The 72,089-nt window shown below is 43.9% G+C and overlaps 1 protein-coding gene across 1 annotated transcript; it reads right to left on the reverse strand.

The window, feature by feature from the left end:
• Nucleotides 1-23,398: 23,398 nt before the first annotated feature.
• On the reverse strand, nt 23,399-27,268 carry LOC123114473 (ruBisCO large subunit-binding protein subunit alpha). Its single transcript, XM_044535963.1, has 8 exons — nt 27,017-27,268; nt 26,706-26,889; nt 26,056-26,177; nt 25,724-25,931; nt 25,460-25,605; nt 25,040-25,346; nt 24,132-24,583; nt 23,399-23,923 (listed from the first exon to the last, which is right to left on the reverse strand). Exons 1-8 carry the CDS (start codon nt 27,074-27,076, stop codon nt 23,636-23,638), a joined length of 1,767 nt encoding a protein of 588 aa, XP_044391898.1. The 5' UTR covers nt 27,077-27,268; the 3' UTR covers nt 23,399-23,635.
• Between the last annotated feature and the right edge of the window lie 44,821 nt (nt 27,269-72,089).

Here is a 72,089-nt window from a genome sequence, read left to right on the forward strand (position 1 = left end):
TATCTATGAATAATATTGGAATCTTCTCTGAATTCTTTTATGTATGATTGAGTTATCTTTGCAAGTCTCTTCGAATTATCAGTTTGGTTTGGCCTACTAGATTGATCTTTCTTGCCATGGGAGAAGTGTTTAGCTTTGGGTTCAATCTTGCGGTGATCTTACCCAGTGACAGAAAGGGTTGCAAGACACGTATTGTATTGTTGCCATCGAGGATAACAAGATGGGGTTGATATCATATTGCATGTGTTTATCCCTCTACATCATGTCATCTTGCTTAAGGCGTTACTCTGTTCTTATGAACTTAATACTCTAGATGCAGGCAGGAGTCGGTCGATGTGTGGAGTAATAGTAGTAGATGCAGGTAGGAGTCGGTCTACTTGTTATGGACGTGATGCCTATATACATGATCATGCCTAGATAACGTCATAATTATTCGCTTTTCTATCAATTGCTCGACAGTAATTTGTTCACCCACCGTAATACTTATGCTCTCGAGAGAAGCCTCTAGTGAAACCTATGGCCCCCGGGTCTATCTCTTATCATATTTGCTTTCAATCTACTTTTATTTTCATCTTTACTTTCTTGCATCTATATTATAAAATACCAAAAATATATTTATCTTATCATACTATCTCTATTAGATCTCACTTTCGTAAGTGACCGTGAAGGGATTGACAACCCCTTTATTGCGTTGGTTGCGAGTTCTCAGTTTGTTTGTGTAGGTGCGTGGGACTTTTGAGGAGCCTCCTACTGGATTGATACCTTGGTTCTCAAAACTGAGGGAAATACTTACGCTACACTTTGCTGCATCACCCTCTCCTCTTCAGGGAAAACCAACGCTAGCTCAAGACATAGCAAGAAGGATTTCTGGCGCCGTTGCCGGGGAGGTATTCGCTCAAGTCAAGACATACCAAGTACCCATCTCAAACCCATCTCCCTCGCATTTACATTATTTGCCTCTCGTTTTCCTCTCCCCCACTTCACCCTTGCCGTTTTATTTGCCCTCTCTTTCCCAATCCCCTCCTCTCTTTTCTGTTTGCCATTTTCTATTTGCCTGTGTCTCCATGTGCCTTCTATGTGCTTGCATCTTTGCTTGCCAAAAATCTATTGTTATGGATCCACTTAAAGTGTTCTACTTGGATCATCTTCGGTCCTTATGCTCTCGCGCTGAAACCCCAACTAGCCTAGTTGATGGGAAATCTTTAGATGAGCATGCTCATTTTGTGCGTCATCGTTTGTCTGAAAAAGTGAAGGTCTTATCGTATCATATAAATAGTTTGCTATGCTATGCTTGGAATCTTTGTGAAATTTGTGATTTTACTTGTTGCTCTAAGAACACTAAAAAACACCTTCCCTACCTATGTGAGTTCAATGATAATGAAATCTTATCTTCTTATGCTAAGGGTGTTTATAGTTACTATGAGATCGAACAAATTGAAGAATTTGTCATTTTTAAGAGTGCTCATGAAGTTGCTTCTTTGATTGAAAAGTATGATTTCACTCTTAACAAGTCTGAAAATTCCGTCATACTTAAATATTGCAATGAAAACTTTGCTCATAATGTCCATGTCCAAGAATTTATTGAAAGAATGACCATTGCTTTGGAAGAAAATAATGATATGCATGAATCTATAGATAATGATTCCGATGATTTGATTGAAATATCCCTTGATGAACATGATGCTTGCTATTCTTGTGGCCATGATGCCAATATTTATGAAGATGAATTTGCTATAGTTCCTTATGTTAAACATGAGATCGTTGCTATTGCACCCATATTTGGTAGTTCCTTCAATGAAAAGCATGATTGCAATGATGTTACTATAAATTCTCTTGATGTCAATTGTGCTAATAATATGCAAAACCCTAAGCTTGGGGATGCTAGTTTTGCTATGTCTACTAATTGTTGCAATGATCATGATTGGGGTGATTCTTCTTGTGATCGTGAAAATTTATTCAAGCCCCATGATGAATATGAGATTGATAATAATGTTTGCGATAATATTGAAAGTGGGTTTGGAAGAGTGTCAACTTTAGATCCCACATATTTGGATAATGTTCAATCTTACGAAGTTTTTGATAAAAGTAGGTTTGGAGAGGTCATGACTTTAGTTAATGTTAATCCCACTATTTTGGAAGAGTGTCAACTTTGCATGCATGTGGATCGTGTGGAAAATATTTTTGTGATAGTTATTTGTTGAAATTGCTTATGATCCTACATGTAATTATTATGAGAGATGAAAATATGGTTGTAGAAATTTTCATGTTACTAAATTACCTCTCTTCATGTTGAGATTGCTATCATCTCTTTGTTCTTCCCTGCATATGCTAGTTTTTGCTTGCCTTGAAAATTTGTTTGCTTATAATATGGCTATGCATAGTAAGTATGTTAGAATTAGACGTGTTTGTCACGTGTTTCATGATGCTCTCTTTGTGCTTCAACTCTTGTCTTTCATGTGAGCATCATTAAAATTATCAATGCCTAGCCAGGGGCGTTAAACGATAGCGCTAGTTGGGAGGCAACCCAATTTTTCTTTATGTTTTTTGTTTTTGCTCCTGTTTAGGAATAAATCTTGCATCTACTCTCTGTTTAGATGTGTTTTTATCTTTTAATTAGTGTTTGTGCCAAGTAGAACCTATAGGATAAACTATGATGATAGTTGATTTGATTCTGCTGAAAAACAGAAACTTTGCGCTCATGAGAAAATATTCAATAAATCACAGAAACGTGCTTTGGCATTGATTCTTTTTGCTTCTGATCAATAGACAAATTTTCCAGTACGTCCTATTTTGGTAGGATTTTTAGAGTTCCAGAAGTTTGCGTTAGTTACAGATTGCTACAGACTGTTCTGTTTTTGACAGATTCTGTTTTTCGTGTGTTGTTTGCTTATTTCAATGCATCTATGGCTAGTAAATTAGTTTATGAACCATAAGGAAGTTGTAATACAGTAGGTTTAACACAAAAATAAATAAAGAATGAGTTCATTGCAGTAACTTATGTGGTGGTTTTGTTTTCTTTCACTAACGGAGCTTATAAGATTTCCCGTTGAGTTTTGTGTTGTGAAGTTTTCAAGTTTTGGGTAAAGCCTTTATGGACTATGGAATAAAGGGTGGCAAGAGCCTAAGCTTGGGGATGCCCATGGCACCCCAAGATATTCAAGGATAGCCAAAAGCCTAAGCTTGGGGATGCCCCGGGAAGGCATCCCCTCTTTCGTCTTCGTTCATTGGTAACTTTACTTGGAGCTATATTTTTATTCGCCACATGATATGTGTTTTGCTTGGAGCGTCGTGTATTATATTGGTCTTTGCTTGTTAGTTTACCACAATCATCCTTGCTGTAACACACCTTTTGGGAGAAGCCTATTTGATTAGAATTTGCTAGAATACTCTATGTGCTTCACTTATATCTTTTGAGCTTGATAGTTTTTGCTCTAGTGCTTCACTTATATCTTTTAGAGCACGACGGTGGTGTCTCAATTTTGAAGAAATTGCTAGTCTCTCATGCTTCACTTATATCATTTTGAGAGTCTTTTAGAACAGCATGGTATTTGCTATTGTCATAAAGTTGGTCCTAGAATGATGAGCATCCAAGTTGGGTATAATAAAAACTATCATAGGAAGTGAATTGGATGCTATGATCAACTTGATACTTGATAATTGTTTTGAGATATGGAGGTAGTGATATTAAAGTTATGCTAGTTGGGTCATTATGAATTTAAAGAATGCTTGTGTTGAAGTTTGTGATTCCCGTAGCATGCACATATGGTGAACCGCTTTGTGATGAAGTTGGAGCATAATTTTATTTATTATTGTCTTCCTTATGAGTGGCGGTCGGGGACGAGCGATGGTCTTTTCCTACCAATCTATCCCCCTAGGAGCATGCGCGTAGTGCTTTGATTTTTGATGACTTCTAAATTTTTGCAACAAGTATATGAGTTCTTTTGATTAATGTTGAGTCCATGGATTATACGCACCCTTTCACCCTTCCACCATTGCTAGCCTCTCTTGTGCCCGGTATCATAAACCCTTTATATACCTTCCTCAGAACAGCCACCATACCTACCTATTATGGCATTTCCATAGCCATTCCGAGATATATTGCCATGCAACTTTCCAATGTTCCGTTCATATGACACACATTCCTTTTGTCATATTACTCTTTGCATGATCATGTAGTTGACATCGTATTTGTGGCAAGGCCACCTTCATAATTTGCATACATGTCGCTCTTGTTTCATTGCATATCCCGGTACACTGCCGGAGGCATTCATATGGAGTCATATTTTGTTCTAGCTTTGAGTTGTAAATCCATAAAAGTGTGATGATCTTCATTATTAGAGCATTGTCCTCGTGAGGAAAGGATGATGAAGGCTATGATTCCCCCACAAGTCGGGATGAGACTTCGAACTTTACAAAAAAGAAAAAAAGAGAGAGAAAAAAAAGAGAAAGGCCAAAAAAAGGCCAAAGAAAGAAAGAAAAAAAGAGAAAAAGAAAAAGAAAAAATAAAATAAAATGAGAGAAAAAGAGAGAAGGGACAATGCTACTATCTCTTTTTCCACACTTGTGCTTCTAAATAGCACCATGATCTTCATGATAGAGAGTCCCATATGTTGTCACTTTCATATACTAGTGGGAATTTTTCATTATAGAACTTGGCTTGTATATTCCAATGATGGGCTTCCTCAAAAGTGCCCTAGGTCTTCATGAGCAAGCGAGTTGGATGCACACCCACTTAGTTTCTTTTGTTGAGCTTTCATATATTTATAGCTCTAGTGCATCCGTTGCATGGCAATCCCTACTCACTCACATTGATATCTATTAATGGGCATCTCCATAGTCCGTTGATACGCCTAGTTGATGTGAGACTATCTTCTCCTTTTTGTCTTCTCCACAACCACCATTCTATTCCACATATAGTGCTATGTCCATGGCTCACGCTCATGTATTGCGTGAAAGTTGAAAGAGTTTGAGATTATTAAAGTATGAAACAATTGCTTGGCTTATCATCGGGGTTGTGCATGATTAAATACTTTGTGTGATGAAGATAGAGCAACAACCAGACTATATGATTTTGTAGGGATAACTTTCTTTAGCTATGTTATTTTGAGAAGACATGATTACCTTGATTAGTATGCTTGAAGTATTACTATTTCTTATGTCTTTATGAACTTTTATTTTGTATTCATTTGGATCTGAACATTCATGCCACAATGAAAGAAAATTACATTATGAATTATGCTAGGTAGCATTCCACATCAAAAATTCTCATTTTATCATTTACCTACTCGAGGACGAGTAGGAATTAAGCTTGGGGATGCTTGATACGTCTCCAACGTATCTATAATTTTTTATTGTTCCATGCTATTATATTACCCCTTTTGGATGTTTATGGGCTTTATTCTACACATTTATATCATTTTTTGGGACTAACCTACTAACGAGAGGCCCAGCCCATATTGCTGTTTTTTGCCTATTTCAGTATTTCGAAGAAAAGGAATATCAAACGGAGTCCAAATGGAATGAAACCTTCGGGAGCATTATTTTTGGAACAAATCTGATCCGGAGAGCCTGGAGTGCAAGTCAAGAAAGCTCCGAGGGCCCCACGAGATAGGAGGGCGCCCCCCTGTAGGGCACGCCCCCCTGTCTCGTGGGCCCCTCGAGCGTCCACCGACGTACTTCTTCCTCCTATATATATCCACGGACCCCGAAAACATCCAGGAGCACCACGAAACACAATTTCCACCGCCGTAACCTTCTGTATCCGCGAGATCCCATCTTGGAGCCTTTGCCGGCACTCTGCCGGAGGGGGAATCGATCACGGAGGGCTTCTACATCAACACCATAGCCTCTCCGATGAGTTGTGAGTAGTTTACCACAGACCTACGGGTCCATAGTTATTAGCTAGATGGCTTCTTCTCTCTTTTTGGATCTCAATACAATGTTCTCCCCCTCTCTTATGGAGATCTATTCGATGTAATCTCTTTTTGCGGTGTGTTTGTCGAGATCCGATGAATTGTGGGTTTATGATCAAGTTTATCTATGAATAATATTGGAATCTTCTCTAAATTCTTTTATGTATGATTGAGTTATCTTTGCAAGTCTCTTTGAATTATCAGTTTGGTTTGGCCTACTAGATTGATCTTTCTTGCCATGGGATAAGTGTTTAGCTTTGGGTTCAATCTTGCGGTGATCTTACCCAGTGACAGAAAGGGTTGCAAGACACGTATTGTATTGTTGCCGTCGAGGATAACAAGATGGGGTTGATATCATATTGCATGTGTTTATCCCTCTACATCATGTCATCTTGCTTAAGGCGTTACTCTGTTCTTATGAACTTAATACTCTAGATGCAGGCAGGAGTCGGTCGATGTGTGGAGTAATAGTAGTAGATGCAGGTAGGAGTCGGTCTACTTGTTATGGACGTGATGCCTATATACATGATCATGCGTAGATAACGTCATAATTATTCGCTTTTCTATCAATTGCTCGACATTAATTTGTTCACCCACCGTAATACTTATGCTCTCGAGAGAAGCCTCTAGTGAAACTTATGGCCCCCGGGTCTATCTCTTATCATATTTGCTTTCAATCTACTTTTATTTGCATCTTTACTTTCTTGCATCTATATTATAAAATACCAAAAATATATTTATCTTATCATACTATCTCTATTAGATCTCACTTTCGTAAGTGACCGTGAAGGGATTGACAACCCCTTTATTGCGTTGGTTGCGAGTTCTCAGTTTGTTTGTGTAGGTGCGTGGGACTTTTGAGGAGCCTCCTACTGGATTGATACCTTGGTTCTCAAAACTGAGGGAAATACTTACGCTACACTTTGCTGCATCACCCTCTCCTCTTCGGGGAAAACCAACGCTAGCTCAAGACATAGCAAGAAGGATTTCTGGCGCCGTTGCCGGGGAGGTATTCGCTCAAGTCAAGACATACCAAGTACCCATCTCAAACCCATCTCCCTCGCATTTACATTATTTGCCTCTCGTTTTCCTCTCCCCCACTTCACCCTTGCCGTTTTATTTGCCCTCTCTTTCCCAATCCCCTCCTCTCTTTTCTGTTTGCCATTTTCTGTTTGCCTGTGTCTCCATGTGCCTTCTATGTGCTTGCATCTTTGCTTGCCAAAAATCTATTGTTATGGATCCACTTAAAGTGTTCTACTTGGATCATCTTCGGTCCTTATGCTCTCGCGCTGAAACCCCAACTAGCCTAGTTGATGGGAAATCTTTAGATGAGCATGCTCATTTTGTGCGTCATCGTTTGTCTGAAAAAGTGAAGGTCTTATCGTATCATATAAATAGTTTGCTATGCTATGCTTGGAATCTTTGTGAAATTTGTGATTTTACTTGTTGCTCTAAGAACACTAAAAAACACCTTCCCTACCTATGTGAGTTCAATGATAATGAAATCTTATCTTCTTATGCTAAGGGTGTTTATAGTTACTATGAGATCGAACAAATTGAAGAATTTGTCATTTTTAAGAGTGCTCATGAAGTTGCTTCTTTGATTGAAAAGTATGATTTCACTCTTAACAAGTCTGAAAATTCCGTCATACTTAAATATTGCAATGAAAACTTTGCTCATAATGTCCATGTCCAAGAATTTATTGAAAGAATGACCATTGCTTTGGAAGAAAATAATGATATGCATGAATCTATAGATAATGATTCCGATGATTTGATTGAAATATCCCTTGATGAACATGATGCTTGCTATTCTTGTGGCCATGATGCCAATATTTATGAAGATGAATTTGCTATAGTTCCTTATGTTAAACATGAGATCTTTGCTATTGCACCATATTTGGTAGTTCCTTCAATGAAAAGCATGATTGCAATGATGTTACTATAAATTCTCTTGATGTCAATTGTGCTAATAATATGCAAAACCCTAAGCTTGGGGATGCTAGTTTTGCTATGTCTACTAATTGTTGCAATGATCATGATTGGGGTGATTCTTCTTGTGATCGTGAAAATTTATTCAAGCCCCATGATGAATATGAGATTGATAATAATGTTTGCGATAATATTGAAAGTGGGTTTGGAAGAGTGTCAACTTTAGATCCCACATATTTGGATAATGTTCAATCTTATGAAGTTTTTGATAAAAGTAGGTTTGGAGAGGTCATGACTTTAGTTAATGTTAATCCCACTATTTTGGAAGAGTGTCAACTTTGCATGCATGTGGATCGTGTGGAAAATATTTTTTGTGATAGTTATTTCGTTGAAATTGCTTATGATCCTACATGTAATTATTATGAGAGAGGAAAATATGGTTGTAGAAATTTTCATGTTACTAAATTACCTCTCTTCATGTTGAGATTGCTATCATCTCTTTGTTCTTCCCTGCATATGCTAGTTTTTGCTTGCCTTGAAAATTTGTTTGCTTATAATATGGCTATGCATAGTAAGTATGTTAGAATTAGACGTGTTTGTCACGTGTTTCATGATGCTCTCTTTGTGCTTCAACTCTTGTCTTTCATGTGAGCATCATTAAAATTATCAATGCCTAGCTAGGGGCGTTAAACGATAGCGCTAGTTGGGAGGCAACCCAATTTTTCTTTATGTTTTTTGTTTTTGCTCCTGTTTAGGAATAAATCTTGCATCTACTCTCTGTTTAGATGTGTTTTTATCTTTTAATTAGTGTTTGTGCCAAGTAGAACCTATAGGATAAACTATGATGATAGTTGATTTGATTCTGATGAAAAACAGAAACTTTGCGCTCACGAGAAAATATTCAATAAATCACAGAAACGTGCTTTGGCATTGATTCTTTTTGCTTCTGATCAATAGACAGATGTTCCAGTACGTCCTATTTTGGTAGGAGTTTTAGAGTTCCAGAAGTTTGCGTTAGTTACAGATTGCTACAGACTGTTCTGTTTTTGACAGATTCTGTTTTTCGTGTGTTGTTTGCTTATTTCAATGCATCTATGGCTAGTAAATTAGTTTATGAACCATAAGGAAGTTGTAATACAGTAGGTTTAACACAAAAATAAATAAAGAATGAGTTCATTGCAGTAACTTATGTGGTGGTTTTGTTTTCTTTCACTAACGGAGCTTATAAGATTTCCCGTTGAGTTTTGTGTTGTGAAGTTTTCAAGTTTTGGGTAAAGCCTTTATGGACTATGGAATAAAGGGTGGCAAGAGCCTAAGCTTGGGGATGCCCATGGCACCCCAAGATATTCGAGGATAGCCAAAAGCCTAAGCTTGGGGATGCCCCGGGAAGGCATCCCCTCTTTCGTCTTCGTTCATTGGTAACTTTACTTGGAGCTATATTTTTATTCGCCACATGATATGTGTTTTGCTTGGAGCGTCGTGTATTATATTGGTCTTTGCTTGTTAGTTTACCACAATCATCCTTGCTGTAACACACCTTTTGGGAGAAGCCTATTTGATTAGAATTTGCTAGAATACTCTATGTGCTTCACTTATATCTTTTGAGCTTGATAGTTTTTGCTCTAGTGCTTCACTTATATCTTTTAGAGCACGACGGTGGTGTCTCAATTTTGAAGAAAATTGCTAGTCTCTCATGCTTCACTTATATCATTTTGAGAGTCTTTTAGAACAGCATGGTATTTGCTATTGTCATAAAGTTGGTCCTAGAATGATGAGCATCCAAGTTGGGTATAATAAAAACTATCATAGGAAGTGAATTGGATGCTATGATCAACTTGATACTTGATAATTGTTTTGAGATATGGAGGTAGTGATATTAAAGTTATGCTAGTTGGGTCATTATGAATTTAAAGAATGCTTGTGTTGAAGTTTGTGATTCCCGTAGCATGCACATATGGTGAACCGCTTTGTGATGAAGTTGGAGCATAATTTTATTTATTATTGTCTTCCTTATGAGTGGCGGTCGGGGATGAGCGATGGTCTTTTCCTACCAATCTATCCCCCTAGGAGCATGCGCGTAGTGCTTTGATTTTTGATGACTTCTAAATTTTTGCAACAAGTATATGAGTTCTTTTGATTAATGTTGAGTCCATGGATTATACGCACCCTTTCACCCTTCCACCATTGCTAGCCTCTCTTGTGCCCGGTATCATAAACCCTTTATATACCTTCCTCAAAACAGCCACCATACCTACCTATTATGGCATTTCCATAGCCATTCCGAGATATATTGCCATGCAACTTTCCAATGTTCTGTTCATATGACACACATTACTTTTGTCATATTACTCTTTGCATGATCATGTAGTTGACATCGTATTTGTGGCAAGGCCACCTTCATAATTTTCATACATGTCGCTCTTGTTTCATTGCATATCCCGGTACACCGCCAGAGGCATTCATATAGAGTCATATTTTGTTCTAGCTTTGAGTTGCAAATCCATAAAAGTGTGATGATCTTCATTATTAAAGCATTGTCCTCGTGAGGAAAGGATGATGAAGGCTATGATTCCCCCACAAGTCGGGATGAGACTTCGAACTTTACAAAAAAGAAAAAAAGAGAGAGAGAAAAAAAGAGAAAGGCCAAAAAAAGGCCAAAGAAAGAAAGAAAAAAAGAGAAAAAGAAAAAGAAAAAATAAATAAAATGAGAGAAAAAGAGAGAAGGGACAATGCTACTATCTCTTTTTCCACACTTGTGCTTCTAAATAGCACCATGATCTTCATGATAGAGAGTCTCATATGTTGTCACTTTCATATACTAGTGGGAATTTTTCATTATAGAACTTGGCTTGTATATTCCAATGATGGGCTTCCTCAAAAGTGCCCTAGGTCTTCGTGAGCAAGCGAGTTGGATGCACACCCACTTAGTTTCTTTTGTTGAGCTGTCATATATTTATAGCTCTAGTGCATCCGTTGCATGGCAATCCCTACTCACTCACATTGATATCTATTAATGGGCATCTCCATAGTCCGTTGATACGCCTAGTTGATGTGAGACTATCTTCTCCTTTTTGTCTTCTCCACAACCACCATTCTATTCCACATATAGTCCTATGTCCATGGCTCACGCTCATGTATTGTGTGAAAGTTGAAAGAGTTTGAGATTATTAAAGTATGAAACAATTGCTTGGCTTATCATCGGGGTTGTGCATGATTAAATACTTTGTGTGATGAAGATAGAGCAACAACCAGACTATATGATTTTGTAGGGATAACTTTCTTTAGCCATGTTATTTTGAGAAGACATGATTACCTTGATTAGTATGCTTGAAGTATTACTATTTCTTATGTCTTTATGAACTTTTATTTTGTATTCATTTGGATCTGAACATTCATGCCACAATGAAAGAAAATTACATTATGAATTATGCTAGGTAGCATTCCACATCAAAAATTCTCATTTTATCATTTACCTACTCGAGGACGAGTAGGAATTAAGCTTGGGGATGCTTGATACGTCTCCAACGTATCTATAATTTTTGATTGTTCCATGCTATTATATTACCCCTTTTGGATGTTTATGGGCTTTATTCTACACATTTATATCATTTTTTGGGACTAACCTACTAACCGGAGGCCCATCCCATATTGCTGTTTTTTTGCCTATTTCAGTATTTCGAAGAAAAAGAATATCAAACGGAATCCAAACGGAATGAAACTTTCAGGAGCGTTATTTTTGGAACAAATCTGATCTGGAGAGCCTGGAGTGCAAGTCAAGAAAGCTCCGAGGGCCCCACGAGATAGGAGGGCGCCCCCCTGTAGGGCACGCCCCCTGTCTCGTGGGCCCCTCATGCGTCCACCGACGTACTTCTTCCTCCTATATATATCCACGGACCCCGAAAACATCCAGGAGCACCACGAAACACAATTTCCACCGCTGTAACCTTCTGTATCCGCGATATCCCATCTTGGAGCCTTCGCCGACACTCTATCGGAGGGGGAATCGATCACGGAGGGCTTCTACATCAACACCATAGCCTCTCCGATGAGTTGTGAGTAGTTTACCACAGACCTACGCGTCCATAGTTATTAGCTAGATGGCTTCTTCTCTCTTTTTGGATCTCAATACAATATTCTCCCCCTCTCTTGTGGAGATCTATTCGATGCAATCTCTTTTTGCAGTGTGTTTGTCGAGATCCGATGAATTGTGGGTTTATGATCAAGTTTATCTATGAATAATATTGGAATCTTCTCTAAATTCTTTTATGTATGATTGAGTTATCTTTGCAAGTCTCTTCGAATTATCAGTTTGGTTTGGCCTACTAGATTGATCTTTCTTGCCATGGGATAAGTGTTTAGCTTTGGGTTCAATCTTGCGGTGATCTTACCCGGTGACAGAAAGGGTTGCATGACACGTATTGTATTGTTGCCATCGAGGATAACTAGATGGGGTTTATATCATATTGCATGTGTTTACCCCTCTACATCATGTCATCTTGCTTAAGGCGTTACTCTGTTCTTATGAACTTAATACTCTAGAAGCAGGTAGGAGTCGGTCGATGTGTGGAGTAATAGTAGTAGATGCAGGCAGGAGTCGGTCTACTTGTTATGGATGTGATGCCTATATACATGATCATGCCTAGATAACGTCATAATTATTCACTTTTCTATCAATTGCTCGACAGTAATTTGTTCACCCACCGTAATACTTATGCTCTCGAGAGAAGCCTCTAGTGGAACCTATGGCCCCCGGGTCTATCTCTTATCATATTTGCTTTCAGTCTACTTTTATTTGCATCTTTACTTTCTTGCATCTATATTATAAAATACCAAAAATATATTTATCTTATCATACTATCTCTATCAGATCTCACTTTCGTAAGTGACCGTGAAGGGATTGACAACCCCTTTATTGCGTTGGTTGCGAGTTCTCAGTTTGTTTGTGTAGGTGCGTGGGACTTTTGAGGAGCCTCCTACTGGATTGATACCTTGGTTCTCAAAACTGAGGGAAATACTTACGCTACACTTGCTGCATCACCCTCTTTTCTTCGGGGAAAACCAACGCAAGCTCAAGACGTAGCACTCCCTACCTTTTTGATTATCAGGGAAAAGGAAGATATGTTGTCACCAGGGAAGAAGCAACTGGATATGAGAGGGGAATGGAGGCAGCTCGCCAACACGCTGCAGCTCAGGAGGCGGTCGCCTCTGCATCTCAATACTACCCCAGTTTCACTTATGGATATCAGCCAGGCGGTCCTTGGTATTAAACCAACTTAGGTCAAAAGCCTAAGCTTGGAGGAGTACGTATTTCTCACCGACTTTACATTCATGTTCACACACTAGTCGTCGGTGCTCATACTCTTTCATTGTATTATCCATGCTAGTTTAAGTTTCTTTTTCTAGTTTTCTTCTTGTGTGTTTGATAAACCTTAAGAAAAAACCAAAAAAATTAGTTAGTTTAATTCCCTTGCCTGTAGTAGAATTAAATTGAAAACCCAAAAAGATTTCTCATTCTTCTTTTACTTATTGGGAGCTTTCCCGTGTAAATAGTTTTATTTTCTTTTCTTTCGTTTGAGGGTCGAGAAGACCATATTGAAAATGCTTAGTGGCTCTTATATGCATGATTGTTTATTTAATTTAGAGCCCATATCACTTGTCTTCTCTCTTGAGTTGAATGCTTGCAGATTCTAGCTTAGTCCAATGCACGTGCACTCTTATTATTATACACATTGTTCGGTCGTGCGAGTGAAAGGCAATAATGACGATATATGATGGACTTATTGGGATGAGAAAAGCTGGTCTGAACTCGACCTCTCTTGTTTTTGTAAATATGATGAGTTCATCGTTCCTGAGTTAGTTATTATGAAGTAAACACATTTGCAATGACATTTAGAGATTATAGTTACTTGTGCCATGCTTGATTAGCTATGAGTTATAATGATTTACCTTGCGTGCCAACATGCTATTAGAATGATTATGATGTGATATCATGGGATGGTATCCTCCTTTGAATGAATTGAGTGACTCGACTTGGCACATGTTCACGCATGTAGTTGAATCAAATCAACATAGCCTTCACGATATTTATGTTCATGGTGAATTATATCCTACCCATGCTTGTACTCGGTGTGAATTAATTTTAATGCATGCTTACGACTGTTGTCGCTCTCTCAGTTGGTCGCTTCCCAGTCTTTTGCTAGCCTTCACCTGTACTAAGCGGGAATACTGCTTGTGCATCCAAACTCCTTAAACCACAAAGTTGTTCCATATGAGTCCACTATACCTACCTATATTCGGTATCTACCTGCCGTTCCAAGTAAATTTGTATGTGCCAAACTCCAAACCTTCAAATGAAATTCTGTTTTGTATGCTCGAGCAGCTCATGTTACAACTAGGGCTGCCTATATCTTCCATGCTAGGTGGGTTATTCTCACGAGGAGTGGACTCCGCTCCTCATTCACGAGAAAGGGCCGGCAACCGGGATGCCCAGTCCCATGATCCAAAAAGATCAAAGCAAATCAAAATAATTAAACAAAACTCCCCCAGGGCTGTTGTATGTTGGAGGCACTCGTTGTTTCGAGCAAGCCATGGATTGATGCTTGTTGGTGGTTGGGGGAGTATAAACCTTTACCATTCTGTTTGGGAACTGCCTATAATGCATGTAGTATGGAAGATACAGCCATCTCATAGTTGTTGCGTTGACAGCAAAAGTATGCCGCTCAAAATGTTATTCAATCTCTATTTTAAAATCGAGCTCTGGCACCTCTACAAATCCCTGCTTCCTTCTGCGAAGGGCCTATCTATTTATTTTTATGTTGAGTCATCATCCTTCTTATTAAAAGCACCCGCTGGAGAGCACACTGTCATTTGCATTCATTACTATTGGTTTATATTGGGTATGCCTTGACTGGATCTCTTTTACCATGAATTACAATGTTTAGTCAGCCCTTGATCTTAAAGGTGCTCTGCATTTATGTTTTGCGGTCTCAGAAAGGGCTAGCGAGATACCATTTTGTTATATCATGTTATGATTATTTTGAGAAAGTGTTGTCATCCGAGTTTTATTATTATGGCTCGCTAGCTGATTATGCTATTGATATGAGTAATTGTGAGAGCTAAGTGTTATTGTAATATGGTTAGTTCATAATATTTGCTGAAACTTGAATGCTGGCTTTTCATGTTTACAACAACAAGAGCAAACAGAGTTTGTAAAAGTTTTTCTTTATCACTTTTAGTTTATCAACTGAATTGCTTGAGGACAAGCAAAGGTTTAAGCTTGGGGGAGTTGATATGTCTCCAACGTATCTACTTTTCCAAACACTTTTGCCCTTGCTTTGGACTCTAACTTACATGATTTGAATGAAACTAACCCGGACTGACGCTGTTTTCAGCAGAACTGCCATGATGTTGTTTTATGTGTAGAAAAGAAAAGTTCTCGGAATGTCCTAGAAATCCACGGAGGCACTTTTTGGAATTAATAAGAATTTTTGGCGAAAGAATTAATGCCAGAGGGCCCATAGCCTGTCCACGAGACAGGGGGGCGCCCCCCCCCCCTAGGGCACGGCCTCCTATCTCGTGGCCCCCCTGGACCTCCACCGACCTCAACTCCAACTCCATATATTCCGTCTCGGGGAGAAAAAAATCAGAGAGAAAGTTTCATCGCGTTTTACGACACAGAGCCGCCGCCAAGCCCTAATCTCTCTCGGGAGGGCTGATCTGGAGTCCGTTCGGGGCTCCGGAGAGGGGGATTCGTCGCCGTCGTCATCATCAACCATCCTCCATCACCAATTTCATGATGCTCACCGCCGTGCGTGAGTAATTCCATCGTAGGCTTGCTGGACGGTGATGGGTTGGATGAGATTTACCATGTAATCAAGTTAGTTTTGTTAGGCTTTGATCCCTAGTATCCACTATGTTCTGAGATTGATGTTGCTATGACTTTGCTATGCTTAATGCTTGTCACTAGGGCCCAAGTGCCATGATTTCAGATCTGAACCTATTATGTTTTCATGAATATATGTGTGTTCTTGATCCTATCTTGCAAGTCTATAATCACCTATTATGTGTTATGATCCGACAACCCCGAAGTGACAATAATCGGATACTTCTCGATGATGACCGTAGTTTGAGGAGTTCATGTATTCACTATGTGTTAATGCTTTGGTCCGGTTCTCTATTAAAAGGAGGCCTTAATATCCCTTAGTTTCCGTAAGGACCCCGCTGCAACGGGAGGGTAGGACAAAAGATGTCATACAAGTTCTTTTCCATAAGCACGTATGACTATTTACGGAATACATGCCTACATTACATTGATGAATTGGAGATAGTTCTATATCACCCTATGTTATAACTATTGCATGAGGAATCGCATCCGGCATAATTATCCATCACCGATCCATTGCCTACGAGCTTTTCATATATTGTTCTTCGCTTATTTACTTTTCCGTTGCTATTGTTACAACTACTACAAAAACCCAAAAACATTTATCTTTACTGTTGCTACCGTTACCTTTATTATCATACCACTTTTGCTACTAAACTTTGCTGCAGATACTAAGTTATCCAGATGTGGTTGAATTGACAACTCAACTGCTAATACTCAAGAATATTATTTGGCTCCCCTTGTGTCGAATCAATAAATTTGGGTTGAATACTTTACCCTCGAAAGCTGTTGCGATCCCCTACACTTGTGGGTTATCAGTGACCGGCCGGGAAGTTAGACGATTTGGAATGAGTGATCCACACTTGAGCAGTTAAGAGGGGTGATTAGAGACTAAATCATCAAATAATTCAGAAAACTGAAAATAAAAAAATCAAATATTTCTTACAAAATTTTCAATTTTTTTAAAAAAATACCTTTAGTACCGGTTGGTAACACCAACCGGTACTAAAGGTCCCCCATACCACGGCGCGAGCTCATGCCACGTGGTGGGCCTTTAGTGGCGGTTCGTGCCAAACCGGTACTAAGGGGGGGTGGGCTTTAGTCTCCACCCTTTAGTGCCGGTTGCAGAACCGGCACTAAAGGCCCTTACGAACCGGTTTTAAAGCTCCGGTTTCTACTAGTGCTTATACAAATTCTTCAGACTATGAGATTATGCAACTCCCGAATACCGTAGGAACACTTTGTGTGCTACCAAACCTCACAACGTAAATGGGTGATTATAAAGGTGCTCTACAGGTGTCTCCGAAGGTGTTTGTTGGGTTGGCATAGATCGAGATTAGGATTTGTCACTCTGTGTTTCGGAGAGGCCTTGCAAGCATTGTAACTAATGAGTTAGTTGCGGGATGAAGTATTACGGAACGAGTAAAGATACTTGCCGGTAACGAGATTGGACTAGGTATGATGATACCGACGATGGAATCTCGGGCAAGTAACATACCGATGACAAAGAGGGAACAACATATGTTGTTATGCGGTTTGAGCGATAAAGATCTTCGTAGAATATGTAGGAACCAATATGATCATCCAGGTTCCGCTATTGGTTATTGACCGTAAGTGAGTCTCGGTCATGTCTACATAGTTCTCGAACCCGTAGGGTCCGCACGCTTGACGTTCGATGACGATTGGTATTATGAGTTTATGTGATATGATGTACCGAAGATCGTTCAGAGTCCCGAATGTGATCACGGACATGACGAGGAGTCTCAAAATTGTCAAGACATAAAGATTGATATATTGGATGACTATATTCGGATACCGGAAGTGTTCCGGATAAAACCAGAGTGCCAGAGGGTTATGGAACCCCCGGGGGAACTAATGGGCCTCGATGGTCCTTACTGGAGAGAGAGAGAGGGGCGGCCAGGGATGGCCGCGCGCCCCTCCCCTTGAGTCCGAATAGGACAAGGAAGGGGGGGCCTTTCCTTCCCCCTCTCCCTCTCCTTCCTTCCCCCTCCTCCCCTCTTGGTGGAATCCTACTAGGACTACTCCCCTCTTGGTGCGCGCCTACAGGGGCCGACCGGCCTCCCCCCTTGCTCCTTTATATACGGGGGCAGGGGGCACCCTAGAACACACAAGTTGATTGTTTAGCCGTTTGCGGTGCTCCCCTCCATAGATTTCCAGCTCGGTCATATCGTCGTAGTGCTTAGGCGAAGCCCTGCGCCGGTAACTTCATCATCACCGTCGCCATGCTGTCGTGCTGACGAAACTCTCCCTCGACCTCAGCTAGATCTAGAGTTCGTGTGACGTCACCGAACTGAACGTGTGCAGATCGCGGAGGTGCCGTACCTTAGGTGCTAGGATCGGTCAGATTATGAAGACGTACGACTAGATCAACCGCGTTGTCATAACGCACAAATCATTACAATACCGACAAACGGGTTCTAACAATACATCCGGGAAAGAGCCTATCCAAACTGCGGTGTATATCCTTCCATGTGCACAAACTGAGCTATAAGGTGGTAGTACAATGGTATAAGATGCTGTAGAAGATTATGTGCATGTAAGTCAGCGTATCTTGGATCTTCGAATTAGCTAGCAAAGCTGAAATATTTTTAAAGGAAAATTTTGTTATTTTACATGCGTGGCATGACCGACAATTTTGGTCGGCTGATCGACATGCCTATAACAAAATTTAGGCATCATTTTTTTTTGACTTAGCCCACATAGATAGTAGTGTATAGCTAGTTTTTGTTTAACATCTACTTCCTCCGTTCGAAAATAAATGACTCAACTTTGTACTAAAGTTAGTTAGTACAAAGTTGAGTCATCTATTTTGGAACGGAGGGAGTAGTGTTTTCGTCCCATAATATAAAATTGTTTTGCAAGCTAAAATAACCTGCAAAAGGATTGTTTTGTTTCTTAACCGGAGGAGAGAGACCACCTCCATCCAACCAAAGCAGAGGTGGGCCTTTATATACGCTGTGACATGAAACGCTGGGTAAACCATTCTACTAGTACTGTTCCGGGATGCAGTTTTGTTCTGAAACCAGAGTTTCTCCTATCCTATGCTATCTTCCTCAAGGATACAACAGTTGAAAAGCAATGCATCCCCCCCACCCAATTTATTCACATTTTGTATTATTATATGCGTGTAGATTCGAGACTCTGAGGAAGACCCTGCCAGTATCCGTGCCAGACGAACTGAAGGAACTTCAAGAAATCGCCAGGCAATTCGAAGAGAGGATCTACACTGAAGCAACCAATCAGGTACCTTCTTCGGAGCAGAGCACACATTAGTAATGGGCTCCAACTGGCATACAATAATTTTTACATGACGTTTTAGTAGTACCTTTAGCAGTTCCCACCCTAGCAATCATTTATCTAGGACCGAAAATCAAATAATACCTTACTCTCTCTGAACGGGCTTGCTTAGCTTCATCTACTCTTCCAGTCTGGTAAAAAAATAATTTAAAATGGATTTATTTGGTTGCATATCACTATTTCCGTTTCGAATCTCTGTTCGTGGAGCAATCTGCAACTCTTCATCATGTTTGCCTAACTCACTTATGGTGAATATTTGTTTAGTTCATAATAAAGTTGGGGTTTAGTTGATGAAGTTGGGGCACACTGTCACTATTTTTTATTTGGATTTTCTCTTCATATCGCTTACTTGAGGCAGTGTGTTTCTCTGCTTAGATGACATTTTTTGAATTCAAATGTTAAAAGCTGAAACACCTTCTTGACCGTGCTAAACTGCCAATCACACTGGAACTGTTGGTCGCAAGCCACTATTAGTAATTTGTTATAGAATTTTACATCATTTTCTTTTGTATTATTCAGTCTGATTATGTGCGGAAGATTTCTCTGAAAATGCTCTCTATGGAGACGAACAGACAACTAGCTCCTGGAAATGCTCAAGTGATTCCAAATCAAAACAACTCAGGTAAGGTACCATATACAGTAAACTGAGTGTTGCACAATTTATCATCTTTGCTTGGATGTCAATTTACACTCATGAAATGATTACTACCATATGGTAGGCTAAACCCCAGTTCTTTTTGCGGATTATCTGCCTCCTCCCCCGCTTCTCCCATAAGTAAGCCGCAAAAGGACCATTAAGTTAGTTTGCAATGCTGCGACCATTAAGTTACAGTAACATTGGATTGAACCATCTTCAACACTTTGTAGGATTATGTTTATTCTCTCCTTGTCCTTGCTACTACTTCTCAAATTAGTCGGTCAGCTCTCAGCTTGCTACAAAGGAACTAACCATTAGTTGTTAAATCAGTTGGTCAGCTCTCAACTGTATTTACGTTGACTCTGTCTTATTGAAAAGAATTGCATGCTCTTGAAAGCAAATCTGGTTGCAGCCCTTTAATTGCGTTGGTACATTTATTTTTCTCATTGAAAATGTACAAGATCTGTAAGATGCTGCTTTCAGCGCTTTGTGTGCCTGTGACAGTTCCACAAGATGTATTTGTTCACAAGATACTTTATTAACACACATATGGTACCTTTTCTGAAACAGAATTACTCCAGCAAATTGTTGGGAGGCAGCAGCAACAAGCACATCCCTCCATTCATCAACAGCCTTCGCTGCAGAGTCAGCAGCCCAATATTCCTTTACAGCAGCTGCAACAGCAGTTGATGGGGCACCAGCCAAATTCACAACAAGATCAGCTAATTGGTCCACATAATGGTGCTGTGGAGATGCAGGAGCAACAGAGGCTACCAGTTCAGTCAAATAATCTTTTGAACGTGCAGCAAGCACAGCAGATGTTGAATCAGCAGTATATGCTTCTGCATCAGCCACATCAATTGGGCTCTCAGGCAAACATGGCGAGTCTGCAGCATCAGCAACTTCTTGGAACTGTGCCTTACATGCTCTTGCAACAAAATAACATGGATCCGATTCAGGCACAGAGAGGCCTTCAAGAAGTTTCCTCTAGTAGTAAGTTTTCACATATACTTTCTTTATGGGACCCATCATATGCTCTTATTGTTCCCGTCTTCTTTTTTCTCTGTGTTCTTATATCTATCTTCCTGTTGTGGCCTTACATTCCTTCTGCAGTTTAAACCAGCTGCTTATCGATCTGGCCTCTCATTATTTTCACCTTACTTACATAGAAAAGTTTAGGGGAAAATGTGTGTTGTCCATCAGGACCCCCACACCCTTAATTATCGTGCTAACAGTTCTGTTGGACTATAATATAACCTGAATTCTTGGATCTTAACTCTTTATTGAACCCTTCGGGCACTCCCGGTGCATTGTATCTTCATTGTATCATATGCATTAAATGTGTGTTTAGATATAACTCTTCCAATGGCTTATATCTAATGGAGCTGCCATTTTATATCTTCTGTGGGAGAAAAATAATAATTATCTCATTTTCCTCTCTAACTAGGCTTCCCCAATGGTATTTGGACTTTTGCCTAGGTGGCATGTTTTAGATACAACCGGCATCATTGCACTGGGTTTTCCCTAAGTATGACTCAAATAGTTTATTAAGTTAATGTTTATGGTACATGAACTAGCTTTAAATCTTTTTGAAACTTCTTTGAAGATGACAACCAGATTCATAATTCAGATGCAATTATATGTTTTTTGAAAAGTGAAATGCGCTACAGGTCCTAGAACTATCGATGGGTGTGAAGTTAGTCCTAAAGCATCAAAACTTCATTTCACTCTTCTTTTGCCTAAACTACGGTTATAGAAGGACAGCTTGAAGATGGAACTATATATTGCGATGTTTAGTGATCCAGTGCTCTGTAATCATCATGTTGACTAAACTGACCCTAATGATCCTCTGTGACTTCTGTTCAGCTGACCATATTGATCTTCTGTGATTGTTTGGTTTGGTTCACAAGTTCTCCAGCCCCTGCATTCTATCCTACAATGTACTTGTAGCAGTTTATTTGCTGGTTTGTTCATTGTATCGTGATACTCTTCGAACACCTTGCTTTTTATGCAGCATCTGCGGACTCTACTGCTGAAACAGGTCATGCAGATGCAGATGTAGATTATTGGCAAGAGGAGATATATCAAATGGTAAGACATGATACTGCTATCATCCTTTTTGGCACTCCCTCCCTTGGAACTTCCTAAAATTCGTAGACAGTGGCCCCTAGAACAAAGAGGTTGAGATTAGCCCGATCTAGATTTTAGAAGATGAAACAACACGCCAGATGTTTGGTGTTGGGGCCTTTTACTTTTGCACTTCATGTTGCCCATCTCCTTTCTTTTTGGTCTGTATTCCAACAAATTGCTGCTCTTCTGGAATTGAAACCGGAATTTCATACAACACGTGTGTAGATGCACTACATTCTGGCAGTCTTCTTACAAGATACTTTATTATATGTATATGGAATTCTGCATGGAAGCGGAGGATGGAGCATACAACCATACAGAGTATCTAGATGCAGTAAAGCCTCAAAGGCAGTTAGCAAAAAAAAAAAATTTATTTAATGGGCATCATAGTTTCTTATTTAGTTTTAGATTTGTATATGCTTGTAAAAGCTAGTTGAAATATGTTGCCAGTGCCATATTCACCGACCGACTTAACAGCCAACCATGGCCTACTAGCTGTTCTGTTTTCATCTGTATATAGTTTGTTTCTGCACCAAATTTATGCGTGCGTGTACGTGGTCTGTGTTATCGACAGGTCAAGATGTTGAAGGACCAATACTTTGCAGACCTCAGTGAACTGTACAATAAGATATGTGTGAAGCTACAGCATGTTGAGAGCATTACACCGCCTCCGGTTCCATCTGAGCTGCATGGTAGAATGAAGAGCTTTAAAACATTGTTGGAACGTATACTACAAATGCTGCAAATTAGCAAGAGTGTCATCCAGCCTGCTATGAGGGACAACGTTCCTCAATACGAGAAACAGATTATCACTATCTTGAATTGTCTAAGGCAGGCAGCGCAGCCACAAGTACATCAATAGTTTCAGGAGAGCCACCTGCAGGACAAGCTCTTAATTCTAGCATTTCGCATTAGCAACAGCCTTCCCAAAAATTTGTGGCAGCATGGTAGATAGTCATACACTGGTTAAAGTCATTGTAGAGTCTGGTTAGAAGACTGGTGGAGGAATTAAGTTTCATTTTTTTTCTTTACACCTGAACCGTGTTTGAACCTTTACGTTTTGGGAAAGTTTCTCCCGATTAACTGGGCTAGTGGTTAGTTTTGACCCTTTACGTTTTCTAGGGCAGTAATTAAGCCATTTCAGAGCAAGAGGCAAACAAAAATTCACACAGCTCTGGGTCATGGTGTGCTTGGCCTTAAAAATGCGGCGATTATGCAATTGTAAACCCCTTTCCAGTGTTTTCCCAGCCATTTTGACTATATTCAGTGCAACCTGCTATTAGAATTGTGCCGCCTACACTCTACAACTTGTTTGGATCTGCACTTCCGTTGAAAACTTCTTTCGAATACGAATTCAATGGTATAATTTTTGCTCCTGCCATAGCCGCCAATGTTGGTTAAATTTATGGTCAAACTTGAATCTTGAAAAACGCAAAATGAAGGGAGTATCACATTGGGGAATTGTATATGGAATGTCCACCACTGTCAAATCCTCCTCACCATCGACTTAAGCTCTCACAATGACTCCCATCAAGCGACTTAAACTTGGGCATTCAGCTGCCTATAATCCCAGATCAAACAATCAGAGAAAAATCAATTTACTAATAATTTATTACTCTTCTCAAGCTCAGCTAGGCAAAATAGTTTCAACATGGCATTCACCGTGAAGCGGTACCAAATAGACAATAGAACAGGTCATCATTACCCATTACACACCATGATTTCTTCCTCCTTAAGGTGCCACACTTCTCTCCCCTGGCAAAACAATCACCACGCCCCTAAAATTGCATGCTGCCCCCAGGTTGCTACCGTATCGTTGCGCTTCTACATCATACCCTGGGGCATCCCGGCAGGCGCGGGGGCCTTCTTGCTAGGCTTCTCCACGACGATCGCCTGGGTGGTCAGGACCATTCCGGCCACCGACGCCGCGTTCTGCAGGGCGCACCTCGTCACCTTCGCGGGGTCGATGACTCCAGCCTCAACCAGGTTCTCGTGCTTGTCGGTCATCGCGTTGTACCCAAACTCCCACTCGCTGTCCTTGATTTTTTCCACGATCACCTCCCCTTCGACTCCGGCATTGTGCGCTATCAATGATGCCGGTGCCACCAGAGCCTGCACATCACCAATGCAGTCTCGTCAGTCAGATAAATGAACAGTTAAATATGCTCCAGCTACTACTGACTTGTGAATGCTGTCAAAGTTAAAACTGACAACTGCTCTTACTTTAATAATACACAGTAATAATAAACAAATTAACTGTTTAACACTACAAACTAAGGGGCAGCAATTTGCAGTATAGTCATCTCATTTGGAGTAATACCTTCTGAATGATATCAGCACCGAGGCGCTCCTCAGGGTCATCCAGCTTCTCCTTGATGGCTGGTACGAATGTCGACAGGTGAACATAGGCCGCACCACCTCCAGGTACTATACCTTCCTCAATGGCCGCAAAAGTTGCATTCTTGGCATCCTCTATGCGGAGCTTGCGGTCCTCGAGCTCCGTCTCGGTTGCAGCTCCAACCTTGATCACAGCAACTCCACCAGAGAGCTTTGCTATTCTCTCCGCCAGCTTCTCAGAATCATATGTCGAGTCTGTCTGAGAAAGCTCTCTCTTCAGCTGTGCAATTCTAGCCTGGATCTCATCCTTGGTGGCAACATCTGCTATTATGGTTGTGGATGACCCGGAGATTGTCACCTTCCTGGCTATGCCGAGCTGCTCCACTGTTGTCTGCTCGATCAGTTGCCCAAGATCTTTGGCTTGAAATTCAGCACCTGTTAAAACAAAGGAGAGATGAATATATTCCAGATTATAGAACATTAAAGAGCTGGAATATAAGTTGCAGAGCAAACAAGGGTTGTTTTTGTTTAACTTCTGAACTGAAAACTTGCAGGTATAATGAAATCGATATTGTTTCTATCACCTAGCACCACTCCTATCAATACAAAAGGTGGTATTCAAAATACTATAGCTTGTTAGAATTAGAAAGCAAAGAACAGATTAATTTTCCATATTCTACCCAGTACAATAGGTATGTGTATACCTAAGAGACCAAGACTATGTTACAGTCAAACGTAAGCTAAAAAGAGACGGGGGAGACAGGGAGAGAAATATTGTAGGAATAGCAAGATAAAGTATTCGACTGAGAAAAAAGAGCTTTTGGTATACAAAGACGAGCATCATGAGAATAAAAATCAAAGGCCAATCAACCTAGCAGAAACTAGTCTCACCTGTAACAATGGCAATGTCCTGAAGGAGAGCCTTGCGCCTTTCACCAAAACCGGGAGCTTTAATCGCAGCTACATTCAGAATTCCTCTAAGCTTGTTGACAACTAGAGTTGCCAAAGCCTCACCAGATACATCCTCTGCAATTATGAGAAGTGGTGCTCTCAACTGCGTAGTTTGCTCCAACAAAGGAAGGATTTCTTTAATCGAGGAAATCTTCTGATCAGTGACAAGAACTCGAGCGTTTTCAAACTCAACAACCGACTTCTCAGAGTTTGTGACAAACTGAGGAGAGATGTATCCTCTGTCAATCTGTACAAATGGGTGAAACCAGTCAACACTTCAGCATCACGGAAAAAAGTAATGTACATATTCAACCACACATAGGAATAAGCAAGATAGAAGTGCTTAGTTTGGGTGCTTACCTCCATTCCTTCTTCAACTTCAACAGTAGTCTCAAACGACGATGATGATTCAATGGAGAGGACACCGTCAGGGCCAACCTTGTTAATGGCCTCCACAATCATGGTCCCAATAAAGTCATCGTTTCCAGCAGATATGGCAGCAATAGCTGAAATGGAAGAGCAAAGAGTTTTACAATATATTCCTTCCTTGTACAGAGAGCAAGCTGTCAGGGCCACTTTAGATGAAAGCATCGAAATCATCATCATTATAAAGCTGTGTCTCACCTTTAATGTCCCCACTGCCCTTCACAGGCCTTGACTTCTTCTCGAGTTCCTCAACTAAACTCTGCACAGTCTTATCTATGCCCTTCTTAATTGATACTGGATTTGCCCCTGAGGTAACACTCAACAGCCCCAATTTTATGATCTCGCGAGCCAGAACAGATGCGGTCGTGGTCCCATCACCCGCTGAGTCATTTGTCTTGCTAGCAACCTTGCATTTGACAGATAAAAAAATGTGTAAGGTAATGAATCAAGTGATGATTAATTTTTCTCATCCGGAAAACACATATTGGTTTTGATTTGTGCATGAGAGAGAACATGAACATAATGCTTACTTCACGAATCAAAGCAGCACCAGCATTCTCCATGGGATCAGCAAGCTCAATAGCCCGAGCAATCGTAACACCGTCGTTAACCACTTTGGGGCTGCCAAACTCATCCAAAACGACATTCCTTCCTGCAATAAAACCAAAGCAATGAGTAGAGGTCAGGGGAAGAACCAGCGAGCCTTGCACAAGCAGAGTAAAAAAATCACACCGATATACATATGTACCAATTGACCAGAAATTCCCAAAGGAAGGCACACCAAAATAACACATCAGAACCTACAAAGCCATACTAACATCACTAGTTTGTGGTTGAATGTGACAGGCCCAAAGCATACACTTGACATCAGCATAAATCTGAAATATTCAATTTTGCACATAAACTAAACCTCTAAAGGAGTGGAAGCATACATTGACCCTTACCAATCCTAAATCTAGAAATTTGTACATCAACTAAAAAATCATAAAACATCCCCTCAATCTGATTTGTGGTAGAGGCTGCATATCTCTCATGTACTAGTAGCACTAATCATTAGAAGACCAGTATGCTGCCAAGTTCCGGCATCATCCAAAAACAGATTCGTGGTGCGCTAGAGACAAGAGCCGACAGCGACATGGGAAGCTTTGACCAAAGGGAAGTGGGGGATCATGCGCGCAACCTCTGGGGCCGAGGGTGACGCCGACGGCGGCGGCGAGCTTCTCGACGCCGGCCTGGAGGGCGGAGCGCGAGGCCTGGTCGAAGGCGATGTCCTTGGCGGAGGCGCGCACCACCGACACCGAGCGCGCGCGGCGCCCGGGGAGCGGCCTGGCCGCCGCCGACGGCCTGGTTGACCTCCCGTCCCTCTGCCGCAGGCAGGAGCAAGAAAAAGGGGTCAGCTTTTAAAAGGAACACAAGAAGAAGAGACGGCGGCCGCCGGCGGAACGAGGAGAAAGAAAGAAAGAAAGAAAGAGATTGGATGGATCAGGGTACCTGGAGGGCGGCGGAGCCCCTGAGGAGGGAGGCGGAGCCGGTTGTGGGGATGGTCGCCATGGATGGGGTGGGTCTAGCTAGCTAGGGCTTTTCTGGATGGGGGCGAGCGGCGGCTGCGGTGAGGGGGCGGAGGAACAGAGGAGGGAGCAGGGGAGGGAGGAGAGGGGAACCTTGTTGAGGGTTTGTGAAGATTCTAGAACGTTGCGGCCACCCACCCAACCAACCCACCCCGTGCATGTCTCATGTGTGCACTCGGCCGGCTCAAACAAAACCAACAAACAGCTCTCATTTTTTATTTATTCATCAACTATCAAGGTAGTACAAAAACACCAGAAATAAAAATTACATCCAGATTCATATAGACCATTTAGCGACGACTACAAACAACTCTCTCCTGCTCTGTTCTATTGTAGATGAACTTAAATTTAGCAAAATCAAGGGTCTAATCAAATAAATTTAGCTGTGCTAACTAGGGGTTATGCGCGCTGCACTGAAAACCTCGGATTAGTTCTAGGGAAATTTGACAGAATGACACGCCTTCGTTTAGTTTTGACAAAATGGCACCCCTCCCGCCCGGAATGACATGGGTGGTCTGGGGCCACCCGTCAATGACACAAGACATGTTAACCCCCCTTTTTTTGGTTATTAACACACTACGAGGTAGAGGGGTATCACGTTTTGTCAGAAACTTCACCCTGCATCGATGCTGCACGGGCTCTTTGGTTGCTTAGCCCTTGAAAACCAAATAAAATGCAAGCGTGGGTAAAAAGAACCCGCGGTACTTGCAGGTTGGAGCGAATAATGAAATAGTATTGCTGAAGGGCAACAACTTCACTTTGATTCAAATCAACTACTTCCGCTGTAAAAAATATATAAGAGCATCCTTTGCCCTAGGGTTTTGGTGATGATGACAACACACGTGGACTAATCATGCGCCATAGTTTTCTCAGGTACACTTTGTGTGGCGCAAGACGGTTAGGGTTCCCTCTGTGCGGAAAAGATCGAAGACGGAGTTTCCGACGCTTTATTTCCTTTGGTCGTAGGATATCCGTACTATTAAGAGGGAATCCTCATCGGAAGGTATTGGGTGAATCCTTCACGTACACATTCTCTACACCCACCATATACCCTCTGTTCGAGGAGAGAGAGGTTCCCCATCCTTTGTTTTGTGCAGTCCTGCTCTCGACGGTTGTACCGGTTCTGTGAGCGGTTGTACCGCTGGCCGGTAGTTCCGGTCTTACCACCGCTCGTTGTACCGCTCTGGGGTGACTCCCTTCTGTACCGGGTGCGGTTGTAGACCGGTGGTGGAACGGTAGTTCCGATTTTTATTTATAAACCGGTACTACCGGTGTTCACGGTGGTAGTACCGCCTCGGACCCCACCACCCAGGAACTGCTGGCCCAGCGGTTGTTCCCGTCCAATCTCCGCTCCAACTACCGGCCTGAAGGGTTTACTTTCTGTATATGGCCCGGTAGTTGAGCGGTGGTTGCGGCAGTTCCGGTTTGTTCTGATAAACCGGTACTACCGGGTGCGCCACCGGAAGTTCCGCTCCTATGCGTTTCTGCACATAATAGTTGGATCTTGGGGGGCCTATTTAAGGAGGTGCTTCTCCTTCCTCCCACCTACCTCTTGCCTCTCTCTCTCTCCTCCATTACTGCCATTAAAGCTCTCTTGCCCGATCTCTCTTTCTAGCCACTCAAACTCGTTGATTTGCTAGGAATTGAAGGAGGAGACCTAGATCTACACTTCCACCAAAGGATATTTGATTCCCCCATACTTTCTTGTGTGGATTTTGTTACTCTTGGGTGCTTGGGAGCCCTAGACGGAAGAGGTCACTTCAGAGCCATATTCCGTTGTGGTGAAGCTCCGGGGTTTCGTTGGGAGCCTCCAATTAAGTTGTGGAGAGAGCCTCAACCTTGTTTGTAAAGGTCCGATTACCGCCTTCAAGGGCACCAATAGTGGAATCATGACATCTCGCATTGTGTGAGGGCGTGAGGAGAATACGGTGGCCCTAGTAGCTTCTTGGGGAGCATTGTGCCTCCACACCGCTCTAACGGAGACGTACTTCCCTTTAAAAGGAAGGAACTTCAGTAACACATCCTCGTCTCCATCGGTTCCCCTTTTGGTTATCTCTCACCTTTACTTGTGCAAGCTTATTTTGTGTGGCATCTCTTGCTTGCTTGTGTGCTTGTTATTATCGCATCATATAGGTTGCTCACCTAGTTGCATATCTAAACAACCTACTTTGATGCAAAGTTAAAATTGGTAAAGAAGAGCTAAAAATTGTTAGTTGCCTATTCACCCCCCCCCCTCTAGTCAACTATATCGATCCTTTCAATTGGTATCAAAGCCTCATCTCTTTATTAAGGACTTTGCCGTCCGAAGAGTATGGTTGACACCGTAGACGGTGAGGAGGAGCACTCCGGCGTGAATCTGAGCTTGTCTACGGCCGATGGGGGAACCGCGATCTCTCGTGAGGAATTCAATGTGGCTTTGGACACATTGAAAACCTCGATGACGACCGAGGTTGAAAGCATGTTTAATAAATTCTTAGAAGGACTTAAACTATCTACCTCACCATTGAAAGTGGGTGATCCCACTAACAAGGTGACGGATGCTAACTCCGACAAGGGGGAAGCTACTAGTGAAAAGGGTCCTTCTACCAGTGGTAGAAATGGCAACGACATCTTTGCCCATGTGGAACCTCCAGTTTATGGAGGATCGATTCCTTCTACTCATTTAAATCATGCTGGCCCTCCTCCTAAGATTGTGAAAAATGAGGACTTTGATTCTTGGGTTTACCGCTTCAAGCGTCATTTAAATCATGTGAATACTAATCTTTGGAGAATCATTGAAGAAGGTTTCTATCCACATGACTGAAGCAACTTCACCCCTAGAGAAGCCGTGGATAATCAATTCAATGAGAATGCTCTCTTCATCATCCAAGATGCAATTCCCCCCGAAGATCTCCCTTATCTTCGACCCTTCGCCATGGCCAAAGACGCATGGCATTGTGTTGTTTCTCTCTATAGGGGAAGCGCAAGCATTCAACGCTTTAATTATGAAGTGGTGCAAGATGAAGCCGATGAGTTTGCAATGAAAGAAGATGAAGAACCTCGTGAGCTATTTCAGAGAGTAACTAAACTCGCGGTCTCACTCCGAGATCATGGGAGCAAGGACAAAGATGACAATTAGATGAAGCACAAGTTCCTCAAGGCCATGATGCCCTACCACAAGGCCATGTCCTCCGTCATCCGTCAAAGACCGAACTTCCACTCCTTGACCTCAAATGAAGTGTTGGATGAGTTCGTTGCAATGAGGATCTTAGACAAGACCGCCGACAACGCGGTGTTGCATTCTCAAAGAATAAAGAAGCCCAATCTTGCTTTGAAGGCCAAGGTTATTGTGGAAGAAGAGGAAGAAGAGGAAGATGAGGAGAGCAACCCCGAAGATACAAAATATGATTATCATGAGCACATGGCTCTTGCTTCAAGGCAATTTTGGAGCAAGAAGAACACAAGGCCCAACTTCAACAAGAACAACTCAAGTGGTTTCAAGGGCAGGCAACGAGTGAGAACTTGTTACAATTGTGGCAATGTGAGCCATTTTGTTGTGGATTGCCCTTACGAGAAGCGGGAAGACAATGGTGGCAAGCTCATCCGAAAAGACAAAGCCAAGTCCTTCCCCAACAAGAACAACTTCACCAAAAAGACTCCTACTCATGGGTTGGTGGTTCAATAAGAATACCATGAGGACGACGATGATGATGAAGATGGTGAAGCAATGGCTGTCGGTGTCAAAACCGGCGGATCTCGGGTAGGGGGTCCCGATCTGTGCGTCTTAGGCTGATGGTAATAGGAAGCAAGGGACACAATGTTTACCCAGGTTCAGGCCCTCTTGATGGAGGCAAAACCCTACTTCCTACTTGATTAATATTGAAGATATGTGTAGTACAAGAGTAGATCTACCACGAGATCGTAGAGGCTAAACCCTAAGAGCTAGCCTATGATGGTATGATTGTAATTGTGATCGGCCTTCTAAGGACCATCCTCTCCGGTTTATATAGACACCAGAGAGCTAGGGTTTACATGGAGTCGGTTACAAGTACAACCTCTCGAACAGCTGACCGGCTCTCGCAGCATCATGACAGTCGGTTTTCGGCTTTCTCTACTGAGGCGCTCGTCCGACTGAACCGGGACGCAATCGCAGTAGTTCTCCCAGCGCTACCTTAGCCGTCAGAACGGCACGTAAGGTACCAAAACATGGGAGCCGGGCAAACCCAACCAATGACCCAAGACATGATTCGGAGCTGATGCATATAGTGCTATACGTTCAGGGTGCCGAGCAACCAAAAAGGTGGTCGGACTTTGTTGCCGTATTGTGCAGCCCCTGGCATAACCAGGCGTAACACGAAGCATGGCTGCCGTATTGTGGCAAAGAGGCGTCGATGACAAACGATGGCCGGTGCATGTTATTTAAGTCTACGCATTGCAGTAGGATGATATGACTATGCATATGAATGCGATTTATGATTAGGAAAAAGAGATGGTTTTTGGCAGAACCTGTTATGGCCGGACTGGAGGGGGTTGTGAATGGATCAAAGATGGATCCGAACTGCCTTCTACCTGCATGGTCCTGTCCTTGTGTGTCCGGGCCGAGTCCATGCTGCTAATCCTGTTCTGCATAAAAGTTAGTTTGTAAAGGTAAATGTTTGGAGGCAGCCAAGCATCCTCCCGTGGTTGGTCTAGAGGTTCCTGATCGGACCTTGGTGACCCCAGCCGCTATTCCGAGAAGTAGCCTAGACTCCTCAGTCGGTGTCCGGGTAGTTGGCTATTATATCAAAATATTGATAGGTATGCACGACTTGTTACTCCGGCAGCTGTATGATTTCTGCTCTAGTGGCGGGGTTTGGCCTTATACGTAGGCGTGAATATATCACTGGTGTTGGCCTTACGGCTTACCACGTGGAATCTAGTCAGCGTGGTTTATCCTGTTAGTAGATGGTGAGCTACGTATGAGGGGAATGCGCCGATGATGCGGCGTTTTTTGGTCATCTGAGAACGACCGTTAGGGCGATGGGCCAATGAACTTGGCCTTTGTGCCTGGCATCTTGTAGAAGGTGTTATTTGTAAATTTATACCCGTGGGGGCTTTGTGTATTGTGGAGCCCCTGGACAACTAGGTCTTGGTATACGGCAATTGAATTGCCATGGTTTGTATGATAGGGGGGGTCTATTGACTAGACGCCTCCCTTCATTGTTTTCGGCACACAACCGGTCTCTTTGTTTTGAAGATCCGGCATTCTCTATTGGTGTGTTTTGCCGTCTTTCTTGGAGTACCGTGAATTGCACACGGTTGATCAAGTATGTGGCTCGGGCCGAATAGGCTTGAGCCGTTCTTTGTCTGTTGACCGGACTGGGGGTTGCTGGACTTGGTGCCAGCTTCCTTGGCTTGACGTTTATGACCGCTGCGCCGAGGCTTTAGGATGCCTCTCTGTGTATCCTTTTTGCTGTCTTGGACCATGGTGGTGTGTGGACGTCGGATTGTGTGCCTTTGCTTCTCCTTCTTAGGTTGAGGTAGCCAGTTGTGCCTCGTATTCCCTTTACTAGGGCGGTCAAATCCGTATGTTTCGGTGGCCAGGATCTTGGTCCACCTATCCGCTAGCAAATCTCGGTCAGCTTGAAGCTGCTCTTGCTTCCTTTGCAGACTCTTTGCCGTGGCTATGAGTCGTCGCTTAAAGCGAACTTGTTCCACTGGGTCTTCAGGCACGCCAAATTCGTCCTTGCCGAGGCTTACCTCGTCTTCGGAGGGGGGTGTATAGTCGTCCCTTTCCAAATATCCCACCGTAGCCGGTCCGACCTGCTTGAAGGTAGGCTGATCGGGGTTGTATTCCTCTTCGGCACCATTTGGGCTGATTCCACCTCCGGGGCTGGTATTGATGTGGCGGGGCTTGGAGCGGCACCGAGGGCGCCCATGCTTTGCTTTTCCCCCTGAGGGGTTATCTTTTACTGCCTCGTTGCCATTGGTTTCTTCTGGAGTGTCCGCCATATGTATATCATGTAAAGGGGTGGCTGTCCACTGCCCTGTGAGCGGTGGCTCCTGTACGTATCCTGCATCGTCGTCCATACCGTCGATGTCTTCGAAGTCGAAGTTGAGCACGTCGGTTAAATCATCGATCGTGGCGACAAAGTGGGTGGTGGGTGGGCAGCGAATTCCTTCGTCGCCTGCTTCCCACTCAAGTCGGATATAGTTCGGTCCAGAGCCTCCTGACAAAGAGAGAGACTTTAATGAGTTCAGCATGTTGCCAAAAGGCGAGTGCTGAAAGATGTCCGCAGCAGTAAACTCCATTACAGGAGCCCAACCTGGCTCAGCTGGCTCGAGAGTGTGCGGACGTGAGCCAACAACCGGATATAAGTCCAGGGGCCCAGGGTTACAGGCCTCCATAGAGATGTGACCTGTGTTCGGCTCCACCGCCGATGAGCGTGCGGCCCACGGGGCGGGTTCCATCCCTCCGTCCTTGGGCAATGCAACCTGTTCCGGATTTAGATCCGGGGCTATTGCAGGGATGATGTTCCGAGCATTGTCCGACAGCAGGTCTAGGCCGTGCTCGTCGTGACTGTCCGGCGCTCCTGGCACAGGGCCGAATCCGTCGAAGATCAAGTCTGCGCGAATATCCGCCGTGTAGTTCAAGTTTCCGAACCTGATCTAGTGGCCAGGGGCGTAGCTGTCGATCTGCTCCAGATGACCAAGCGAATTGGTCCGCAGTGCGAATCCGCTGAACACAAAGATCTGTCCGGGGAGAAAAGTCTCACCCTGGACTGCGTTGTTGACGATTGAAGACGCCATCAAGCCTTGAAGCGAGGACATAGAGGAACTCTCAATGAAAGCACCAATGTCGGTGTCAAAACCGGCGGATCTCGGGTAGGGGGTCCCGATCTGTGCGTCTTAGGCTGATGGTAACAGGAAGCAAGGGACACAATGTTTACCCAGGTTCGGGCCCTCTCAATGGAGGTAAAACCCTACTTCCTGCTTGATTAATATTGAAGATATGTGTAGTACAAGAGTAGATCTACCATGAGATCGTAGAGGCTAAACCCTAAGAGCTAGCCTATGATGGTATGATTGTAATTGTGATCGGCCTTCTAAGGACCATCCTCTCCGGTTTATATAGACACCGGAGAGCTAAGGTTTACATGGAGTCGGTTACAAGGAAGGAAACATAATATCTGGATCGCCAAGCTTGTCTTCCACGCAAAGGAGAGTCCCATCCGGACACGAGCCGAAGTCTTGAGTCTTGTATCTTGATGCTTCCATAGTCCGGACGATGTATATAGTCCGGCTCTCCAGATACCCCCTAATCCAGGACTCCCTCAATGGCCATGGCCTTTGTTGCCATTGCCACAACTCCCCAGGTGTCTCTCTTCGATTCACCCAAAGAGAACATCACCGCTAAGTGCCTCATGGCTAAAGCCACTAACAAGGTAACCCCCAACATCAAAACCACCATCATTACTAATCCCTCCTTGATGGTTTGCATTGATGAATGTGAGGGGTCTAATGAGGAAGTGAATGAATTTGAGTCTTTTATGAGTAAACTCAAGGGCAAATCCAAGAAGCACTTCGTTGCTGTCTTGGAACAACTTGGTGAAGCCAATGACATGATCGAGGCTCATGAAGAAACCATCTCTAAGATGGAAGGTCATAGTCGTGACTATGCCGATGAGATATCGGATCTCTCTAATGCTCTTGAGGAAAAGCTTGGGCATCGTTTGGCTCTTGAGGAGTCACACAACGATGACCATGCTAAATTAAAGAAATATCTTGATCATGCTCTTGTTGTCTCTCGTGTGCTAAACTCCGAGAAGGCTAAACTTGGGGTTGATCTTGCTAGACTCAAAGAGGAGTTTGATTTACTTGACAAGGCTCACAAGGACTTGAAGGGTGCTCATGCTAGCCTCAAGGAGTCTCATGATCAACTCCAAGTGAAGCTAACCAAGGAGAAAGCCACATTTCCTCATATGGTCTTAATTGATAACGCAAATGCTACTAACCCGTGTTGTGAGCATGTGCATCTTGTGGAGGAAAATGCCAAGTTGAAGGAGCAACTTAAGAAAGGCCTTGGGTCATGTATACAAGGTGAGAAGAATCTCAATGACCTTTTGAGCAATCAAAAGGAAGTTGTTGCCAAGGAGGGAGTTGGGTTCACACCCAAGTCCAATAACAAGAAGAAGAATGACAAGACCAAACGACCTCCCCCTCTCAAGCAAACCTTTGTGAAGGAGGGAGAGGGTACTTCTAAGGAGAAGAAGAACAATGTAAAGGATGGCAACATCAAAAATGGCAATGCCATCCCTTCCAACAAAGCGGGCGACTTTAACCCGTCTTATGTGTTGTGCCGTGCTAGTGACGGGCATGTTTATGCTAAATTTGTTGGTTCTCCTTATTAGTAGATTGTGAATGAAATATGCCCTAGAGGCAATAATAAGTTATTATTTATTTCCTTATATCATGATAAATGTTTATTATTCATGCTAGAATTGTATTAACCAGAAACATAATACATGTGTGAATACATTGACAAACATAGTGTCACTAGTATGCCTCTACTTGACTAGCTCGTTGATCAAAGATGGTTGTGTTTCCTAACCATAGACATGAGTTGTCCTTTGATTAACTGGATCACATCATTAGAAGAATGATGTGATTGACTTGACCCATTCCGTTAGCTTAGAACTTGATCGTTTAGTATGTTGCTATTGCTTTCTTCATGACTTATACATGTTCCTACAACTATGAGATTATGCAACTCCCGTTTACTAGAGGAACACTTTGTGTGCTACCAAATGTCACAATGTAACTGGGTGATTATAAAGGAGCTCTATAGGTGTATCCGAAGGTACATGTTGAGTTGGCATATTTCGAGATTAGGATTTGTCACTCCGGTTGTCGGAGAGGTATCTCTGGGCCCTCTCGGTAATGCACATCACTATAAGCCTTGCAAACAATGTAGCTAATGAGTTAGTTACGGAATGATGCATTATGTAACGAGTAAAGAGACTTGCCGATAACGAGATTGAACTAGGTATTGAGATACCAACGATCGAATCTCGGGCAAGTAACATACCAATGACAAAGGGAACAATGTATGTTGTTATGCGGTTTGACCGATAAAGATCTTCGTAGAATATGTAGGAGCCAATATGAGCATCCAGGTTCCGCTATTGGTTATTGAACGGAAACGTGTCTCGGTCATGTCCACATAGTTCTCGAACCCATAGGGTCCGCACGCTTAAAGTTAGATGACGGTTATATTATGAGTTTATGTGTTTTGATGTACCGAAGATAGTTCGGAGTCCCGAATGTGATCACGGACATGACGAGGAGTCTAGAAATGGTCGAGACATGAAGATTGATATATTGGACGACCATATTCGGACACCGGAATGGTTCCGGGGGTTATCGGATGTATACCGGAGTACCGAGGGGGGGGGGGTTACCGGAACCCCCCGGGGGATTAATGGGCCTCATGGGCCCTAAGTGGAGAAGAGGAGGGGCGGCTAGGGCTGGCCGCGCGCCCCCTCCCCCTCTAGTCCAAATAGGACAAGGAGGGGGGCGGCTCCCCCCTTTCCTTCCTCTCCTCTCTCCCTTCCTTCCCCTCTCCTACTTGGACTAGGAAAGGAGGGAGTCCTACTCCCGGTGGGAGTAGGACTCCTCCCTGGAGCGCCTCCTACTCCCGGTGGGAGTAGGACTCCTCCCTGGAGCGCCTCCTCCTGGCCGGCCGCCCCCTCCCCCTTGATCCTTTATATACGGGGGCAGGGGGGCACCTCTAGGCACAACAATTGATCCTTGAGATTTATTAGCCATGCGCGGTGCCCCCCTCCACCATATTCCACCTTGATAATATCGTAGCGGTGCTTAGGCAAAGCCCTGCGTCGATAGACCATCATCATCGTCACCATGCTGTCGTGCTGACGGAACTCTCCCTAGAAGCTCGGCTAGGTCGGAGTTCGAGGGACATCATCGAGCTGAACATGTGCTGAACTCGGAGGTGCCGTGCATTCGGTACTTGATCGGTCGGATCGTGAAGACGTACGACTACATCAACCGTGTTGTGGTAACGCTTCCGCTTACGGTCTACGAGGGTATGTGGACATACTCTCCGCTCTCGTTGCTATGCATGATCATGATCTTGCGTGTGCGTAGGAATTTTTTTGAAATTATTACGTTCCCCAACAGTGGTATCAGAGCCTGGTTTTATGTGTAGATGTTATATGCACGAGTAGAACACAAGTGAGTTATGGGTGATACAAGTCATACTTCTTACCAGCATGTCATACTTTGGTTCGGCGGTATTGTTGGATGAAGCAGCCCGGACCGACATTACGCGAGACTGGTTCTACCGACGTGCTTTGCACATAGGTGGCTGGTGGGTGTCAGTTTCTCCAACTTTAGTTCAACCGAGTATGGTTACGCCCGGTCCTTGAGAATGTTAAAACAACACTAACTTGACGAACTATCGTTGTGGTTTTGATGCGTAGGTAAGAATGGTTCTTGCTCAGCCCGTATCAGTCACGTAACACTTGCAACAAGAAAGTAGAGGGCGTCTAACTTGTTTTTGCAGGGCATGTTGTGATGTGATATGGTCAAGATGTGATGCTATATTTTATTGTATGAGATGATCATGTTTTGTAACCGAGTTATCGGCAACCGGCAGGAGCCAAATGGTTGTCGCTTTATTGTATGAAATGCTATCGCCCTGTAATTGCTTTACTTTATCACTAAGCGGTAGCGATAGTCGTAGAAGCAATAGGTGGCAAAACAACAACGATGCTACGATGGAGATCAAGGTGTCGCGCCGATGACGATGGTGATCATGATGGTGCTTCGGAGATGAAGATCACAAGCATAAGATGATGATGGCCATATCATATCACTTATATTGATTGCATGTGATGTTTATCCTTTATGCATCTTATTTTGCTTTGATTGACGGTAGCATTATAAGATGATCTCTCACTAAATTTCAAGGTATAAGTGTTCTCCCTAAGTATGCACCGTTGCGAAAGTTCTTCGTGCTGAGACACCACGTGATGATCGGGTGTGATAGGCTCTATGTGTTGGGTAACGTAGTGATTTCAAAAAATTTCCTACGCACACGCAAGATCATGGTGATGGTATAGCAACGAGAGGGGAGAGTGTTGTCCACGTACCCTCGTAGACCGTAAGCGGAAGCGTTATGACAACGCGGTTGATGTAGTCATACGTCTTCACGATCCGACCGATCCAAGCACCGAACGTACAGCACCTCCGTGTTCAGCACACGTTCAGCTCGATGACGTTCCCCAGGCTCCAATCCAGCAAAGCGTCGGGGATGAGTTCCGTTAGCACGACGGCGTGGTGACGATGATGATGTTCTACCGGCGCAGGGCTTCGCCTAAACTCCGCGACGATATGACCGAGGTGGAATATGGTGGAGGGGGGCACCGCACACGGCTAAGGAACGATCCGTAGATGTGCGTTCTAGGGGTGCCCCCCTCCCCCGTATATAAAGGGGGAGAGGAGGAGGGGGCCGGCCAAGGGGAGAGGCACGCCCTAGGGGGGGCAATCCTACTCCAAGTAGGTTTGGCCCCCCCCTTTCCTATTAGGAGTAGGAGAGGGAAGGAAGAGAGGGGAGGGAAGAAGGAAAGGGGGGGCGGCCCCCCTCCCAATTCGGATTGGGCTTGGGGGGGGGGGGGCGCCCCCTCCTTTGCTCCTTCTCCCTCCTTTCCACTAAGGCCCAATAAGGCCCATATACTTACCGGGGGGTTCCGATAACCTCCCGGAGCTCTGGTATATTCCCAATCTCATCCGGAACCTTTCCGGTATCCAAATATATCCGTCCAATATATCAATCTTTATGTCTCGACCATTTCAAGACTCCTTGTCATGTCCGTGATCACATTCGGGACTCCGAACAAACTTCGGTACATCAAAACTTCTAAACTCATAATAAAACTATCATTGTAATGTTAAGCGTGCGGACCCTACGGTTTCGAGAACTATGTAGACATGACCTAGAACTATTCTCGGTCAATAACCAATAGCGGAACCTGGATGTCCATATTGGTTCCTACATATTCTACGAAGATCTTTATCGGTCAAACCGCATAACAACATACGTTGTTCCCTTTGTCATCGGTATGTTACTTGCCCGAGATTCGATCGTCGGTATCCAATACCTAGTTCAATCTCGTTACCAGCAAGTCTCTTTACTCGTTCCATAATACACCATTTCATAACTAGCTCATTAGTTACAATGCTTGCAAGGCTTAAGTGATGTGTATTACCGAGAGGGCCCAGAGATACCTCTCCGACAATCGGAGTGACAAAACCTAATCTCGAATTATGCCAACTCAACATGTACCTTTGGAGACACCTGTAAAGTACCTTTATAATCACCCAGTTACATTGTGACGTTTGGTAGCACACAAAGTGTTCCTCCGGTAAACGGGAGTTGCATAATCTCATAGTTACAGGAACATGTATAAGTCATGAAGAAAGCAATAGCAACATACTAAACGATCAAGTGCTAGGCTAACGGAATGGGTCATGTCAATCACATCATTCTCCTAATGATGTGATCCCGTTAATCAAATGACAACTCTTTTGTCCATGGCTAGGAAACATAACCATCTTTGATAAACGAGCTAGTCAAGTAGAGGTATACTAGTGACTATATGTTTGTCTATGTATTCACACATGTATCATTGTTTCCGGTTAATACAATTCTAGCATGAATAATAAACATTTATCATGATATGAGGAAATAAATAATAACTTTATTATTGCCTCTAGGGCATATTTCCTTCAGTCTCCCACTTGCACTAGAGTCAATAATCTAGATTACATAGTAATGATTCTAACACCCATGGAGTCTTGGTGCTGATCATGTTTTGCTCGTGAGAGAGGCTTAGTCAACGGGTCTGCAACATTCAGATCCGTATGTATCTTGCAAATCTCTATGTCTCCCACTTGGACTTGGTCCCGGATGGAATTAAAGCGTCTCTTGATGTGCTTGGTCCTCTTGTGAATTCTGGATTCCTTTGCCAAGGCAATTGCACCAGTATTGTCACAGAAGATCTTCATTGGTCCCGATGCACTAGGTATAACACGTAGATCGGTAATGAACTCCTTCATCCAGACTCCTTCATTTGCTGCTTCCGAAGTAGCTATGTACTCCGCTTCACATGTAGATCCCGCCACGACGCTTTGTTTAGAACTGCACCAACTTACAGCTCCACTGTTTAATAAAAATACGTATCCGGTTTGCGATTTAGAATCGTCCGGATCAGTGTCAAAGCTTGCATCGACGTAACCATTTACGACTAGCTCTTTGTCACCTCCATATACGAGAAACATATCCTTAGTCCTTTTCAGGTATTTCAGGATGTTCTTGACCGCTGTCCAGTGATCCACTCCTGGATTACTTTGGTACCTCCCTGCTAAACTAATAGCAAGGCACACATCAGGTCTGGTACACAGCATTGCATACATGATAGAGCCTATGGCTGAAGCATAGGGAATTCCCTTCATTTTCTCTCTATCTTTTGCAGTGGTCGGGCATTGAGTCTGACTCAATTTTATACCTTGTAATACAGGCAAGAACCCTTTCTTTGCCTGATCCATATTGAACCTTTTCAACACTTTATCAAGGTACGTGCATTGTGAAAGTCCAGTCAAGCGTCTTGATCTATCTCTATAGATCTTGATGCCCAATATGTAAGCAGCTTCACCGAGGTCTTTCATTGAAAAACTTTTATTCAAGTATCCTTTTATGCTATCCAGAAATTCTATATCATTTCCAATCAACAATATGTCATCCACATATAATATTAGAAATGCTACAGAGCTCCCACTCACTTTCTTGTAAATACAGGCTTCTCCAAAAGTCTGTATAAAACCATATGCTCTGATCACACTATCAAAGCGTTTATTCCAACTCCGAGAGGCTTGCACCAGACCATAGATTGATCGCTGGAGCTTGCACACTTTGTTAGCTCCCTTAGGATCGACAAAACCTTCCGGTTGCATCATATGCAACTCTTCTTCCAGAAATCCATTCAGGAATGCAGTTTTGACATCCATTTGCCATATTTCATAATCATAAAATGCGGCAATTGCTAACATGATTCGGACAGACTTAAGCATCGCTACTGGTGAGAAGGTCTCATCGTAGTCAACCCCTTGAACTTGTCGAAAACCTTTCACAACAAGTCGAGCTTTATAGACAGTTACATTACCATCAGCGTCAGTCTTCTTCTTAAAGATCCATTTATTCTCAATGGCTTGCCGATCATCGGGCAAGTCAACCAAAATCCATACTTTGTTCTCATACATGGATCCCATCTCAGATTTCATGGCCTCTAGCCATTTTGCGGAATCTGGGCTCATCATCGCTTCCTCATAGTTCGTAGGTTCATCATGGTCAAGTAACATGACTTCCAGAATAGGATTACCGTACCACTCTGGTGCGGATCTTACTCTGGTAGACCTACGAGGTTCAGTAGAAACTTGATCTGAAGTTTCATGATCAATATCATTAGTTTCCTCACCAATTGGTGTAGTTGTCACAGGAACCGGTTCTTGTGATAAACTACCTTCCAATAAGGGAGCAGGTACAGTTACCTCATCAAGTTCTACTTTCCTCCCACTCACTTCTTTCGAGAGAAACTCCTTCTCTAGAAAGGATCCGATTTTAGCAACGAAAATCTTGCCCTCAGATCTGTGATAGAAGGTGTACCCAATAGTTTCTTTTGGGTATCCTATGAAGACACATTTCTCCGATTTAGGTTCGAGCTTATCTGGTTGAAGTTTCTTCACATAAGCATCGCAGCCCCAAACTTTAAGAAACGACAACTTTGGTTTCTTGCCAAACCACAGTTCATAAGGCGTCGTCTCAACGGATTTTGATGGTGCCCTATTCAACGTGAATGCGGCCGTCTCTAAAGCATAACCCCAGAACGATAGCGGTAAATCAGTAAGAGACATCATAGATCGCATCATATCTAGTAAAGTACGATTACGACGTTCGTACACACAATTTCGTTGGGGTGTTCCGGGTGGCGTGAGTTGCGAAACTATTCCGCATTGTTTCGAATGTAAACCAAACTCGTAACTCAAATATTCTCCTCCACGATCAGATCGTAGAAACTTTATTTTCTTGTTACGATGATTTTCCACTTCACGCTGAAATTCTTTGAACTTTTCAAATGTTTCAGACTTTTGTTTCATTAAATAGATATACCCATATCTGCTCAAATCATCTGTGAAGGTGAGAAAATAACGATACCCGCCGCGAGCTTCAACATTCATTGGACCACAAACATTAGTATGTATGATTTCCAACAAATCAGTTGCTCGCTCCATAGTTCCGGAGAACGGCGTTTTGGTCATCTTGCCCATGAGGCACGGTTTGCAAGTACCAAGTGATTCATAATCAAGTGATTCCAAAAGCCCATCAGTATGGAGTTTCTTCATGCGCTTTATACCGATATGACCTAAACGGCAGTGCCACAAATAAGTTGCACTATCATTATCAACTCTGCATCTTTTGGTTTCAACACTATGAATATGTGTATCACTACTATCGAGATTCAATAAAAATAGACCACTCTTCAAGGGTCACTAGTAGAAAAAGCACCTAATATGAGACACATTAGTGCTGGTTTGGTTTTGAGCCGGCACTAATGTGTCCATTAGTGCCGGTTCCAACGGCTAGCCGGCCGTTCTCATTAGTACCGGTTCATGGCGAACCATTAGTACCGGTTCGTGGCACTAACCGGTTCTAAAGAGGGTGGTGGCAGGGTGTTGTCAGTCTGGGGCCCGTCCAGCACCTTTAGTACCGGTCCGTGGCACGAACCGGTACTAAAGGTCGACCTACATAAACCCTTCGTCCACCCGAGCTCGCTCTGTTCTTCCCCTTTCCCCTCTCCTCCTCTGTTCTTCCCCTCTTCCTCTCGAGCTCATCACACATTTTGCCCAAAATTTGTCAAGATTTGAAGGCCCCCATCCATTCAAATGATCACAAAGGTTAGCAACTTTGTCCTTTCAACTCTCATTGCTAGATTAGCTCTTGCAATGCTTTGTATAGTTATTAATTTGGGAGGAATTATATTTGCTAGTATTTGATTTATATGCAATTTGAGGTCAAAAATAACACTTAGTTTGCATATGTAGGTGTGGTTTACTTAGTGCCTTCTAAATCTCCGTCGTAACCACCGTCGATCGCCCGCACCGTCCCGTCGCCGGCACCACCTTGTGGTGAGGCTCTTGTTCATGAATGTTTTACATTACCAAATTGATGTTTGTGTGATTTGGATATATAGTTACTCGTATAATTATCTTACCCGTACGTTGTTTGTTATACATAGTGCCATGGTTTTGATATCCGTCCCCGTCGGCCCTCGTCCTTGTTATGATTCGGATGTGGTATATTCTCTTTTAAAACTAGTTGTTGCATTTCGTGTTTATGACAAATTATGCCCATCAAGTTGACATAGATATTTTTATCTAGGAGGTATGTGAACCGGAAATTCCAACCGACCCTATTGTCGAGAGGTTAAATTTAGTTGAAAGAGAAAACGAGTATTTGAAAGAAAAATTGAAAAGAATTGAGGGGGAGAAGATGGAATTGGAGTTGCATGTTGCCGATGTCGTCGATGATCACAAGATCAAGATGGAGAAAATGAGGTTGAAGATTAGAAAGATTAGAAAATATGCCATTGATAGTGTGGCTTGGTATCATTATGCTGTTGGATCAATTGTTACCTTAGTTGCGATCTTCATCGCATTTGTTGTTGCATTTAAATTCTTTAGCTAGAGAGTTATTTGTATGTTGCATTTAATTAAGTGCTGTATATGAACTTTATGTATGAACTTGTATTAATGTGGTCTATTCGGTGTTGTGTAATGAAGATGAGCCGACAATGGATGTATGATGACCGATGCTCTCCCGAGTTCATTAATGGCGTGCATACTTTTCTGCTTGCCGCTGAGGCAAACAAGCGGGCGGATGGTTTTATGCCTTGTCCATGTGTTGGCTGTAAGAATGGTCACAGTTACTCTACGTCAAGAACCATTCACATCCACCTATTTGAGTCCGGTTTCATGCCCCACTATAATGTTTGGACCAAGCACGGAGAAATAGGGGTTATGATGGAAGACAATGAAGAAGAAGAGGACGACGACGGCTATCCTGGCCATGGGTTCCCTGAATACGATGATACAACAATGGGGGAAGAAGCTGAGCCGGCAATGCGGGAAGAAGCTGAAGAAGAGGCATCAGATGAGCCCGCTGATGATCTAGGTCGGGCCATTGCCGATGCAAAGAGAAACTGCACAAGTGATCTGGAGAGGACAAAGTTGCAGCGCATGTTAGAGGATCACAAGAAATTGTTGTACCCGAATTGCGAAGCTGACAAAAAAAAGTTGGGCACCACACTTGAATTGCTGCAATGGAAGGCAGAGAATGGTGTATCTGACAAGGGATTTGGAAAGTTGCTGGTAATGATAAAGAATATGCTTCCAAAGGACAACGAATTGCCCGAGAGTACGTATGAAGCAAAGAAGGCTGTCTGCCCTCTAGGGTTAGAGGTGCAAAAGATACATGCATGCCCTAATGACTGCATCCTCTACCGCGGTGAGTACGAGGATTTGAACGCTTGCCCGGTATGCGGTGCATTGCGTTATAAGATCAGTCGCGATGACCCTGGTGATGTCGAGGGCGAGCGCCCCAGGAAGAAGATTCCTGCCAAGGTGATGTGGTATGCTCCTATAATACCACGGTTGAAACGTTTGTTCCAAAACAAAGAGCATGCGAAGGCGATGCGGTGGCACGCAGAAGACCGTAAGAAAGACGGAAAGTTGAGAGTACCCGCTGACGGTTCGCAGTGGAGAAAAATCGAGAGAAAGTACTGGGAGGAGTTTGCAGGTGACCCAAGGAACGTATGGTTTGGTCTAAGCGCAGATGGCATTAATCCTTTTGGGGAGCAGAGCAGCAACCATAGCACGTGGCCTGTGACTCTATGTTTGTATAACCTTCCTCCTTGGTTGTGCATGAAGCGGAAGTTCATTATGATGCCAGTGCTCATCCAAGGCCCTAAGCAACCCGGCAACGACATTGATGTGTACCTAAGGCCATTAGTTGAAGAACTATTACAGCTGTGGAATGGAACAGGTGTACGTGCGTGGGATGAGCACGGACAGGAAGAATTTGACCTAAAGGCGTTGCTGTTCGTGACCATCAATGATTGGCCTGCTCTCAGTAACCTTTCAGGACAGACAAACAAGGGATACCGCGGATGCACGCACTGTTTGGATGATACCGACAGTATATATTTGGATAGTTGTAGGAAGAATGTGTACCTGGGACATCGTCGATTTCTTCCGACAAGGCATCCCGTAAGAAAGAAAGGCAAGCATTTCAAAGGTGAGGCGGATCACCGGACGAAGCCTCGCCACCGTACTGGTGCTGATGTACATGATATGGTCAAGGATTTGGAGGTAATCTTTGGAAAGGGTCCTGGCGGAAAACCTGTTCCGAAGGACGCTGACGGACGCGCACCCATGTGGAAGAAGAAATCTATATTTTGGGACCTGCCATATTGGAAAGACCTAGAGGTCCGCTCCGCAATCGACGTGATGCACGTGACGAAGAATCTTTGCGTGACCCTGCTTGGCTTTTTGGGCGTGTATGGGAAGACAAAAGATACACCAGAGGCACGGGAGGACCAGCAACGTATGCACGGAAAAGACGGCATACATCAGGGTCAGGCCAGCTACGCTCTTACCAAAGAAGAGAAGGAAATCTTCTTCGAATGCCTGCTCAGCATGAAGGTACCGTCTGGCTTCTCGTCGAATATAAAGGGAATAATAAATATGGCAGAGAAAAAGTTCCAGAACCTAAAGTCTCATGACTGCCACGTGATTATGACGCAACTCCTTCCGGTTGCATTGAGGGGGCTTCTACCGGAAAACGTTCGATTAGCCATTGTGAAGCTATGTGCATTCCTCAATGCAATCTCTCAGAAGGTAATCGATCCAGAAATCATACCAAGGTTACAGAATGATTTGGTGCAATGTCTTGTCAGTTTCGAGTTGGTGTTCCCACCATCCTTCTTCAACATCATGACGCACGTCCTAGTTCACCTTTGCGAAGAGATTAACGTTTTGGGTCCTGTATTTCTACACAATATGTTCCCCTTTGAAAGGTTCATGGGAGTCTTGAAGAAATATGTTCATAACCGTGCTAGGCCAGAAGGAAGCATCTCGAAGGGCCATGAAAATGAGGAGGTCATTGAGTTTTGTATTGACTTCATTCCTGACCTTAAGCCGATTGGTGTTCCTGAATCGCGGCATAAGGGCAGACTGGAAGGAAAAGGCACGCTAGGAGGGCATCAAATAATATGTATGGACGGGCATTCTCTCACTGAAGCACACTACACAGTTCTACAGAATTCCGCCTTGGTGGCTCCGTATATGGAGGAACACAAGAATTTTCTACAGTCCAAACACCCGGAGAAGTCTGACGACTGGATTACACGCGAACAAACGAGGACTTTCGCCGGTTGGTTGCAGAAACGTGCCCTGAATGATGGCGATATTCAAAATGACCTGTACTCGCTGTCCCAGTTACCATCTTCGAATATAATGACTTTCAAAGGGTACCAGATAAATGGGAATACATTTTACACGATCGCCCAAGATAAGAAGAGCACCAACCAAAACAGTGGTGTCCGCTTTGATGCAACAACCAACACGGGAAAGGAAACATATTATGGTTACATAGAGGACATATGGGAACTTAACTATGGATCAGGTGATTTGAAGGTCCCTTTGTTTCGGTGCAAATGGGTCAATATGACACGAGGCGGGGTAACGGAAGACCCGCAGTACGGAATGACAACAGTGGATCTCAACAATCTTGCGTATGCAGACGAACCATTCGTCCTAGCCAATGATGTGGCGCAGGTTTTTTATGTGAAAGACATGTCTTCCAGGCCGAGAAAAAGAAAAGATAAGGAAGCGAATGGATCATACGACGAGCCAAAGCGCCACATAGTTCTTTCAGGAAAAAGAAACATCGTGGGAGTGGATGACAAGACAGACATGTCAGAAGTTTATGAAAAGTTTGATGAAATTGCTCCATTCACAGTGAATATTGACCCGAGCATCCAGTTAAATGATGAAGATTTTCCATGGTTACGGCGCAAAGGGACACACGCGAAGAAAAAGTTTCACACCCAAAGATCTGGGATGTGATCGGCTTCACTATGATCACTTTCTTCTGTGTTTCACACCCAGGAGGGACTGTCTGTAATAGTTAGGGTAGTTATGTGTTTTGGCATTTGAAACGCGAAGAAATTTTATGTGCAAACAAATTCTTTTCATGCATTTACTGATTTTTTCGAGCTAAATGACCCTGAAATTGAAAAGCATTTCAAATGAACTCAGAAAAGGTTGAAAGTTGGCATGGTATTATAATTTCATACAAATAGCATGTGCAAGAAAGTAGAGAGGGTTACGGTAAAAACTAGATGCACTTCGTGTACAAAATGGACAATCTCTTTCGAAGTATCAGGGTTTCCGACGAAAACTGAACTCTTACAAACGCATTTCATTTTTTAAATAACCTAAGCATTACCAAATTGAATATAATGATAAAACACACTAATATTAAACATAAAAAAAGAATCACTGAAAAAACTTTTTTCAAAATTAAGTTATTCACAAACTAGTGATTCACACAAATTTCAAATAATTCAAAATTTAAACTATTCAAATTTGAAAACTAGCGGCACTAATAGAAAGTTTGTAATTTTTTGTACCTAAAGCAAAAATATTCACAAAGAAACTCTAAATACAGCAAAAAACAACTCAAAAATAAATAAAACAAAAATAAATAAAGCGAAAAAAATTAAGAAAAAAAAGCCCGCCTACTGGGCCAAAGCGGCCTGCATACGACTAGCAACACAACCTTTTGTTGGGCCAGGATGCAGGCCCGCAAAGGCCCAGTAGGCCCACTGGGCGAAGAGGACAGGTAGGCCCAGTAGGCCAGGTAAGGAGAGGAGCTCGAGAGAGCTACCGCACTGGGGCTTATAAACCAGTGCGGTAGCCCTTCGACTAGCGAGGTGGGACTAAACTTGCGCACCGCCTGGAGCCAGCGCACCCCCTTTAGTACCGGGTCGTGGCTCCAACCGGTACTAAAGACCCCCCTTTAGTACCGGTTGGTGCCACGACCCGGTACTAAAGGGGGTGCGCTTCCCGCCGCTTGGCCTGGCCAAAACAGACCTTTAGTACCGGTTGGTGGCTCCAACCGGTACTAAAGGTCCATCCTATATATACTACACTTGAAAAAATTCAGTTTCCCTCTGTTCTTCCCTCTGTTTCCCTCCGTCGCGCCGCCCGGCCCCGATCGTCGCCGCCCCCGCCCCTCGTCGCCGACCCCGGCCGTCGCCGCCCACGTCACCGGCCCCGTCGACGTCGCCGCCCCGGCCGTCCCCGTCCCCGTCGCCGCGCCCCGCCCCGCCCCGTCGTCGCCGCCCCGTCCCGTCGCCCTGGCCGCCCCGCCCCGTCGTCGCCGCCCCGTCCCGTCGCCCCATCGTCGCCGGCCCGTCGTCGCCTCGCCGGTGAGCTCGCCCCGGCCGCCATGTCCACTCACACACACACACTACACACACACACACACACTACACACACACACTAGTTTGTTTGTTATAAATTTTTCTGTTTTTTAGTTATAAAAATGTTAGAAATTATTCTGTTTTTTAGTTATATAAATATTAGAAATGTTAGTTTTATAGAAATGTTATAAATGTTTTCTGTTTTTTAGTTATAGAAATATTTATAGAAATGTTAGCAATTTTTCTGTTTTTTAGTTATATAAATATTAGAATTGTTATGGAAATGTTAGTTATATAATCAGGAAATTTTAGAATTAGTTTTAGTTAGATGAATTAGATTAATGTCAAATTGTTAGAATTTGCATATATTTAGAATTTTAGTTATCACAATCCAATCATTTAAAAAATGTTACTTTTTGCGGGCATATATTATTTGTTCTCGACGATATGCCCAGCCCGCATCCTCGCCGTCGACCCGTTCGCGACGACGTCCTGCTTCAGGGGACCCATGTCCGGGACTGGGCTCCGCCGGGCTGGCACTGGGAGGTGCTACCTGGAGGGGCGCGCCGCTTGGTGAGGAACCCGACCTCGGGTCCCGTCGTCGACCCTGATCTTCTTTGGTGGCGTTCGCGTGGGCCACATTCGGTGCAGAGGCAGCCGGCCCCGCCGGAGGTGGTGCGTCGCCGTGTCAGGGAGGAAGATGAGCACGTCCATCGCTACATGGCTGCTATGGACGACGTCAGGTTCTCCACTACTTGGCGGGTTCTTTGGGCAGATGACCGGAGATATGATCCTGTGATGGTTCCTTCTCTTTGGGTGTGCACCGCCCGCGCCCCAGGAACCGCGAGTGGCGCCCTAGATTCTTCTGTAGTACTCGATCTTTATTAGGTACCTAGCCAGTGATGTATTCGATATATAATATTCGAGACGATGTATTCGAGATTATATATATTAAGACGATGATGTATTCGAGATTATATATTCGAGACGATGTATTCGAGATTCAGTTTTTCCTTATTGATTAATTGCATCCATGCATTGTAATTTGAATACTAAATTGTTTTATATTTCTTCTGTATTAGTAAAGTAAAAGCTATGGCGGACAATACCGGCAGAGAGAGAGAAGAGGAATTGTTCGACATCATACGCAGCCCTCACAGGCTAGATGATCTGAATGAAGCAGATGACGGCTCCCAATATCTGAACAATACCGGAGAGGGTGATGAAAAGATATTCGATCTCGACGACCGGGCTGATGAAGTCATGAACTATGATTATGATTATGACACAGACAATGTTTGTGATGACACAGACAATGCTGATCTTCAAATAACAAAGACTACCGGCGAGGTATATTTATATAAGCATGCATCATGGTGATCATCACATGTTTTTTTATTGAAGATATATTAACGAATCGATCTTTCTTCTTTCAGCCCTCCGGATCGAGCAAATCTGCTTCTACAGACAGCAAGACAAAGCGAGGCCCGGGCAGATTGTTGAAGGATGGTGTAAAGTACCACATCGAATCCATCAAACCTAGTGGCGAACCCCTCACGCCTAAGAACATTGCGAACAAGTGGACTCGTCAGTGCGGAGTTCTTGTGAAGGACAAACTCCCGATCTCCATTCAAGAATGGAAAGAGCCAAAGACTAAACGTCCAGGTGTTACTTGGGTCGACAAAGAGCCAAAGAAGACCTTGTGAAATCTCTGATGGAACATTTCACCCTACCAGATCATTTCACTGAAGCAGATGTGGAGAAAGTCAAGGCCGCTGCTCTTAAGAAGATGGCAATTGCATTCAACACCCACAAGAAAACTGTATGGGCCAACTACCTCGCTAATGAAAGGAAGACTCCAGATTTCACGGGAACACTGGAGAAGCAAAGAGAGCACTGGGACGATTTCGTGACCTTCAAGGATTCAGAAATATCTAAGGAACGGTCGATGAAAAACAAGGCAAATGCCGCAAGAAAGACGCAGTTCCATAGGCTGGGTCCAGGTGGCTACGCGGTGGGATTGCCTAAGTGGGATAAGTCTGAGCAAGAGATGGAGGATGCAGGGGTCACTCCGGTTACCCGGCACTGGCCCCCCAGGTGCAGAACTTGGTTCTATGCGCATGGGGGAGCGTTGGACCCGAAGACAGGCGAAGTTTCACGGAAGGCAAGTCTAAAAGGAGCCGAACAAAAGATAATTGACGCAATAGATGAAGCTCGAAGGGGGGTGTTCACGCCCAACAGAGAGAACGACGAGCTTACGCGCGCCCTGGGAAATCCTGAACACCCGGGAAGAACACGAGGCATGGGCGTTATTCCCTGGTATGAGGGCTTTTCAGAATGGAACGAGGACTACAGGAGCCGTGCAAGAAGGAAGATGGAGGAGGAGAAGAAAAGGAAGCTGGAGGGGGAGCAGAGGAAGCAGGACGCAGAATGCCTTCAAGGCCTAGAAGCAAGGCACGCGGACCTGGCACTCAAATTCCAGCAGCAGCAACAGCAGATCGACTCACTTAGCCAGGAAAGGGGGTCTCAGCAGCGGCAGCAGCAAGCGGATGATCGTCCAGCATTGGATAGCACCGTCCCATCCATGCCGAGAAGCAGCGTTGGTTCTGCCCCGGGCAACACACTGCTGGATTCATACCCTGTGGATGACATCATAGAGAACACTAACTGTGAGCTACACTCCAAAATGAAGAACATATCCATGAAGGTGGCGGACGGCGTTGCTTTTCCAGTTACCCCCGAAGCAACCTACCATTGCATCCCGATTCCAGAGGGCTATGCTCGTGTCATGGTTGATGAAGTGGTGGACCCATATTCGGGGCTAACGCTTGACATTCCTGGAGGTGAAGACGAGCGCACACTGGGAGAGGCCATACATCGTATCATCCTATGGAGAAAGGATTGCATCATCTTTGAAAGTCCACCGACACCACGTCGTCTACCGACTCCACCTTGATGTCCGCCACCGAGTCAGCAGACTCCCGCTCCTCCAAGTCCACGAACGCGTGAGACGACTCCTCCTCGAAGTCCGCCACCTCCTCCAAGTCCCCGAACGCGTGAGCTGACTCCTCCGGTTTCAAGCCCGGCACAGCGTCATGCCACTTCTCCGGTTTCAAGTCCGGCACCGTGTCAGGCCACACCTCCTGCTTCAAGTCCGGCACATCGTCAGGCCACTTCTCCTGGTCCAACTCCACGTCAGCCGTCTCCGCCGTCTCAGCAATCGCAGAAGAGACATCCCGCAGCTTTGGTGCGTAGCGGTACGAGTCGAGGTAGTTCAGGAAGTACAGGCGAAGGCAAGCGATATAAATATGGTCCAAGCCTCGCTCCTCTTCCTCAGAGGCCTTACGACATGACTAAGGAGCAAAACACAGCCATAGTGCAAGCCCAAGTGGACGCCCATTTTGGACCGAAACCGGCACCGCCGCCAAAGGAGAAAGTGCCTGAGAAAGTAATTGACCACTTCATTCGTATGGCTAGAGAACCAGCTCCCAAGCCTGTTGACTCGGACTATGAGCGCCAAATCAGGAAGGCACATCGAGCACGACTACAGAAGGAAGCGAGCTCAAGCTCGAGCCAACAAGCAGCTGGCAAAAAATGCGGGAAAACCGTTCCCCAGTTGGGAGAACAGGCGGCGCAAGCGATCCCCCCGCTTGTTGTGCCAACAACACATGAGAGGAGTAGTACGCGCGCCAAATATTATTGTGGGCAAACCGTTAGCGTTCCCCAGCATGGCGATGTGGTAATAACAGAGGATCATATAATGCAGGCTCAAATGCTCAATATCTCTGTTGGACAACTCCTCGAAATCGAGCCCATGCCTACGCTTAAAGAATCGGAAATAGCATGGCAATATGTCCGGGGCAAACCTTTGGTCCATCCAGACAAGGTCAAGGACCTCCCAACGAGAATGTATCAATTGCATCAATGGTACATGAACATTACCAAGATTTCCAATCGAGAGTCCCTCATGGTGAATGTCAAGCATGAGCATTATTACCATGAGAAAGCTCTGACCATTGAGTATCCAGAACTATTTCAGTTATTTAATCAAGACGCACTCGACAAGTCTATCGTCAGTTGCTATTGTCTGTAAGTGATTTCTTTCTGTAATTTAAGTCTCAAGCTAGTTATGTAGTGATAATTTTGATCAATCATTACATGTAATTATCCTCACTATATTCTTTTTCTGTGGTATTATATGCAGGATGAAGATGTATGAAATGAAAAAAGCTGGACGCTATGGCGTTGGGTTCATTGACCCAAATACCATTAATCAGGACATATGGGAGATTGAACATTGTCAAGCTGCTGTAGAGGAAAGCATGCTAGAGTTCTTGAAGCGCCTCAATACCAATGAAGATATACTACTTCCTTACAACTTCCCGTGAGTCACACTGTCTTGTACTACAAATTCTGTTTTTGCTTACTAGCTAGCTAGATGTTAATAATTAAGTGTATACGGTTTACGGTAGTTGATTAATTTTATGCACATGCCCGCTTAATTAAGACATGCAAACGTGTGCGTATGCAGTTGGCACTGGGTCTTGTTAGACATTAAAGTTGAGGAAGGAAAAGTTGAATTACTGGACTCACTAACTAAAGAAGATAAAGACTACACCATCGTGAAGGGGATAGTCAACAGGTAATTTCAATCATTATTAACTATTAGTTTCCTGATATGAACTATTTAATAACCCCTTTATTAATTTTCTTTGCCGGCGGGCAGGGCATGGGCAAAGTTCATCAAGGTGACTCCAGGCACGTGGCCAAAAAAGTTGTTTTGGCATCGACCCAAGGTAAGTAATTAAGTAGTACTAGCTAGCTACCATCTCTTTAATTCTTGTTTCAATATCATTAATTAATTATCATGCTTGATTAATCATTATCTGATTCAATTCCATTCTCGTAAAGGCCCTGAGGCAGGCGTCGGGGAATAATCTGTGTGCATTCTACGTTTGCGAGAACATTCGCATGATGACGTGCGAAAGGAGCAGATCTGATAGACAGGACTGGGTACGTTTTGTCAGAACACTATTCACACCATTATCGATATCTAGTCACACAACTAACACACATGCATATTGATCTCCTTCTTAACAGTTCAGATCGGTGCGGGATAAGCTCCTACCATCGGACCGCATACAAGCACTTCAAGAGGAAATAGCCGGATTTTTGCTCGACCAGGTCATAGATCCCAAAGGAGAATACTATTACCCGCTACCGCCCCCATGAACCACTTGTCATCGTGCTCCGAAGGCACCAAGGCAACATGTAGGAGAAATTGTATATGTATATACATGTGTATGTGTGAATAGTTAATGGTGTTGGCTGTGAGACATTCGATGATATATTATATATATATATATATGCGGTTCTACGTACGAGAAAATCTATTTAATATATATGCATAACGTGTACAATTTGTAGTATCGTGAAATACCAGCAAACAAAAAAGAATTAAATGGAAAATAAAGCCAATTGAAAACAACAAAATTAAAGCAAAAATTAAAAAAAACACCCAACATTTAGTACCGGTTGGTGTTACCAACCGGTAACTAATGTCCTACATGCACATGGGCCTGGCTCGTGCCACGTGTTTGCACTTTAGCGCCGGTTCGTGACGAACCGGTACTAAAGGGGGAGGCCTTTAGTCCCCACTCTTTAGTTCTGGTTCGCCAACCAGCACTAAAGGCCGTCACGAACCGGCACTAAAGCCCGGTTCTGCACTAGTGGGTGCATGACCATAAAAGATATTACTCATATAAAATAGAACAACCATTATTCTCTGATTTAAATGAATAACCGTCTCGCATCAAACAAGATCCAGATATAATGTTCATGCTCAACGCTGGCACCAAATAACAATTATTTAGGTCTAAAACTAATCCGATGGTAGATGTAGAGGTAGCGTGCCGACCGCGATCCATATCGACTTTGGAACCATTTCCCACGCGCATCGTCACCTCGTCCTTAGCTAATCTCGCTTAATCCGTAGTCCCTGTTTCGAGTTTGCAAATATTAGCAACAAAACCAGTATCAAATCCCAGGTACTATACGAGCATTAGTAAGGTAGACATCAATAACATGTATATCACATATACCTTTGTTCACTTTGCCATCCTTCTTATCCGCCAAATACTTGGGGCAGTTCCGCTTCCAGTGTCTAGTCTGCTTGCAGTAGAAGCACTCAGTCTCAGGCTTAGGTTCCAGACTTGGGTTTCTAATCTTGAGCAGCAACTTGTTTGCTGTTCTTCTTGAAGTTCCCTTCTTCTTCCTTTGCCCTTTTTCTTGAAACTGGTGGTCTTGTTAACCATCAACACTTGATGCTCCTTCTTGATTTCTACTCCGCGGCTTTTAGCATTGCGAAGAGCTCGGGAATAGTCTTGTCCATCCTTGCATATTATAGTTCAATCACGAAGCTCTTGTAACTTGGTGGCAGTGATTGAAGAAATCTGTCAATGACACTATCATCGGAAGATTAACTCCCAGTTGAATCAAGTGATTATTATAACCAGACATTTTGAGTATGTGTTCACTGACAGAACTATTCTCCTCCATTTGCAGCTATAGAACTTATTGGAGACTTCATATCTCTAATCCGGGCATTGCTTGAAATATTAACTTTCAACTCTTGGAACATCGCATATGCTCCATGACGTTCAAACGTCGTTGAAGACCCGGTTCGAAGCCGTAAAACATGGCACACTGAATCTATCGAGTAGTCATCAGCTTTGCTCGACGGACGTTCTTAACGTCGTCAGTTGCATCAGTAGCAGGCCTGGCACCCAGCGGTGCTTCCAGGAGTAATTCTTCTGTGCAGCAATGAGGATAATCCTCAGGTTACGGACCCAGTCCGCATCATTGCTACTAACATCTTTCAACACAATTTTCTCTAGGAACATATCAAAATAAACATATGAAAGCAACAAAGCAAGCTATTGATCTACAACATAATTTGCAAAATACTACCAGGACTAAGTTCATGATAAAATTTAAGTTCAATTAATCATATTACTAAGAACTCCCACTTAGACAGACATCTCCCTAGTCATCTAAGTGATCACGTGATCCAAGTCAACTAAACCATGTCCGATCATCACGTGAGATGGAGTAGTTTTCAATGGTGAACGTCACTATGTTGATCATATCTACTATATGATTCACGCTCGACCTTTCGGTCTCTGTGTTTCGAGGCCATATCCGTATATGCTAGGCTTGTCAAGTTTAACCTGAGTATTCCGCGTGTGCAACTGTTTTGCACCCGTTGTATTTGAACGTAGAGCCTATCACACTCGATCATCACGTGGTGTCTCGGCATGAAGAACTTTCGTAACGGTGCATACTCAGGGAGAACACTTCTTGATAATTAGTGAGAGATCAACTTAAAATGCTACTGTCAATCAAAGAAAGATAAGATGCATAAAGGATAAACATCACATGCAATCAATATAAGTGATATGATATGGCCATCATCATCTTGTGCTTGTGATCTCCATCTCCGAAGCACCGTCGTGATCACCATCGTCACCAGCGCGACACCTTGATCTCCATCGTAGCATCGTTGTCGTTACGCCATCTATTGCTTCTACGACTATCGCTACCACTTAGTGATAAAGTAAAGCAATTCCATGGCGTTTGCATTTCATACAATAAAGCGACAACCATATGGCTCCTACCAGTTGCCGATAACTTCGGTTACGAAACATGATCATCTCATACAATAAAATATAGCATCACGTCTTGACCATATCACATCACAACATGCCCTGCAAAAACAAGTTAGACATCCTCTACTTTCTTGTTGCAAATTTTACGTGGCTGCTACGGGCTGAGCAAGAACCGTTCTTACCTACGCATCAAAACCACAATGATAGTTTGTCAAGTTGGTGCTATTTTAACCTTCGCAATGACCGGGCGTAGCCACACTCGGTTCAACAAAAGTGAGAGAGACAGACACCCGTCGGTCACCTTTAAGCAACGAGTGCTCGTAGCGGTGAAACCAGTCTCGCGTAAGCGTACGCGTAATGTCGGTCCGGGCCGCTTCATCTCACAATGCCGCTGAACCAAAGTATGACATGCTGGTAAGCAGTATGACTTATATCGCCCACAACTCACTTGTGTTCTACTCGTGCATATAACATCTACGCATAAAACCTGGCTCTGATACCACTGTTGGGGAACGTAGTAATTCAAAAAATTCCAACGCACACGCAAGATCATGGTGATGCATAGCAACGAGAGGGGAGAGTGTTGTCCACGTACCCTCGTAGACCGAAAGCGGAAGTGTTAGAACAACGCGGTTGATGTAGTCGTACGTCTTCATGATCCGACCGATCCAAGTACCGAACGTACGGGACCTCCGTGTTCAGCACACGTTCAGCTCGATGACGTTCCCCGAGCTCCAATCCAGCAAAAGCGTCGGGGATGAGTTCCGTCAGCACGACGGTGTGGTGACGATGATGATGTTCTACCAGCACAGTGCTTCGCCTAAACTCCGCGACGATATGACCGAGGTGGAATATGGTGGAGGGGGGCACCGCACACGCGCTAAGGAACGATCCGTAGATCAACTTGTGTGTTCTAGGGGTGCCCCCTCCCCCATATATAAAGGGGGAGAGGAGGAGGGGCCGGCCAAGGGGAGAGGCGCGCCCTAGGGGGGGGCAATCCTACTCCAAGTAGTTGGCCCCCCTTTCCTATTAGGAGTAGGAGAGGGAAGGAAGAGAGGGGAGGGAAGAAGGAAAGGGGGCCCGGCCCCCTCCCAATTCGGATTGGGCTTGGGGGGGGGGCGCCCCCTCTTGCTCCTTCTCCCTCCTTTCCACTAAGGCCCAATAAGGCCCATATACTTACCGGGGATTCCGATAACCCCCGGTACTCCGGTAAATCCCGAATTCTCACCCGGAACAATTCCGGTATCCAAATATAGCGTTCCAATATATCAATCTTTATGTCTCAACATTTCGAGACTCCTCGTCATGTCCCTGGTCTCATCCGGGACTCCGAACACTTCGGTACATCAAAACTCATAAACTCATAATATAACTGTCATCGAACCTTAAGCGTGCGGACCCTACGGGTTCGAGAACTATGTAGACATGACCGAGACACGTTTCTGGTCAATAACCATAGCAAACCTGGATGCTCATATTGGCTCCTACATATTCTACGAAGATCTTTATCGGTCAAACCGCATAACAACATACGTTGTTCCTTTTGTCATCCGGTATGTTACTTGCCCGAGATTCGATCGTCGGTATCCAATACCTAGTTCAATCTCGTTACCGGCAAGTCTCTTTACTCGTTACGTAATGCATCATCCCCAACTAACTCATTAGTACAATGCTTGCAAGGCTTATAGTGATTTGTATTACCGAGAGGGCCCAGAGATACCTCTCCGACAATCGGAGTGACAAACCTAATCTCGAATTATGCCAACTCAACATGTACCTTTGGAGACACCTGTAGAGTACCTTTATAATCACCCAGTTACGTTGTGACGTTTGGTACCACACAAAGTGTTCCTCCGGTAAACGGGAGTTGCATAATCTCATAGTTACAGGAACATGTATAAGTCATGAAGAAACAATAGCAACATACTAAACGATCAAGTCTAGTAACAGAATGGGTCATGTCAATCACATCATTCTCCTAATGATGTGATCTCGTTAATCAAATGACAACTCTTTGTCCATGGCTAGGAAACATAACCATCTTTGATAAACGAGCTAGTCAAGTAGAGGCATACTAGTGACTATATGTTTGTCTATGTATTCACACATGTATCATTGTTTCCGGTTAATACAATTCTAGCATGAATAATAAACATTTATCATGATATGAGGAAATAAATAATAACTTTATTGCTGGCTCCAGGGCATGATTTCGGTTGAAGGTCACGTTCAAATACAACGGGTGCAAAACAGTTGCACACGCGGAATACTCAGGTTAAACTTGACGAGCCTAGCATATACAGATATGGCCTCGGAACACTGAGACCGAAAGGTCGAGCGTGAATCATATAGTAGATATGATCAACATAGTGATGTTCACCATTGAAAACTACTCCATCTCACGTGATGATCGGACATGGTTTAGTTGATTTGGATCACGTGATCACTTAGATGATTAGAGGGATGTCTATCTAAGTGGGAGTTCTTAAGTAATATGATTAATTGAACTTAAATTTATCATGAACTTAGTACCTGATAGTATTTTGCTTGTCTATGTTTGTTGTAGATAGATGGCTCGTGCTGTTGTTCCGTTGAATTTTAATGCGTTCCTTGAGAAAGCTAAGTTGAAAGATGATGGTAGCAATTACACGGACTGGGTCCGTAACTTGAGGATTATCCTCATTGCTGCACAGAAGAATTACGTCCTGGAAGCACCGCTGGGTGCCAGGCCTGCTGCTGATGCAACTGACGACGTTAAGAACGTCTGGCAGAGCAAAGCTGATGACTACTCGATAGTTCAGTGTGCCATGCTTTACGGCTTAGAACCGGGTCTTCAACGATGTTTTGAACGTCATGGAGCATATGAGATGTTCCAGGAGTTGAAGTTAATATTTCAAGCAAATGCCCGGATTGAGAGATATGAAGTCTCCAATAAGTTCTATAGCTGCAAGATGGAGGAGAATAGTTCTGTCAGTGAACACATACTCAAAATGTCTGGGTATAATAATCACTTGATTCAACTAGGAGTTAATCTTCCTGATGATAGTGTCATTGACAGAATTCTTCAATCACTGCCACCAAGCTACAAGAGCTTCGTGATGAACTATAATATGCAAGGGATGGACAAGACTATTCCCGAGCTCTTCGCAATGCTAAAAGCCGCGGAGGTAGAAATCAAGAAGGAGCATCAAGTGTTGATGGTTAACAAGACCACCAGTTTCAAGAAAAAGGGAAAAGGGAAGAAGAAGGGGAACTTCAAGAAGAACAGCAAACAAGTTGCTGCTAAGACTGAGTGCTTCTACTGCAAGCAGACTGGACACTGGAAGCGGAACTGCCCCAAGTATTTGGCGGATAAGAAGGATGGCAAAGTGAACAAAGGTATATGTGATATACATGTTATCGATGTGTACCTTACTAATGCTCGCAATAGCACCTGGGTATTTGATACTGGTTCTGTTGCTAATATTTGCAACTCGAAACAGGGAATACGGATTAAGCAAAGATTGGCTAAGGACGAGGCGACGATGCGCGTGGGAAATGGTTCCAAAGTCGATGTGATCGCGGTCGGCACGCTACCTCTACATCTACCATCGGGATTAGTTTTAGACCTAAATAATTGTTATTTGGTGCCAGCGTTGAGCATGAACATTATATCTGGATCTTGTTTGATGCGAGACGGTTATTCATTTAAATCAGAGAATAATGGTTGTTCTATTTATATGAGTAATATCTTTTATGGTCATGCACCCTTGAAGAGTGGTCTATTTTTATTGAATCTCGATAGTAGTGATACACATATTCATAATGTTGAAGCCAAAAGATGCAGAGTTGATAATGATAGTGCAACTTATTTGTGGCACTGCCGTTTGGGTCATATTGGTGTAAAGCGCATGAAGAAACTCCATACTGATGGACTTCTGGAATCACTTGATTATGAATCACTTGGTACTTGCGAACCATGCCTCATGGGCAAGATGACTAAAACGCCGTTCTCCGGAACTATGGAGCGAGCAACAGATTTGTTGGAAATCATACATACTGATGTATGTGGTCCAATGAAATTGAGGCTCGCGGCGGTATCGTTATTTTCTCACCTCCACAGATGATTTGAGCAGATATGGGTATATCTACTTAATGAAACATAAGTCTGAAACATTTGAAAAGTTCAAAGAAGTTCAGAGTGAAGTGGAAAATCATCGTAACAAGAAAATAAAGTTTCTACGATCTGATCGTGGAGGAGAATATTTGAGTTACGAGTTTGGTTTACATTTGAAACAATGCAGAATAGTTTCACAACTCACGCCACCCGGAACACCACAACGTAATGGTGTGTCCGAACGTCGTAATCGTACTTTACTAGATATGGTGCGATCTATGATGTCTCTTACTGATTTACCGCTATCGTTCTGGGGTTATGCTTTAGAGACGGCCGCATTCACGTTGAATAGGGCACCATAAAAATCCGTTGAGACAACGCCTTATTAACTGTGGTTTGGCAAGAAACCAAAGTTGTCGTTTCTTAAAGTTTGGGGCTGCGATGCTTATGTGAAGAAACTTCAACCAGATAAGCTCGAACCTAAATCGGAGAAATGTGTCCTCATAGGATACCCAAAAGAAACTATTGGGTACACCTTCTATCACAGATCTGAGGGCAAGATTTTCGTTGCTAAAATCAGATCCTTTCTAGAGAAGGAGTTTCTCTCGAAAGAAGTGAGTGGGAGGAAAGTAGAACTTGATGAGGTAACTGTACCTGCTCCCTTATTGGAAGGTACTTCATCACAAGAACCGGTTCCTGTGACAACTACACCAATTAGTGAGGAAGCTAATGATATTGATCATGAAACTTCAGATCAAGTTACTACCGAACCTCGTAGGTCAACCAGAGTAAGATCTGCACCAGAGTGGTCGGTAATCCTATTCTAGAAGTCATGTTACTTGACCATGGCGAACCTACGAACTATGAGGAAGTGATGATGAGCCCAGATTCCGCAAAATGGCTTGAGGCCATGAAATCTGAGATAGGATCCATGTATGAGAACAAAGTATGGACTTTGATTGACTTGCCCGATGATCGGCAAGCCATCGAGAATAAATGGATCTTCAAGAAGAAGACTGACACTGATGGTAATATTACTGTCTACAAAGCTTGACTTGTTGCGAAAGGTTTTCGACAAGTTCAAGGGGTTGACTATGATGAGACTTTCTCACCCGTAGAGATGCTTAAGTCTGTCCGAATCATGTTAGCAATTGCTGCATTTTATGATTATGAAATTTGGCAAATGGATGTCAAAACTGCATTCCTGAATGGATTTCTGAAGAAGAGTTGTATATGATGCAACCAGAAGGTTTTGTCGATCCAAAGGTGCTAACAAAGTGTGCAAGCTCCAGCGATCCATTTATGGACTGGTGCAAGCCTCTCGGAGTTGGAATAAACGCTTTGATAGTGTGATCAAAGCATATGGTTTTATACAGACTTTTGGAGAAGCCTGTATTTACAAGAAAGTGAGTGGGAGCTCTGTAGCATTTCTGATATTATATGTAGATGACATATTGTTAATTGGAAATGATATAGAATTTCTGGATAGCATAAAGGATACTTGAATAAAAGTTTTTCAATGAAAGACCTCGGTGAAGCTGCTTACATATTGGGCATCAAGATCTATAGAGATAGATCAAGACGCTTAATTGGACTTTCACAAAGCACATACCTTGATAAAGTTTTGAAAAAGTTCAAAATGGATCAAGCAAAGAAAGGGTTCTTGCCTGTGTTACAAGGTGTGAAGTTGAGTTAGACTCAATGCCCGACCACAGCAGAAGATAGAGAGAAAATGAAAGATGTTCCCTAGCTTCAGCCACAGACTCTATCAGGTATGCAATGCTGTGTACCAGACCTGATGTATGCTTAGCAATAAGTTTAGCAGGGAGGTACCAAAGTAATCCAGGAGTGGATCACTGGACATCGGTCAAGAATATCATGAAATACCTAAAAAGGACTAAGGATATGTTTCTCATTTATGGAGGTGACAAAGAGCTAGTCGTAAATGGTTACGTCGATGCAAGCTTTAACACTGATCCGGACGATTCTAAATCGCAAACCGGATACGTGTTTATATTGAACGATGGAGCTGTTAGTTGGTGCAGTTCTAAACAAAGCGTCGTGGTGGGATCTACATGTGAAGCAGAGTACATAGCTGCTTCGAAAGCAGCAAATGAAGGATTCTGGATGAAGGAGTTCATATCCGATCTAGGTTTCATACCTAGTGCATCAGGACCAATGAAAATCTTTTGTGACAATACTGGTGCAATTGCCTTGCAAAGGAATCCAGATTTCACAAGAGAACCAAGCACATCAAGAGACGCTTCAATTCCATCCGGGACCAAGTCTAGGTGGGAGACATAGAGATATGCAAGATACATAGGGATCTGAATGTTGCAGACCCGCTGACTAAGCCTCTTCCACGAGCAAAACATGATCAACAGCAAAGCTCCATGGGTGTTAGAATCATTACTGTGTAATCTAGATTATTGACTCTAGTGCAAGTGGGAGACTTAAGGAAATATGCCCTAGAGGCAATAATAAAGTTATTATTTATTTCCTTATATCATGATAAATGTTTATTATTCATGCTAGAATTGTATTAACCGGAAACATAATACATGTGTGAATACATAGACAAACATAGTGTCACTAGTATGCCTCTACTTGACTAGCTCATTAATCAAAGATGGTTATGTTTCCTAACCATAGACATGAGTTGTCATTTGATTAACGGGATCACATCATTAGAGAATGATGTGATTGACATGACCCATTCCGTTAGCTTAGCACTTGATCGTTTAGTATGTTGCTATTGCTTTCTTCATGACTTATACATGTTCCTATAACTATGAGATTATGCAACTCCCGTTTACCAGAGGAACACTTTGTGTGCTACCAAACGTCACAACGTAACTGGGTGATTATAAAGGAGCTCTACAGGTGTCTCCGAAGGTACATGTTGAGTTGGCGTATTTCGAGATTAGGATTTGTCACTCCGATTGTCGGAGAGGTATCTCTGGGCCCTCTCGGTAATGCACATCACTATAAGCCTTGCAAGCAATGTAGCTAATGAGTTAGTTACGGAATGATGCATTACGTAACGAGTAAAGAGACTTGCCGGTAACGAGATTGAACTAGGTATTGGATACCGACGATCGAATCTCGGGCAAGTAACATACCGATGACAAAGGGAACAACGTATGTTGTTATGCGGTTTGACCGATAAAGATCTTCGTAGAATATGTAGGAGCCAATATGAGCATCTAGGTTTCGCTATTGGTTATTGACCGAGAATAGTTCTAGGTCATGTCTACATAGTTCTCGAACCCGTAGGGTCCACACGCTTAACGTTACGATGACAGTTTTATTATGAGTTTATAAGTTTTGATGTACCCAAGTTTGTTCGGAGTCCCGGATGTGATCACGGACATGATGAGGAGTCTCGAAATGGTCGAGACATAAAGATTGATATATTGGACGACTATATTCGGACACCGGAAGTGTTCCGGGTGTTTTCGGAGAAAACTGGAGTGCCGGAGGGTTACCGGAATCCCCCCGGGAGAAGTAATGGGCCTTATGGGCCTTAGTGGAGAGAGAGAGAGAGGGGCAGCCAGCATGGGCCGCGCGCCCCCTCCCCCTCTGGTCCGAATTGGACTAGGAGGGGGGGCCTCTTTCCCTCTCCCTCTCCCCCTTCCTTTCCCCCTCCTAGTAGGAGTAGGAAAGAGGGAGTCCTACTCCTACTAGGAGGAGGACTACTCCTCCTTGGCGCGCCCACAAGGGCCGGCCGGCCTCCCCCTTGCTCCTTTATATACGGGGGCAGGGGGGCACCCTAGGACACACAAGTTGATCTACGGATCGTTCCTTAGCCGTGTGCGGTGCCCCCCTCCACCATATTCCACCTCGGTCATATCCTTGCGGAGTTTAGGCAAAGCCCTGCGCCGGTAGAGCATCATCATCGTCACCGCGCCGTCGTGCTGACGGAACTCATCCCCGACACTTTGCTGGATCGGAGTCCGGGGATCGTCATCGAGCTGAACGTGTGCTGAACTAGGAGATGCCGTACGTTCGGTACTTGGATCGGTCGGATCGTGAAGACGTACGACTACATCAACCGCGTTGTCATAACGCTTCCGCTTACGGTCTACAAGGGTACGTGGACATACTCTCCCCTCTCGTTGCTATGCATCACCATGATCTTGCGTGTGCGTAAGAATGTTTTTGAAATTATTACGTTCCCCAACACATTGAATGGTCTATTTGGGTTCCCAAGACCCTTTTTACTAACATCAAAGGACCCATTACTCAATGGGTACCTAAAACCAAACATTGATCTCTTGTAGGTGTTTGCTTCCGGTGGAGGATCATGGTTGCTCGATAGTGGAGCCACAAATCATATGACCGGAAGCTTGGACTTGGTGGTGGATGTGCAAAAGATTCCATCTATGCCCAGCAACGTCGAGTGGGGTGATTCCTCGTCTTCTAAGGTATTGGGTCTTGGGAAGGTTGTCATTTCTCATGATCTCATGATCGAGAAAGTCATGCTTGTTGAGTGCCTTGCTTACAATCTACTTTCCGTTCATCAACTTGCACTCATGGGCTTTGCCAGTTTCTTTGATATTGATACCGTGGCCCTCTTGTGGAGCAAGACTCTTAAAGTAGCCTTTGTTGGGCATGTCGTGAACGGTCTTTATGTGATTAACTTTTTGGAGCGACCCACTAAGATCGTGACATGCCTAATGGCTAAATTTGATGTGGGATGGCTTTGGCATCGCCGTTTAGCCCATGTCAATATGAGATCTTTGCAAAGTGTTTTCAAGGGGGACCATGTCCATAGACTAACAAATGTTAGTTTTGCCAAAGATTGTGCTTGCAGTGCTTGTATAGAAGGAAAGCTACATGAGAAGGCTCACCCTCCCACGTCTATCATCTACTCGAAGAGACCCTTGGAGCTCCTTCACATGGGCCTCTGTGGTCCTCCATCCTTTGATAGTCTTGGGGGTAGAAAGTACTGCTTGGTGATCGTGGATGACTATTCAGGATATACTTGGGTATATTTCTTCAAGAGGAAGCGTGAGACTCAACAAACCATCATCGACTTTGTAAATGAAGCTCAACATCAACATGATGCAAAGATCTTGATAATAAGGAGTGACAACGGCACCGAGTTCAAGAACTACACCTTGGATGAGTTTCTTAGTGATGAGGGGATCAAGCATCAATATGCTGCACCTTACACCCCTCAACAAAATGGTGTAGCGGAGAAGAAGAACCGGACGTTGATGGATGCGGCAAGGACCATGATGGCGGAGTTTAAGTCTCCTTACAACTTTTTGGCCGAAGCCATCAACACAGCGTGTCATGCATCAAATCGGCTCTATCTCCGCAAAGGCTTGAACAAGACTCCGTATGAAATACTCGCCGGTAACAAGCCCAACCTAAAGTACTTCCGGGTGTTCGGGTGTAAGTGTTTCATTCTCAAGAAAGGTGTTCGTTTGTCTAAATTTGAGGCTAATGCTCATGAGGGCATATTTGTTGGTTATGCTACAAACTCTCATGCTTACCGTGTCGTCAACAAGTCCACCGGACTCATTGAGGAGACGTGTAACATGGAGTTTGACAAGAATAACGGCTCCCAAGTGGAGCAAAGTGGTACTTGTGATGTAGGTGATGAAATTCCTCCCCAAGCCATAATAAGAATGGGTGTTGGTCATATCCTACCCATTGAGGAACCCCTTGTGGCCGAAGGAGAAGGACAATGCTCCACTCAAGTGGATCCATCACCGACCCAAGACCCACACACTTCCGAAGAACAAAGTGAAGGCCCTCAACCCCATGAACAAGATCAAGGGCAAGATCAACCTCAAGATGGTGGTGAACGCCCAAATGATGCCCAAGGTCAAGTTCTTCCCTTCGAGCAAGTTCAAGATCAAGAGCAAGCTCAAGATCAAGAACAAGCTCAAGACGGTGCTCAAGATGATCAAGTTACCCCTCCTCGTTTCACATCCGAGGAGGAATTAGAGCGTCGTGCTACGAAGATTGCTTCCAAGCTCACTACCAAAGGTCATCTCATGGAGAATGTGGTTGGAAGCCTAAGAAAGGGGGTAAGCACTCATAGATAATTAGCAAACTATTATGAACATCACGCGTTTGTTTCTTGTGTCGAACCCCAAAAGGTCTATGAGGCGCTCGAGGACCTGGATTGGCTCAATGCTATGCATGAAGAACTCAACAACTTCGATCATAACCAAGTGTGGAATTTAGTGCCAAGGCCAACCGGGAATCATAATGTCATTGGGACCAAGTGGATATTCAAGAACAAGCAAGATGCTCATGGGGTCATTGTTCACAACAAGGCTCGTTTGGTGGCACAAGGCTATTCCCAAGTCGAGGGTATCGACTACATGAAACCTTTGCTCCTGTTGCTCGCCTTGAATCTATTCATTTGTTGATTGCTTATGCTTCTCATCATAATTTCAAGTTGCAACAAATGGATGTGAAGAGTGCTTTTCTTAATGGTCCCATTAATGAGTTGGTGTATGTCAAACAACCCCCGGGGTTCGAGAATCCCTATTTCCCCGATCATATGTACCAACTCAACAAGGCGCTCTATGGCCTTAAACAAGCCCCACGTGCGTGGTATGAGCATCTTACGGAGTTGTTACAAGATCGTGGGTTGGAAGTTGGGAAAATCGACCCCACTCTTTTTACTAAGAAGGTCAAAGGGGAGTTGTTTGTGTGCCAACTATATGTTGATGATATTATTTTTGGTTCCCCTAACAAAGCTTTTAATGAAGAATTTGCTACTCTCATGACCTCAAAGTTCAAGATGTCTATGATGGGAGAGTTGAAGTTCTTTCTCGGGTTCGAAATCAAGCAAGAAGAGAAGGAACCTTCATCAACCAAGCCAAATACACTCAAGACATGCTCAAGAGATTCAATCTAAGTGATGTCAAGCTGGCCTCCACTCCAATGCCCGTCAAATGCCAACTTGACATTGATCCCAATGGTAAAGCGGTGGATCAAAAGGTATATCGCTCCATGATTGGATCCCTTCTTTATATTTGTGCATCTAGACCAGATATCATGTTGAGTGTGGGAATTTGTGCATGGTTTCAAGCCGCACCTAAGGAAAGCCACCTTGTGGAGGTCAAGCGAATCTTTTGATATTTGGCTCATACCCCAAACTTTGGCTTATGGTACCCAAGAGGAGCCAACTTTGATCTTTTGGGCTATACAGACTCAGATTGGGTGGGAGACAAAGTGGATAGGAAGTCCACCTCCGGAGGGTGCCAATTGCTTGGTTGCTCTCTAGTGAGTTGGTCTTCTAAGAAGAAAAGTTGTGTATCTCTCTCGTCCACCGAAGCGGAGTATGTGGCTGCCGGTAGTTGTTGTGCTCAACTTCTTTGGATGAGGCAAACTTTGAAGGATTACAGTGTCACTTGTGACAAAGTGCCTCTTTGGTGTGACAATGAAAGTGCCATCAAGATTTCTCTCAACCCGGTGCAACACGTCAAGACGAAGCATATTGAGATTCGGTATCATTTCATCCGGGATCACATTAGGCGAGGGGAGATCAAGCTCCAGTATGTCAACACTCATGATAACCTTGCAGATATTTTCATGAAGCACTTGGACGAAACAAGATTTCGCAAGTTAAGGCATGATCTAAATATCATTGATGCGAGCAATGTGGCTTGAACCCTTGCACACCCCACCACACTCTTCATGATGTCTCGTTTAGGTGTACGCATGGACATAGGGGGAGTGTTTCTCTCTCAATGAACTCTCCCTCCCCCATTATGCATAAATTGACCGAGTCTTTCACATTCGCCATTTTTGATGGTACTTGTGCTTCAAAGACGAGTTTTGGTCATGGGCCCAAGGATAATTCTTCGCGGTGCCATACCCTTTTAACTCAAACATAGGTGGCTCCAGCCACCGCCCTTGAGCTTAGGTGTTTTTCCTTGTTGTGTGTTTCTTTTGCCTAGCTCTTTTCGGTCTCCTAGATGTTTGAATTCTCTAAAGAGTGGGCTTTTCTTGTTTTGCTTCTTGCACTCTTAAGAGTCTTCTTTATCTTATTACAGTGTCTTCTTTCCATCATAAGCCTCCTCTTCCCAAGCCATCTTTTCCAAATTTACACAAGTTTGATCTCCGCCATGCTTGGGCTATTGCAACTTGGCGGTACAACCGATGGTCAGACCGGTTCTACCAGTCTTCCCTTCTGTTGTATAGTCTCAACGGTACTTCCAGTCATGCACGAGAGGTTCTACCGCTCCTACCTGTACCAGTACCTCTGACCGGTACTACCGGTGCTTAGACGCGGTACTACTGCTGCTTCTGGAGCGGAAGTACCACTCTCAACCACCAGGTAGCTACAGGACCGGTACTACTGCTCCCAGGAGCGATACTATCGGTTGACATCTGGGGCGTATATAAGGGGAGCAGGCAGAAGGGATCTTTCTTTTCCCTTTCGTGCTCGGTCCTCCTCTTATCCCTCGCCACCGGTTGCTTCGTCCCTCGCCCCGGAGCGCCCTCAGGCTCTCCGGATCGGCCGGCCCTTCATTAGATCCACTCCATGGAGGCCGCCTCTTCTTCGATCTCTTCCATGGATGCTGGTAATGCCCTGTTCTTCTTCTTAGGGTTCCTCGTTTTGAATCCAACTATAGGGCATTGCTTGTATTCCCCTGTTTTTGGCGAAATGGTTGGTGGGAGAGATCCGTATAGCCTCCTTCTGCTTCCTGTGCGTATGTAGAAATAGGAATATGGCATATAGATTCGAGAACGGGCGGTTCCCATTTTTCCACTCGGCGGCTTCGCTCCCAGCGGTACTACCGCTCCTTGTGAGCGGTACTACTGCCCGAGCGGTACTACCGGTGATCCAACCGGAACAACCGGTTTCTCTGAACCTATGTACCCTGTTTCTCTTCTACCTACTTACATGAAACATATTCCTCTGCTCTTGTGTACATTCCTCTCATCTTTGCCGGAGTTTCTGTGTGCTCCCTGTGTGCGTCTGCAGGTGGTTCTAGTTCTCGTGCTGCTCCGAAGCCTCAAAACACGAAGAAGAGGTCCCGTAGGGGCAAACCGTCCGATGACACCGAGGACTCTCATGAGCTGGTGATTCCTACCAAGGCCACTCGTCAGGAGAAGTCCACTGCTGCCAAGCAATGAGCTGCGGTGCCCGTGCACAAATGGAAGACGCCAGACTAGCAACAACTTTGTTTCCAGGATCCCTACACTGTTGCACCGAATCCCCATTGGAACAACCCTCAGTTCTAGAATGACCTACAGATGAGGATTGTGTCAGAAGTGTTCGAGCATCACAAGAACAAGTTCACTCGGATGTGGTCCATTAATATCGATCATTGGAGGGACCACCCCGATTACTTTGGAGAAGCTCTGGCGATCTGTGAAGAGTTTGATTTGATCAAGCTCGTGACCGTGAACTGTGATTTCGATGTATAACTCATCCATCAATTCTATGCTACTGTCCACTTCGGCTCTGATGCGGAACGCCATCTCTCTTTCATGTGCCATGATGAGTTCTTTCATGTCCCATGGAGCGCTTTCTGCAATGCTCTTGGTTATGAGGATACCGGAATTGAGGGTCAAGGTGGCATCCGTCCTCACGACCGTGCTCACCCCATGGACAAGATAAAGCTTGCCCCTCTATACATCCCTGGACATGGTATTGTGGGCAAGTCCAATGATCTTTTGCCGGTCTATGACATTATGCATCATGTGTTCCGTTGTGTGCTGCTTCCCAAGGTTGGAAATCAAGATGATATCTATGGTTATCTGGTGGATTTTCTTGTGGCCATGAAGACCAAGAGGGGATCCGGTGCCACGTTTGATGTCTCCAAGTGGCTATGGGAGGAGATGTACAATATGGTGTTGTACCGCAAGGTACCAATATATGCTCCTTTTGTGATGCAATTTTTGAGCACTGTTTGGGAAATCCGTAGGCCAGGCGAGCCTCTCACCACCCCTGATAACCTCACAGAGCATGAGGTTAAGGTTCTGAGGCAGAATAAGCATAAGACTCCATGTTTTTCTACGGGCAACCAGGAGGATATGTATGCTACCTCGAATGATGATGACTTCGAGTTAGAGGCTGGGGCCCAGCCCTCTTGGGTTGACAAGCTGACTTCCAAGATTGAGAAGACCTTCTACTTACAGACTCACATTCAGAAGAATCTCTACAAGGCCCATGTTGCTGAGAAGATGGCGCGTCGCAGGCAGATTCAGCTGATGAAGCATTGATAACCCACAAGTATAGGGGATCGCAACAGCTTTCGAGGGTAGACTATTCAACCCAAATTTATTGATTCGACACAAGGGGAGCCAAAGAATATTCTTGAGTATTAGCAGTTGAGTTGTCAATTCAACCACACCTGGATAACTTAGTATCTGCAGCAAAGTATTTAGTAGCAAAAGTGGTATGATAGTAATGGTAACAGTAGCAACAGTAAAGATAAATGTTTTTGGGTTTTTGTAGTAGTTGTAACAGTAGCAACGGAAAAGTAAATAAGCGAAGAACAATATATGAAAAGCTCGTAGGCAATGGATCAGTGATGGATAATTATGCCGGATGCGATTCATCATGCAATAGTTATAACATAGGGTGATATCGAACTAGCTCCAGTTCATCAATGTAATGTAGGCATGTATTCCGTAAATAGTCATACGTGCTTATGGAAAAGAACTTGCATGACATCTTTTGTCCTACCCTTCCGTGGCAGCGGGGTCCTAGTGGAAACTAAGGGATATTAAGGCCTCCTTTTAATAGAGAACCAGTGCAAAGCATTAACACATGGTGAATACATGAACTCCTCAAACTACGGTCATCACCGAGAAGTGTCCCAATTATTGTCACTTCGGGGTTGTCGGATCATAACACATAATAGGTGACTATAGACTTGCAAGATAGGATCAAGAACACATATATATTCATGAAAACATAATAGGTTCAGATCTGAAATCATGGCACTCGGGCCCTAGTGACAATCATTAAGCATAGCAAAGTCATAGCAACATCAATCTCAGAACATAGTGGATACTAGGGATCAAACCCTAACAAAACTAACTTGATTACATGGTAAATCTCATCCAACCCATCACCGTCCAGCAAGCCTATGATGGAATTACTCACGCACGGCGGTAAGCATCATGAAATTGGTGATGGAGGATGGTTGATGATGACGACAATGACGAATCCCCCTCTCTGGAGCCCCGAACGGACTCCAGATCAGCCCTCCCGAGAGAGATTAGGGCTTGGTGGCGGCTCCATGTCGTAAAATGCGATGAAACTTTCTCTCTGATTTTTTTATCCGCGAGACGGAAGATATAGAGTTGGAGTTGAGGTCGGTGGAGGTCCAGGGGGCCCACGAGATAGGGGGGCGCGCCCTACAGGGGGCGCGCCCCCCTGTCTCGTGGACAGGCCCTGGGCCCCCTGGTGTATTTCTTTCGCCCAGAAATTCTTATTAATTCCAAAAAGTGCCTCCGTGGATTTGCAGATCATTCCGAGAACATCCATTTCTTTTCTACACATAAAACAACATCATGGTAGTTCTGCTGAAAACAACGTCAGTCCGGGTTAGTTTCATTCAAATCATGCAAGTTAGAGTCCAAAACAAGGGTAAAAGTGTTTGGAAAAGTAGATACGTTGGAGACGTATCAAGCATCTCCATGTGCCAGGTGTGAGCAGAG

Source organism: Triticum aestivum, chromosome 5B (genome assembly GCF_018294505.1).
Source record: "Triticum aestivum cultivar Chinese Spring chromosome 5B, IWGSC CS RefSeq v2.1, whole genome shotgun sequence".
Taxonomy (NCBI): Eukaryota; Viridiplantae; Streptophyta; class Magnoliopsida; order Poales; family Poaceae; genus Triticum; species Triticum aestivum.

Bases quoted from the DNA above. Each gene is read 5' to 3' on its own strand.
- LOC123114473 (XM_044535963.1), bottom strand. From the start codon at position 27,076: ATGGCGACCATCCCCACAACCGGCTCCGCCTCCCTCCTCAGGGGCTCC. The intron at 26,890-27,016 runs GTACCCTGATCC...TGCCTGCGGCAG, and splicing joins GGGGCTCCGCCGCCCTCCAG to AGGGACGGGAGGTCAACCAG. The intron at 25,347-25,459 runs GTAAGCACCCAA...CCATTTGTACAG, and splicing joins AAGTTGAAGAAGGAATGGAG to ATTGACAGAGGATACATCTC.